The sequence below is a fragment of the Lissotriton helveticus genome, chromosome 11, assembly GCF_964261635.1.
Source record: "Lissotriton helveticus chromosome 11, aLisHel1.1, whole genome shotgun sequence".
In the NCBI taxonomy this organism is placed as follows: Eukaryota; Metazoa; Chordata; class Amphibia; order Caudata; family Salamandridae; genus Lissotriton; species Lissotriton helveticus.
Genome location: NC_136072.1, coordinates 566,657,412 through 566,729,500, shown reverse-complemented (window position 1 = coordinate 566,729,500; position 72,089 = coordinate 566,657,412).

The following is a 72,089-nucleotide window of genomic DNA, read 5'->3' as shown; positions in this document are numbered from 1 at the left end:
AATGCTTAACGAAACTGACGAATGTTAGATAAAGGATTTAAAACTTCCTGAGTTTGTGGTTATTATATGAGTGCAAGTAGAATATATAGTATATGTTTTTGGTGTCTGCCTTTCTTTTACAGCTATCTCCCTGATCCATTGAGGTCATTAGGTACCCGTAGCAGTGGATTGGTAAGTCGGATACACTGGAATTAAATAGGAAGGAGCAGGGTTACTGGTAGTAGAGTGTAAGGTTACCCGATTAATAAATATGGTAAATTGAATTTATGAGTTGGTGACCTGCACGCTCTACCAGCGGGTGGGAGTGTAGAGGCTGAGTCGGCTGTTGAGGTACTCTGGTCCGGTGTTGTGGAGTGCCTTGTGTGCGTGGCTGAGGAGTTTGAAGGTTATCCTCTTGTAAATGGGGAGCCTGTGTAGGTCTCGCAAGTGGAGTGTGATGTTGCTGTGGCTGTGGCGAGGGATGTCGAGGATCAGGCGTGCAGATTTGTTCTGAATGCGTTGGAGCAGTTTCAGGAGTATGGCCGGGGCTCCTGAGTAGAGTGCGTTTCCGTAGTCCAGTCTACTGCTGACGAGGGCCTGGGTGACCATCCTTCTTGTTTCAGTGGGGATCCACTTGAAGATCCTGCAAAGCATGCAGAGGGTGTTAAAGCAGGAGGAGGAGATGGCGTTGACCTGCTTCGTCATGGAGAGGGTGGAGTCGAGAATGACCCCTAGGTTGCGTGCATAGTCGGCGGGTGTGGGGGATGCTCCAAGTGCAGTCAGCCACCAGAAGTCGTCCCAGGCCGAGGGGGTGGATTTGAGGATGAAGACCTCTGTCTTGTCTGAGTTCAGCTTTAGTCGGCTGTTTTTCATCCAGTCGGCGACGGCCTTCATTCCTTTGTGGATGTTGGTTTTGGCGGTGTGGGGGTCTTTGGTGAGGGAGAGGATCAGCTGGGTGTTGTCGGCGTAGGAGATGATGTTGAGGTCGTGCAGTCGTGCGACGTAGGCGAGCGGTACCATGTAGACGTTGAACAGTGTTGGACTGAGGGATGAGCCTTGGGGTACGCCGGAGATGATCTCAGTGGCTTTGGAGTGGAAGGGGGGAGGCAGAGGCTCTGTGTTCTGCCAGAGAGAAAGGAGGTGGTCCAGTCCAGGGCCTTCTCTTGGATTCCGGCGTTGTAGAGGCGTGCTCATAGTGTGCAGTGGCAGACCATGTCGAAGGCGGCTGACAGGTCCAGGAGGATGAGGGTAGCAGTTTCTCCATTGTCGAGCAGGGTCCTGATGTCATCTGTGGCGGCGATGAGGGCAGTTTCGGTGCCGTGGTTGCTGCGGAACCCAGACTGGGACAGGTACAGGCTGTTGTTCTGCTCGAGGAAACAGGTCAGTTGTTTGTTGACCGCCTTTTCAATGACCTTCACCGGGAACGGGTGCAAGGAAATAGGGTCGGAAGTTCTTCAGGTCCTTGGGGTCTGCCTTGGGTTTTTTGAGTAGGGCGTTGATCTCTGCGTGCTTCCAGCTCTCTGGGAAGGTAGCTGTCTCGAAGGAGATGTTGATTGTTTTCCGGAGGTGGGGTGTGATGGTGCTTCTGGCTTTGTTGTAGATATGGTGTGGGCAGGGCTCTTCCGGGGATCTGAAGTGGATGGTGTGCATGATTTTGACGGTGTAGTCATCGATGATGTTGGTCCAGGCGAGCAGAGGTTGGTGTTGGTGGTGGTCGTGATGATAGAGCGCGCAGGTCACCCAACCAACAATTTCACCATATATGTATCGGGCCCATAAACTTCAATTTATCTTATACATTAATCAGGTGACCTTACACTCTACTACCAGTAACCCTAGTTCCTTTCCTATTTATTCCTACTGTACCCGACTTACCATTCCACCGTTACGGGTACCTAATGACCACAATGGATCATGGGAGCTAGCTGTGGAGAAAGATGCAAAACAAAATACCAATATATACTCTTTTATATTTTCACTAAATGACCACAGACTACTGGGAAATTTTAAAAGATTTTATCTAAATTTCAGATTCGGAAAGCATCAAGTTTACAACCAAAAGGCAATCAATAACCAAAATAATGAAGAGCACGTAACCATACAAGAAGTAAATTAAGCTGATCATTTATGGGTTTACGGGAAAGTAAGAACAAGAAACATGCTAGTTAGGAAATTCAGAGTTTAGATTTAAATGAAGTGACTAAATTACGGAAATTTTAAGAACACGCTAGAGGTCGCTATGGGGAAAATACCCCTGATATATGGGTAGGGAGAAGAGCTTTAGTTTATATTGAAAGACTCTGGAATACTATACACCTATAGGGAAGGTAAAAATGGAACACGCTATAATTCTAAGAACATCAATTCAGTTGACAAAAGGGAGAAATTATAAACCACATCTATTATTTCATAAAATCTGTAGAAAGGTGCTTAAAGGAAGGGTAACATAGGAACATGCTAAAAAAACAGTAATAACGTATGAGCTTTTCATTCAGTAGTTTTGCGAAAGCATGGAAAATCAACTATGCGCAAAGGTATGTCTTTATTAAAGCAAAGACAGAAAAATAGAAGGTGCAGTATAGAGTTTTCAGCACTATAATTACCTAGAATGGTGTGAAGACCAACCCTGGCCACGGATCAGTCAAGGACAGGAAAAACCCCAAGGAAGGACAGTCATCAATGGGACAGCAGGTGCAGAATGGACACCCCAGGACAGGACAGGAAACCCAGATTAGGATCAGGACAGGACCACCAAGGCACAACCAGCACCCGCAGTTTGGAAGCAACGCCTGCACTCCACCCTCTCTGCAGCTATCGGCCAGAACCCCGATTGGGTTATCGAACTCCCCAGCAAAGTGCTCCGCCAGCACTCAGGGTTTCTTTAGCAAAACCCCGTGAGTCTATGGAAATTTCAGACAGAGTGCTCCGCAGCCCTCTGTATCAAGTCACCTATTGAGTGCGTTGGGTCAGTGACAGGTCAGCTATTCGGACAAGTCGGACAATTTCTCTAGCTAAACCTAGGCTAGTTATACTGTTTTCGGGTCAGTGTACCACCCCCCAAATGTTGCAAGTGTCAAAATCCCCAATTTCGATTGGTCCCTAAGTAGGATAGGTCAACACAAGAAATCACATTTAATTTCTACAAGCCTATATTTGCATATTCTGGGGCCGCCTATTGATTTTGGGGTTCCCATGACCTATTCTACAGAATACAATGGAAAGTAATAAATTTGTTGCTAATGTAGAACATTTCAGCTTCTTCGGCTGGGTGAAGGTGCATCTTCCCAGGCACGTTTTGGCTGCGACCTCTGGTTGGCAACCATTCAATGTCACTGGCAGAAGACAGTCATGCGCAGTGGTGTACTTCAATATGGATTCCTGCGTGTCTCGTAGACCCTCACAAACCCGGTACATGAAAAGTAAGCGAAAACAAATTAAAACACAGAAAATAAATGAATACACTGTATACCATGAATAGCTACTCTATATCCCTTTATTTAAAAAAATACTATGGCGTTAAAGTTTAGTGCAACGGACAATGACATGTAAGCATCAGTGCAAGCTTCACCATGTGAGGACACAGGCAGCCATCTTAAAAGCCAGTGCGCAAGCGCAAAGGTTCCCACCAGAACTGCAAGTACGTCACGTCACGTGAGTGTGACTAACGCATGCGCAGAAAGAAAACCCGCCAAGCAGCGGCCATTTTTAGGAACAAGAGTTATTGAATTAGTAAACACATATGCAAGAGTCACTAGGACACCCCAATGTCAGAATAAAGGGAAATTAGTATGACAAACAGGTTGAATTACGTTGTTACATGTTATTTCGAGGTTCATGAATCCAAGCAAGTCGCGTAATATGCGAATCCTTGCTCCATCAATCCCCTCTTTGATGATATTTACTATCATCACAAAACCAATGGAATCAGATGCCAACTTTTCTCTCACACTTTGTTCATTTCAATTTCTTCTAACATTCGATTTAATTTCTCCTTTGTTTCATTGTTAGGGTGTGAATTATTCACCCTTTTATAAATCTGATTATTCAGTTCCTCTAATTCCAGTTCATCCACACTCCGTTTCACACCTCTTTTATTCACAGTATATTTCTTTTGGTGTTTGCGACATTTGCAACCGACAAATATAAGGAATATAATAAAACCTATTATGGCAATTGGCATCAGTACCTTAAACAACAAACCTCTACCTAACTGTGCAAACCAATGACCTACAGCAGAGAGACCATCAGTAAGTCTTTTCCAGGCACTGTCAACCTCCAGTGGTTTAAGTTCTTTTTCTAAATTTGTAATGTTCCTTACATACCTTTGGATTCCTACACTTTTGTCAGGTATGTAAGTGAAACAATGTTGCGCTTTCACCATTCTGCAGACTCCTCCCTCTTTCGCTAATAGGGTATCAAGGGCAAGTCCGTTCTGTAAAACCATTGATCTGATCGCAACCATTTCGGTATTGACCATCAGGAACCCTCCCGCAGTGTCTGTAGATAAACGATCTACCACTGTTGACAATTTGCAAATTTTGTTTGAGTTCAGAACCACTCCCACTGCAGGTATTATTGCGCTAAAAATATCTCCTACAATCTCACCAGCAGTTTCTCTTCTATTGCGTACTACTTTGTTAGTTTCTTCATTGCTTCCAGTGATTTTCCCCACATGGTATATCTTCGAGACAATACCAAAGTAGCAACTCCCATACCAATGGTCGGGCAATTTGAAGTAAGCCTTGTTCCCACAAATAAAATAAATTCCAGGAAACACAGGCTCTGTCCCATCTTTGAAACCCCAACCTCCAATTACCTTGTAATTATGCTCACATTCACTGGAACCGATGAAAACATTGTTATAATAACTAGTCATTTCCCTTTTAAGACAGAGCTTCCCTTTCTTTTCGAAATCTAGGAGCATAGTAGCAGTAGCTCCACCATTTGAGGTGCTCCCTATATTTTCTGCCCATTTAGGAACTTTATGGTTCCTGTCCTTTGCTTTCTTTTCTTTTCTTCTTTTCTCTACCATGTCCAGAAATTCTTTTTCCTTTTCATGTAAAGAACAGGTCAGGTTATTTTTATGTGCATCATCTATATACATTTTTCCTACCATTAGAAAATAATCACTCATGTATTTAGCTACATCTCTAGTCGTCTGTACATGGTTTAGATTTCTTCGAACAGGAAGTTCAGAAAATGTCACATCATAGTTTGAATAATAATACTGTAAAGGTCCTCTTTTGTAAAATAAGCTAGTCAGTACACTAAAGGAAATTCCATAGGTTAAGGGCAAGTGATGATAAGTCACGCCTTCAGCTACAGAAGTAGGTAGCTTCATGCAGACATAGCAGTCGTCTATTTCCATAGTTTCTACATAATGCAATAACAGGTTCGCGAAAACGTTTAAATGAGTCTTGTTCTTATTCTTGTTAAAGTGTAATGCTTCCTCATCTGGTGCTTCTAAATTTAACTGTCTCCGTTTCAGGCTCAGTGGTTTGTCCAATGTGTCTACTCTGTGTGGTGTAATCCTAGTGTGTGTTTCTATAGTGTCGTCAGGTAAGTTATTATTCGGGTACAGGCTTGGATTTTTACTCATCAGAGAAGGAAGGGTTACAGTCAGTCCTTTCCAAAGGATCAGTACTATTGCTACACTACATAAACATACTTGGCAGCATGTTTTACAACAACTACGTCTAGGTCTTCTGTTCACATTTGAATCAGACATTTCTGCTTAACAGAAGTTTTCCAACCCCTCTTTGTAACTTTGCACAGATAGCTTACACTGAGCAACTTCAGGTTGGTTCGTCTTCTTCGGCAGACTGATCAGCTGTCTGTTCTTCGTCACTTTCGTCAGTTATATCAAGATCCTCAAATTCCTCCAACACCAAGTAAGTCCACTCAGGATCTCGATACTTTTCGTTCAGTCTTTTTATTCGGTCACTCCTTCGTTTGGAGCTCTCTCCAGTTTGCTTTGCTATACGGGAACTTTGTCTTCTTTGCTCAAGTTTTTCTTCTACTGTTTTTAGTCTCAGTCTCAGTCTTTTAATGAACCTTGGTTCAGTATTTTTCTTTTTCTTGAGTCTTTTAACTGGCACTGTTGTTTGTCTTTCTTCTAAGGCTCTTTTATTTTCATTTGGTTGTGGCACTTCTGCTTCTTCTTTTTCTCTTCCTGTCTGACTAGTCCCAGGTCTTGTATCTGTTTCTTCTGCCTGGTTACTAAGCTGGCCTTGTTCAGGTGTAGACTGGATTTGACTTTTGGGCGTTTCAATTTCTGTGTCCTGAACACATTCGTCTAGTTCTATCTGATCCTGTTCAAGCACTTCGAACCTTTGATTTTCTTCCACTTGAATTTTCGCCCTAATTTCTGTCTGTCCCTTTTCAACTTCAGAAGTTCTTGGAGGTGTGTCGATCACTTGTTCTGTCCCTATTTGATTTTCTTCTTCATCAGATTTGACGTGGATTTCAATAATCTGATTGTCTGCTCCTATTCCTGTCTCTTCCTCACTATTCCACTCTCTGTCTGCGTAGGTTTGACTTCTTGTTCTGATTGGGTCATCAGTCAGGTCGATTATGGGTATCCACTCATCTCGACTGGTGCTCGGTTGTTCGTCATCAGCTACTTCAGGACCAACGTCTGGAGACCCCTCAGCTGGACAACCTTCAGCGTCAGTTTCCTCGTCCTTGGTCACTTTCTTGGTATGGCTGGCATGGATCCACTTTGGAACGCCGGCACACTTCACCGCTGTCGTGGTCACTAGTATCACTTGGCGCTGTTTTCCCCACTTCGGTGCAAGGCAATTTGAATGAGTATGTTTCCTGAGTTCAACCCAATTGTCTGGAACCAATTTATGGACTGGAGTTGTTGGACTGGCGACGGCGTCTTGCCCAATCTGGCGAGAGATAGAACGCACTTGGTCACCCAGTTGTTTGCAGTATTCAAGTACCAAATCATGAGAAATGCTTATCAGTTTGTGTCCTGGTACCCATGCCTGTCTCATCACTCTTCCCATCAGGATTTCATGGGGACTCAGGCCTGTTTTTCGGTCTGGAATACTTCGGATTCCCATCAGAACAAGAGGTAAAGCCTCTATCCAGTTCATGCCAGTAGACTCACACATCTTCCCTAATCTCGACTTGATAGTGCCATTTACTTGTTCCACCACTCCAGAAGCCTCTGGCGGTATGCACAGTGCAGCTTTTGGGTAATCTTGAAAGCTTTACAGAGCTGATCAATTACTTCATTCTGGAAATGCCCACCTCTATCTGATTCAATTGTGATCGGAACCCCGTACCTAGGTATTAGTTCTCGCAGTAACAACTTAGCTACAGTGATGGCGTCATTCTTTTTGGCGGGGTAAGCTTCCACCCATTTTGAAAACAGGCAGACAACGACAAGGACATATCTCATTCCTTTGCAAAGGGGCAACTGAATGAAGTATATCTGTAATCTTACAAAGGGACCCCCTGACTTCCCAATTTTGCCCATCTCAACTACCGTTCTCTTTCCAGCATTGAACTGCTGACATGTTAAGCACCTCTGGCAGAGTGACTCTGCTACTTTCCTGAACTTCGGGTTGTACCATGTTTGTTGAAAAACACGGATCATGGCATCCCTACCAACGTGTGTATTTACATGTATCAGTCTGGCCATAGAAGCAAGCAGGCGTCTAGGCAACACAGGCATACCATCAGGGCCCACAATGATACCATCCTCACTTCTTTGTCGACAACCAAGCTTCCTCCATTTTTCTTTTTCCTTTGGTGTCACAGCATGCTGCCAATCTCTCAATTCCTCCCATGTAGGCACATCCTCAAACACCATAAGTTGGCAGCTGTTTCCATATCCCCCCAATTTGATATTTACAGACATTCGATGTCTGGCACAATGTTGGGCCACTTCGTCAGCATATCGATTTCCTACTGTCACATGGTCAGTGCCAGATTTGTGAGCAGCACACTTGACCACTGCCAATTCTTTTGGTAACTGGATTGCATCCAGTAATTCTTGTACAACTTTTCCATTTCTGATAGGAGTACCTGAAGATGTCAGAAACTCCCTTTGCAGCCACAACTGGCCGAAGTCATGCACAACCCCATAACCGTACTGACTGTCAGTATATACGGTTATTCTTTTGTTTTTCCCAATTTTCAGGCTCTGGCCAATGCAACCAATTCGGCTACTTGTGCAGACTTTACTCCAAATAGACAGGATGCTTCTATAGTGCGTGATACCGTGACTACAGCATAAGCAGCACTTAGGCCTACAAGTTCGTGTCTCAGACATGAGCCGTCTACAAACAGCTCGCAATCTTCTACAGGCAGGGGCATCTCTTTGATATCTGGACGTGGCTTGGTACTGAACTCTGTTAGGTCAATGCAATCATGCTCGACCTCTCCCTTTGCTTCTGCAATCAGTGACTCAGGCAATAAGGTTGCTGGGTTCAATATGTTACACCGAGTAATGACTACATTTGCAGCACCTACTAGGATCCTTTCGTACTTAGTCAGCCGACTAGGGGTGAGGTACTGAGTTTTAGTTCTTGTCAGTAAGATTACAACTGCATGTGGAACATACACAGTTACAGGATGTCCCATAATAATGGATTCACTTTGCTCAAGACTCGTGCAAGTTGCAGCTACAGCTTTCAGACATCCTGGTAATCCAGCAGCCACTGGATCTAAAGTAGCAGAAAAATATGCCACTGGACGTCTAGTCAAACCATGGGCTTGGGTTAGGACTGACAGTGCGCAATTGTCTCGTGTATCACAAAACAGTGAAAATTCTTTAGAATAATCAGGCATGTCTAAAGCAGGGGCTGTACACAGACATTCTCGTAATTTAGTAAAGGCTCTCCTCATCCCACTCCACTGGGTCCTTTGCTCCTTTCTTTGTCATTTTGATCAAAGGTTTGCCTAGGACTGCAAATCCCACAATCCACTGCCTGCAGTAACCTACAACTCCAAGGAACATTCTGACTTCTTTCTGAGTATTGGGTAACTGCATGTTTCGAATTATCCTGATTCTTTCTGAAATAACTTTTCTGATGCCTTTCTCTATCTGGTGCCCCAGATATTTTACTGATTTGGTACAGAACTGTAGTTTGTCAGGTGACACTTTATGTCCTCCTTCACCCAGATGGTTCAGTAGGGCAATGGTGTCAACAACACAGTCTTTCTGACTCTTAGATGCCACCAAGAGGTCGTCCATATATTGTACCAAAACTGAGTTTCCAGGTAAAGTTAAAGATTCAAGGCATTTTTTCAAAATCTGATTAAAGATTGAGGGGCTTTCTGTGTACCCCTGAGGGACACAATTCCAAACGAACACGTGACTGTCGAAGGCAAATGAGAAAAGAAATTTGCTGTCTGGATGCAAGGGGATCGAAAAGAATGCATGACATTGGTCAATCACGGTGAACCATTCAGCATCCCAGGGGATCTGATACAGAATCACTGCTGGGTACGGAACAATAGGGCAGCAGGGAACAACAATTTTGTTTACCTTTCTCAGGTCCTGTACTACCCTATACTTGCCACTAGGTTTCTTGATTCCAATTATGGGTGAGTTACACGGGCTACTCATCACTTCTTGTATGATGTTTGCTATTAATAATCTTTATATTTCAATGGCAACTCCTGCTCTTACTTCTGCACTCATTTTGTAAGGCTTGGTATTGGGGTAAACTGCATTTTCTTTCATGGCTATTTTGATTGGGTCAACGTTTGCCATCAAGCCTACATCCTTTCCAGTAAAGTCCCATACTTCTGGTTTCACTGTCTGTTGGAGTTCTCCAGGTAAGTCTTGTATAGTCAGTGGTTTAATTTCTGAGTCAGGTCTGATTAACATTAACTTGTATATTCCATCTTCGTCTGGGGTTTGAATTTCGACGCCCTTTGGTGTGCAAAAGATGGTACAGTTAATTTTACACAACAAATCACGTCCTAATAAGTTTACAGGACTGGTGTCACAAACTACAAATCTATGCATTTATTTGAAGTTCCCTATTGTAATCTCCATGGGCTCAGTAACTGGGGCACTAATCAATTGATTAGATACACCCGCTACTTGGATTGCTTCTCCCGAGAGGGGTAGGTTTGGAACGTCTGCTGTTCTCACAGTAGAACGGGTAGCACCAGTGTCCAACAGAAAGGTGACATCATTGCCTTCAACCTTTCCTTCGATGTATGGCCCTGACTGGACTACCGGCAAGGAGGCACCAAGTATGCACTCCTCGTCCTCCCCCCTCAGGCCCCGTCAGTAAGGTTCATCACAGAGAAAAGTGTCATTCAACAGAAATTGCGAAGTTGCTGCATTTCTATCCTCCTGTCCTCCCCAGATTTCTATGTCTTCACCCTGCGGTGTCTTTCCTTTATAATTTGGTTTAGGTGCACGAGGCAGCTGACTCGCCTTTACCTGTTGCTGAGTCTTTCTTGGTCTTTCATTCTGCGTCTGTGGATTTAAATCAGGGGTTTGAGGGTTATTATGCTGTGCGTATGGACACTCGTCTCTCCAGTGCCCTATTTCTCCGCACTGGTGACAGGGGAACTTCTTTTTGGCTTCCTCTCGACTCATTTTTACTCTAGGCTTTCCTCCACCCCCTGAACCTTGATTTTGGGAATTCTTATTCATTTTACCCATTGCTTTTCCTGCTGTTCCGCTAGTTTTACTTGTGCCCACATGACCTTTTCTTTCAGAGCCTTTCGCTTATCAGCCATCTCGTCTTCGCAGTACTTTGCATACCGTAAGACCTCATCAATCTTCTTTGACTGCCAACAGATTTTATTGTCTTTGATCCACTGACAAATTTCAGGTCTTAAACCATTTACAAACCTGTAAATGAAGTGGGTCATATCCTTCATCTCGATGTTATCTATACCGCTGTACGTTTTAAACACCTGTAACAGTCTTTCATAAAAGGAATGCACAGTCTCATCTCTTTCCTGTGTAGTTCTATCTATTCTGGTCCAATCAGTTTCCTTTGCAGGCACCTTTCCCTTCAAGTGTAACATCACTTGCTGGTATTTTTTCATTACCTCATCGGAAGGTGCTCCTGAAATAGGATCCCTCGGGTATTCCTCACTAGGCCAACCAATGGCAATTTTACAATCCGTCCACAAATCTACTGGAACAACTATGTCGAAAAACCCATCCAGGTCTTTCCATAGGCATTTTTGTACCTTTACAAACCTTTCTACCTGTCTGTACCAATCTACAGGCTTTTCTCGTAATTTAGGAAAGTCATTGGTAAAAGACACAATATCCTGTCTGGACCATGGAACGTGCACATACTTCCCACCTGGCACTTCTCGCATGGGGTATAACTGTTCTGGCTTGTCTGCTTCCCTTAAAGCAAACTCAGAAGTCGTCTGTCTGGACCTAACCTCTTCCTTTTTCTTTGCCCACCTGGCTTTCCACTTGTCTACATCTCCCCATTTTTGCAACACGGTCAACAATTCTTTGATCTGAACCTTCTTTCCTGACACATTCATATTCTCTAGATCTTTGTCTGAGAAATCTGCTCTGTAGGGTTTTTGTAATGGCTTTGATTTTGAAATGTCTATTCCCATACTGGCTGCAGTGTCTGTTAGTTTCTCATGGAGCACTCTGGTATTACTGGTAAGACTCTTGCAGATAAACAGCAGTTCTTCCTCGGAATAGGTATTTAATCTGTCTAACCCCACGTTTCCGGCCGTCAGTTCTTCCATTTCTATTCTTAATTTGTAAATATCCAATGGTTTTGTCTGAGGAGTTTGTCTCTCTAATTCCCGACTCCATCTCTCAATCTCTTCAGGAGTCACCAAGGTGACACTCTTGGTACCTGAAGTCGATTCCATTTGAATCTCTCTCATATTGAAAGGATTATGCCTCTTCTGCAAACTCCTTCCTGAGTTCCTAATCGGCAAATCCATTAAAGAAGCTTCAGACTCACACTCACTCGTCTGATCATCTACAATTAAGGGCTCTTTTCTTGGCTGCACTACAGTTGGGGTAATAATTGAGGCTCTTGGACTCCCTTGTCTATCCCCATACAAAGGAACCACTGGTCCAATAGTTACTGAGATTGTCAACGCTTCCGGGTTTGTATTTAACTGGGAGATTTTCTGAATTATTTCGGTTCTTTGTTTGGCTAGAGCCTCTCGCTCTTTTTCCTGCAGCATTCTTTCCAGGCTTATTTCAGGTACTATTTGCGGACTTAATGTTGGGGCAGTTGGATGTGTCATACTTGGTCCTTCACCATAATTAGGTTTCGGGAACAGGCTTCCTGTGTTTAAGGATCTCGGTCCTTCCTCATAAGGAGGTCTTGAGCAAAAGTCCCTTTCACCTGAATATCTTGATTCTCCACTAAATGGTGGTCTTAGACAGGTGTCTCCGGCACCTATGAGTCCTAGGCCCTCGCTATAGGAAGGTATTTGACAGCTATCTCTTGTGTTTACAGATCGATTCCCTTCCTGGCACGGGGTTCGTTGGGAAGTATCCTCTACACTAGACGATCTGGGTCCTTCATTATAAGGAGGCGGATTTTTCATAAACATGTCATCCAATAAATCATCATCTGAATCCCCACTGGACACCCAATGCTTGCACTTTTCTGTCTTTTCCTCTCCCGCAGGACCACCCATTGCCATCATTGGAAACAGTCCTTCTACAATCATATTCTGTCTCCACTGTTTCATTTTTTTATCTCGGGTTTCTTTCTTTAATTTCGGATAACATTTTGTTAACCCTTTGTCCAATCGGGGCTTATCTCTCTCAAAAGCCTCGATCTCCCATTCCTCTAATGCTTCGTACTGCGTTAATATAGGTCTGGGATGCAAATCATTCATTCGGGTTCTCAAATTAAATAAAATCCTGCCATTAAATGTTCCTTCTAACGGGAAAGCCAAAATTCCGTCATCTTTTGTGTATTCCACCCAATTTTCCAACCATACACATGAGTGGTACCCTTTATCAAACATCATGAAAGATGCGGGGGTATTAGGTGGCGGTATGACAACACCTTCTCTAGTTTTTATAGGTTTGTCCTTTTTGAAGTAATTCTTCACTTTATTTACAAGGGACAATTTTCTCTTATTTCCGTACATAATGCTAGTGTTATGCCCTTTCCACTGATCGTTTTCAAACCCTAAATGTCGTGGATCAGGTCTAGTATTCGGTCTATACGTGTGCCACATACGACTTCTGCGAGCGACTTTGTTTACAAATCACTCCCAATCCAAATGCGCCTTTTATTTTCGTGCAACCAATAGAATGCACGAGTTCAAAAATTTTGACCAATGGGTGCGCGGCGGCCTTTTCGCGAGACAGGTTCTCACGCTTCGGCACTCACCCCTCCTTTACAATTCCAGCTCCGCTACACACCCGCTGTTTTGACCAATACCAGCGCGGCACAGAGTGACGTCAGAGCAGCTCCGCAACTGACTCCCTCCTTTACAAGGTAACGGAAACTTGATTTCTCTTTTAAAGTGCAAGTGCGTTGTTTAATTTAACAGCATAAACACATTCGCCACTGTACTCGAGTGTTCTAGAAAGGAAAGATTATGTCTTACTGCAAATAAACCTCTTCTGTCTACTTTTCATTCACTACGGATAGATCTCTTCTGCCTACCCTTCACTCAAGCATTAGGGAGCCTGCTACTTCTTTGACTCATCCACTTTTTTTCGGGATATATACTAAGTCTAAAGTTTCACTAGCTAACCCCTTTTGCTATCACCTAAAATCCGACAAACCTACTACTCCTTTCTCGTGTGACCCTTACTAGGTTATATCACAACTGAAGTTTCATTAGCGAACTCGTTGCTATCATTTATTCAAACACATATTCAGAAAACCCTAATTAGTGCTTCCAGTTCTGCCTAACCTGCACCAATTTTCCTAGAGTCAGTGACCTCACCACGGCATGGATTCTCTTCACCACCCGCTATTCAATTCCCCGGGCATTCCAGACAAACATTAAACAATTACTAACGAGTGGGTTAATACATTTATCAATACAATAGTAAGAAAAACAACTTAAAACATTTCATAATTTTCAAAGCAAAAACATTTCACGTGATCGATCAATTTCAGAAGTAAAAATATTCACAATTTAGCAGCAAAATCTTTATAGCAGCATCCGACCTACCTACTTATTTTACCTAGTCCTACCTAACTTTAACTAGTCCCTAACCATTTCCTCTGCTACCAGAAAATTACCGATAGAGCGCGCAGGTCACCCAACCAACAATTTCACCATATATGTATCGGGCCCATAAACTTCAATTTATCTTATACATTAATCAGGTGACCTTACACTCTACTACCAGTAACCCTAGTTCCTTTCCTAATTATTCCTACAGTACCCGACTTACCATTCCACCGTTACGGGTACCTAATGACCACAATGGATCAGGGAGCTAGCTGTGGAGAAAGATGCAAAACAAAATACCAATATATACTCTTTTATATTTTCATTAAATGACCACAGACTACTGGGAAGTTTTAAAGATTTTATCTAAATTTCAGATTCGGAAAGCATCAAGTTTACAACCAACAGGGAATCAATAACCAAAATAATGAAGAGCACATAACCATACAAGAAGTAAATTAAGCTGATCATTTATGGGTTTACGGGAAAGTAAGAACAAGAAACATGCTAGTTAGGAAATTCAGAGTTTAGATTTAAATGAAGTGACTAAATTACTGAAATTTTAAGAACACGCTAGAGGTCGCTATGGGAAAAATACCCCTGATATATGGGTAGGGAGAAGAGCTTTAGTTTATATTGAAAGACTCTGGAATACTATACACCTATAGGGAAGGTAAAAATGGAACACGCTATAATTCTAAGAACATCAATTCAGTTGACAAAAGGGAGAAATTATAAACCACATCTATTATTTCATAAAATCTGTAGAAAGGTGCTTAAAGGAAGGGTAACATAAGAACATGCTAAAAAACAGTAATAACGTATGAGCTTTTCATTCAGTAGTTTTGCGAAAGCATGGAAAATCAACTATGCGCAAAGGTATGTCTTTATTAAAGCAAAGACAGAAAAATAGAAGGTGCAGTATAGAGTTTTCAGCACTATAATTACCTAGAATGGTGTGAAGACCAACCCTGGCCACGGATCAGTCAAGGACAGGAAAAACCCCAAGGAAGGACAGTCATCAATGGGACAGCAGGTGCAGAATGGACACCCCAGGACAGGACAGGAAACCCAGATTAGGATCAGGACAGGACCACCAAGGCACGACCAGCACCCGCAGTTTGGAAGCAACGCCTGCGCTCCACCCTCTCTGCAGCTATCGGCCAGAGCCCCGATTGGGTTATCGAACTCCTCAGCAAAGTGCTCCGCCAGCACTCAGGGTTTCTTTAGCAAAACCCCGTGAGTCTATGGAAATTTCGGACAGAGTGCTCCGCAGCCCTCTGTATCAAGTCACCTATTGAGTGCGTTGGGTCAGTGACAGGTCAGCTATTCGGACAAGTCGGACAATTTCTCTAGCTAAACCTAGGCTAGTTATACTGTTTTTGGGTCAGTGTACCACCCCCCAAATGTTGCAAGTGTCAGAATCCCCAATTTCGATTGGTCCCTAAGTAGGATAGGTCAACACACCAATCACATTTAATTTCTACAAGCCTATATTTGCATATTCTGGGACCGCCTATTGATTTTGGGGTTCCCATGACCTATTCTACAGAATACAATGGAAAGTAATACATTTGTTGCTAATGTAGAACATTTCAGCTTCTTCGGCTGGGTGAAGGTGCATCTTCCCAGGCACGTTTTGGCCGCGACCTCTGGTTGGCAACCATTCAATGCCACTGGCAGAAGACAATCATGCGCAGTGGTGTACTTCAATATGGATTCCTGCGTGTCTCGTAGACCCTCAAAAACCCGGTACATGAAAAGTAAGCGAAAACAAATTAAAACACAGAAAATAAATGAATACACTGTATACCATGAATAGCTACTCTATACCCCTTTACTTAAAAATATACTATGGCGTTAAAGTTTAGTGCAACGGACAATGACATGTAAGCATCAGTGCAAGCTTCACCATGTGAGGACACAGGCAGCCATCTTAAAAGCCAGTGCGCAAGCGCAAAGGTTCCCACCAGAACTGCAAGTACGTCACGTCACGTGAGTGTGACTAACGCATGCGCAGAAAGAAAACCCGCCAAGCAGCGGCCATTTTTAGGAACAAGAGTTATTGAATTAGTAAACACATATGCAAGCGTCACTAGGACACCCCAATGTCAGAATAAAGGGAAATTAGTATAACAAACAGGTTGAATTACGTTGTTACACGTTATTTCGAGGTTCATGAATCCAAGCAAGTCGCGTAATATGCGAATCCTTGCTCCATCAGTGAGAGCGGGGGTTTCAGCGGTTGCCAGGGTGGTGACGGCGCTGAAACTGTCGTGGATGTCTGCGATCTTGCGATGACTATATACAGTCCATTCAATGCTGCTCTCTGAAACACCAACAGATAAAGCACCTCGCAGAGATGGGGGTGGGGAATAATGCCCTTGTTGTAATCCTTCCTACCCACAATGTAAGATAGTCACTCCTTTAAGGTAAAGACCCTGCTCTATAAGTGCTTACTTAAGCTTTTTAAGGTCCCACTAGTAGCATTCAAAAACTGGGCTGCCCTTATTCAACAAACACTAACAATCTCAGTTGGCATGGTGGGCAAAAGAATGATGGGTTTGAATACTACCCAAGCAGCTTCCAGTGGTTATACTTATTGCAAGATTCGTTCCATCACCTTTTGTGTGTTTGCTGTCCTGGTTCAGTCCATCCTACAAAACAACCTATGCTGCAGCAGCTCCTCAGCTATAATAGAGGAGCATCACCCTCCCCACCCCCCGCCAGCAGCTTAAAAGAAAACCAATAAAACGTTAATAAACCCAGGTTTATTATCATTTGATTTCATTCACCGGTCCAGACTTGGGGGCTGGTTGAGGGGGATGACCGGCACCAACGGGGAGTGGTGCGCACTGCTTTCAGTGCGCAAGACAGTTTGGCCAATCAGCCAAACTGTCATGTGCACTAGAGCTGTCTCCAACCCAGATGCGTTGTCTGTCTCCCTGGGAGTGCAAACCGAGGGCACTCACGCCAATCCTGAAGCTGCTCTCGTGCATAACAGCAGTTTCAGGATTGGCCACAGGGGAGTCTGGGAGCCCGTACCAGCAGTTGAGCCACAAGAGTAGCAGAAGATCGGTGATGCGGCAGGCTGCAGGTAAGTTCTTCCCCTCTCCTTTTTTTAGTTGTTGTCTCCTTTCCACCCTAAACCCTGCTCCACCCCGCCACTATTGGCTGACACCAGCCACTACTGCTTCCATGAAGATGGCTAGACTCTCCTTTGCCACCTTTATCAACCAGCCGCGGTCCATGCAGATAACAGCGGTGGGGCGATGGGCCAGATAAGGGGAGATTTCGAGAGACGATACAGTGGGAAAATTAAATAAATAATTAATTTTCCCTCGCCATCGTCTCTCCAAATCCCCCCTTACCCGGCCCCACCCCCACCCACAGCTGGTACCTGCACGGACTGCAGCTGTTTTCAACCCTTTCAGGTAACGGAAAGGGAAATCTCCCTGTCCTCAGCTCACTCCTTGAAAGAACAGACAGGCTGAGCTCCTGCTGCAGAAAAACTGAATAAAATCAACGTATAAACCATAAAGGAAAAACAGGCGTTGACAAATCGGTCAGTGGTTTCTCTATGCACAGAAAGAAAATACTAGCTGTGTCTAGTAGCGCTAAAGGACAGGAAACTTCCATACTCTTTTACTGCTAGTGGATTTTTTACGTCTACTCATGCAACACATGCCGAAATGCATAGACAATGGTAATTATGAACATGAAAATCCCTCACTGCATAGTGCTGTCAGTGTCACGCCACAAAAACCTTGTCCTAATGCAAAACATTGCAATTTCAATTGCAACAGGTTTCCTGCTGTTTGAATACAAAATAAGGCAAACCTTTGTGCTTCAGTACATATCACAGAAAGATTAATACACCTGTCAAACTTTGAAAAAATAAATAGGAAAAGTATCAAACGCTTGCACTGCTTCGAGAACATTTTAAGTGAGTCATCAAGATATTACCAACTTATTTGAAATATATGGCTACAACGTCAAAGAAATAAGAAACAACATTCTGAATTATTTTTGTGATTTTTGTATTAAAAATGCAGCCAACTTTTTCCCTGTCACACGCCCCCAGATTCCATTTGAAATGTGCAGTAAATGTACTTTCGGTCGAAAATATATATTTTTTTTGCATTTTTCCTAACATAATATAGCGCACATGGTGTTAAATCATTTTGCTCCAAGCTTTGTTGAACGCAAATATTAGTTGCCCCAATTTGTTTCAATCAACCAGCTAAAATGGTGCAAATGGGTTTGTACAGTTTTTCTACCATTGCAACATTTCTGTGACGTGGCCAGAGGACTGACTGAAACGGTAATCTGGACAACTGTAGACATGGCAAATTGAATAATAAAGTCAAGGTACCTTCAACAAACACTACAACAATAAATAAACAAATTATTTAACTGTGCACGGTTCAATTAGACCATAAACATCACTTCCAATACTTGTACCACTTCTATTTAATATAATATGGTAGAGAACACCATGGCTCAGTGAGTTGAATGTTTCCTGCTTATATATATGGTGGTATGTTGGTAAAACGTTGAGGGTTGATTCACTTTTCATCCTTTTGAAGTCAGTGAACTGAATATCATTAATTTGGGTAATTCTAACATGCGTTAATAACAGTGCTTAGACATGACAGAAGTGTGGTATAGAGTAGTACACAAATACATTATGATTATTTTACTCTGTACGCAAATGGGGCTTCAAATATATTTCTTGCTGGGTCTTACTGACTGTAACCTAGTATCACTGTCAAATTTGCTGGGACATATCTACGACCTTAATACATACTAACTCTACTACAGATTCCCTATTCTGCACAATAACTTTATTGATTCAGACTAAAAGGTTACATTGATACAACTCGGTTCTTGTAATTCCGGGTACAGGTGTGCAAAGATAGTAGACTTGGCCTGAAAAGAGCACAAGGCACAGAGCAAGCCTGCAAAGTTGTGAAAAGTAATAAACAAGTGAATATAGCCTTATAGCCCGCGGCTATACCGGCTATTAAAGGCCCGCTGAATCGTTAAAGGCCCGAGCTGAAGGCGAGGGACTTTAACGAAACAGCGGGACTTTAATAGCCGGTATAGCCCTGCTAGGAAGGGCTATAAGGCTATTAGAACATTCTGCCACTAGAGGGCAGAATGTTCTAACAAATTAAACAAAGGGTTCTCGAAGCTCGAGGGGATATAAATCCCCTCGAACTTCGAGAAGCCTTTGTAGAACATTGGAATGTTGCTCTGCGGGCCTTTATCGGCACGTAGAAGCAAAGAGCACTCCATTGTCTGCAATGGAGCTCCCAACATTCCAATGTTCTAATCAGTCATACGTTCCACTTCCGACTGTAAAGACAACTGTCTTAGCTTCATACTTTGGGATGATTACTCCATATGCAATATGACACGGTAAAAGAAGAATCTATATCAACAGTGCTGTTCAATGCATTTGCAGCAAGCCAATGTCAGATGTTTCAAAAACACAAGGAACATGAATGTAATATAATCCTAATCAATAAAATATCAACTGATGTCAGCTCATAGCAGGTGCCTCTTCACATTTACAATATACAAAAAGGGATGACTGGAATGCTAGAATTAGTCTCAGCAATTGGAAATTATTCGAGGCCGCATCAGGATCCATTGTTATGTTGCACATCATACAACCTCAGGTAGGAACCAGCTATATGCAAATCAGTCATGACCCTGCTCCAAAGGGAACAGTCCAGCCCGAACTGCCCAGCAAGATCCTCCGTGAACCACAACACAAGCAACCCAAGACCGGTTTTACCCTTTTTATGGCTTTATTAGCCAGGTATAGCTTGGTTCCCGTGACACAGTGTGCATGGGACCCACATCTGGGCATACCTGTCCTACCTAGGGCAACATACTCCAATATACAAAAAGTGATGGATGGAATGCATCACATGCTATCAGCACAATTAAGTACACCTTGAAATTAACAATTAAACAGTACTATACATTTCCAGGAATACTTCTAAAAGATGGTATTAATCACAACTTCAAGGGTGCCCTCCAAGATAAGCTAGATCCAGCTGTTCTACTGCCTCCACTTCCTTCATTTCCTCACGCCCGAACTGACTCTGGCGCTAAGTTATGTGAGACCAGCACTACTGAATCTATAGAATCAGTGCACGACTTATGAAGCAAGCTCTTGAACAAGGGCTCGAGTGAAGGTTCTGTGCCATCAGGCATTCAAACTAGCCTTGATCTCCCAATAGAAAATTTATCAGAGAAGGAAAAAGGGTTGGTACATCTGGAAGGGGAGCATTTCGCAACTGAACCTGGCGGTAGAGGTAAACTCCTAATTAAGAAACAGAGAGGTCAGAAAAATAAGGGGAAATCTTTAGCGGTATTAACACCTTCGCTGCGGCGGCTATTCCGCCGCAGCGCTAAGGGGCGGGGGGGGCCGCGCGGCGCTCACACGCTGGTGACGGAACCGCTTCGTCACCAGCCTCGGGTGAGCTGTGCTGATGACGGAGCGGTTCCGTCATGGCCCGCCCACTCAATAGAACTCGCCGCGCAGGCGCGTCGGGCGGGCCATGACGGAACTGCTCCGTCATCAGCACAGCGCCACCACGGCTGATGACGGAGCAGTTCCGTCATCAGCGTCGAAAAGGTTATCAACAAGAGCAGCTAAAACGGCCAAAAAAGAGCAGTTAAAGAGAGGATCTAACCTCAAAGTGACCACTTCACTACGCTCCTTTAGTAAGGTGCAGGAGTATTCAGTCTCTAGACACGATACAAGATTTGAGGTGCCCACGCCCGAAAGAGAGCCACAAAGATCTACGGAGAGCGAAGGTACTATTGAAGGAAGTCTACAAGTGAGAGGGCCCTCTCAAGTATTTCCAACATCCGTAATACCAGTTATACCAATACCAGCAATAACTGGAATAATGGAATGCCCTAACAGATACCAGGCACTTGCCGGTTTAGATACAGGTTTAGATGCAAGACTCAATGAGGAAAACTACATTGGGATCACTGAAGTCGAAGAGACGCCGGAAAGACCCGGAAACCAGTTACACCTAAAGTGCTCAAACAACAAGGAGCGGGAAGATCTTGTGCTGGGGGCCTCAGCGGAGGCGGGGTTAGTAATCTGGTGGGCTCTTTGTTCAAGGAGATGAAGCTTAGCTTTGCAAAATCAGAAAGGAATCAGGAGAAAATTCAGGCCACATGTGAAGTTCTTGAATCGAAGGTCAAAGCTTTAGTTGTTAGAGTTGTGGCAGTTGAAACAGCCTTGGCGCAGACTAGGGAGGAAGTGAAACACTGTCAGAATGGGGTGGACAACCTGCCATGAGCTGAAAGGGAACTAAGGGATGAAATTGAGACTTTAGCAAATAACTATTGAAGAAATAATAGGCGCCTGTTGAATATCCCGGAAGGTCAGGAAGGTCAAGATTTAAGGGGTTTCATAGTTAACTTATTAAATGAGTTTACTCCCGAAATGGATGTAAAACCACTGGATGAGGACATACAACGGGTACACAGAGACCCCTTTAGACTCAGTAAGGGCAGGAAAAATCCATGGAGAGTCCTTGTCAATTTTAAATCTTATATCTTAAAAGAATACATCTTGAACAAGGCCTTAAAATCTGGCACTCTCTCAAAAGATGGATTTACCTACAAGATCCGTTCTGATATTTCTAAGGTCACAGCCGATAGGCAATGGGTCCTGGGCAAGTGCATGCAAGATTTAGGGGCGGAGGGTGACATTGTTCAACTAAAATTCCCAGCCCTGTTGAGAATAATGTGGAACAACAAAACACACAATATCAGAGAGCCGACAGAAGTAGAGCCACTTCTAGAGCAAATGAGGGCATATAATAAAAAGCAGTGAAAAGAAAAATTAATAAATAAATAAATAAAAATAAAATAAAAACCTAAACATTTTAGAGCCATGAGACACGAGGTATATTGTTTAAATAAATAACCCTTAATCGTGGACCTCAAATGGGGCAACTGATCTTGCCCAAATGGAGCAAGGGAGAGTTCTCCGGGGGGGGGGGGGAATTAGGATCTGGGGGGTAGGTGGGGATCCAGGTTTCTTACTTTATTTTTGAGCACATTAAACATGACTTTGGTTGGGGAGCATCAGGGAAAAAACCAACAAAAAAAAATAGTCCGGCAAACAAATTGACGACAAGCACAGTCAAGGCAAATAGCGGTACGACAAATCCTTGGCTAAATGAGTAATTTAAAGCCAATAACATGGGTGAATGGGTTAATGTTAAGAGGGAGGAGACAAAAGATTTTCGAGTATTTAAAGTAAAAAAATTATGATATTTTTATATTACAAGAAACTCATCTGAATAAAGAAGAATGGTTTGATATTATAAAAAGAGAGAAATGGGTTGGCGCGAGTGTCTGCACAAATCAAGCCTGCAACACTAAAGGAGTATCCATTATTATAAAAAAATCAGCATATATAACTTTGCTAGGGGACAGTGTAGATCCGGGGGGTAGATGGGCCATAGCTAACATATGACTGGGTGATATTTCACTATCGATGGTTGGGTACTATGGTCCCAACATAGATAACCCAGCACCCCTTCAATCTCTTTACGCTAAATTGTTAACGTTATCCCTTCTAATCATATTAGGAGGGGATTTCAATATTTTATTAGATCCTAGAAAGGATAGGCAGACCACTGGTATGGCTCCAAATCTTCTGAAAATGAGGGGATGTCTAAATAGACTAAAAGATGATTTGGGGTTAGTAGATATATGGAGAGTCAAAGGCGACGTATTTTCCTAATCGATAAAACTTTGAGCTTTAATGTTAAAAAGGTGTCTCATACCCCAGCACATCGATCAGACCATTCACTAGTATATCTTGAATTAACTATTAACCCCTTCGACGCTGATGACGAGCTGGGCTCGTCATGAGGTAGCCTCCTCGCACGCTCATGACGAGCCCAGCTCGTCATGTAAAGTGCGAATCCCTAAAACCCAGCGTACGGGCGGAAATCCTACCGCACGCATGCGGTTAAGGGCTTAGTAGGAGAGTAAAGGTGACCTTAGATCGCACCCTCTTATTGGACCCAGAAAAAATAGATAAGCTAAAAAATACCACACTAAATTATTGTATAGATAATAAAGAGGGGGAACTCTCTAAGATCATAATTTGGGCTGCATTTAAACCAGTTCTTAGAGGAGCTTTAATTAGCCTCGCAGCATTTAAGAATAAAGAGAAAAAAAATAAAATAGCACAGGTAGAAGCTGAAATACTAATGAAACAAGGGCGGTTGGAGATAGTTTTTGACGAGGATGATCAGAACAAAATAAGGGAAGACATATTAAAAAGGAAACAGGAATTAGCTTCATATCTGGAGGACAGGGCGTGGAAGAGGTGGCAGGTCAGTTCCCTATCAAACTACGAATTCGGATAAAATAGCGGTAAACTGTTAGCATGGAAGCTGAAAACTGAGTCTAATAGAAATAAGATCTTGGCAGTTTATAAGCCTAATGGGAACCAAAAGGTAGTAGAAAGGATGGATATAGAAGAGGTTTTGTTGACTTTTTAAAGTTGTTATATGAAGAAGATCTCTCCCCTCCACCATTCCTGATTGACACATATCTGAACAAATCACAACTTTCGAAACTAGATGTTGACTCTAGAGAATTCTTAAATGCTGTGATTACAGTTGAAGAGGTTGTGCAAGTAATCAAGAGCTCGAAAAGAGGGAAAGCGGCCGGGCCTGACGCAATCCCCATTGAGATATATTCAGTGTTGAAAGATCAGCTGGCCCTAAAATTAGTAGACCTTTTTAACTCAATTTATCTTGATGGTTCTCAGATCCCCAGTAGCTGGAATGAAGCAACTATCTGCTTGATATTAAAACCCGGGAAAGACCTTCATAAATGCGAGTCATATAGGCCCATTTCACTCCTCAACAACGATTATCAAATATTTACCCAAATTCTGGCACAAAGATTTGGGTCTATTTCCAATAACTTAATCCATCAAGACCAGAAGGGTTTTATGAGGGGGAGACAGCTAAGTGATCTGACTCATCAACTGATTGATGCTATAGATATTGCAGCTCAGGAAAAAGCCCCTCTTGCGTTTTTTTACATTTGACGCAGCAAAAGCTTTAGATCGTGTAAACTGATCATACCTCGAGAAAGTTATCCACCATTTTGACCTAGGGGGGAATTTTTCAAGGGTTATTACAAATATATATTCAGCCCCGATAGGGAACATACTTGTAAATGGAAGAATCTCAAAAGCCTTTCAGATTATAAGAGGAACAAGGCAGGGTTGCCCACTTTCTCCACACCTTTTCAACCTTTACATTGAACCCTTAGCTAATATGATAAGATCTACTGTAGTTTGAAGGGTTGGGTTCCGAAAGTGGCGCTATACGCTGATGACTTAATGATCTACACGAGTAATTTGAACGATTCGTTGGTCAGCATAAATTGCTTATTATCCGATTTTGGGAGGTTATCTGGTTATCAATTTAACCACCAAAAAAACGAAATCATGCATTGGAATATAACACTACCCTTGACTGACTCTAAAAACAAAATCAAATATTTGGGGATTGAAGTTCCAAGAAGCATCGAAGATGTGGCACAAGTCAATCTTGAACAAACGATTTTGATACACCTGAAGACATTTGGAAGAAAACCTTTCCGGATAAAGACGTACAACATTCTTGGCAAGTATCTTGCACCTTTTTATGGCACATTATTGTTTCTGCACCTCTCAGCAGAAACAATCTTTTTACTTTGCACAGGTCGTATTGGACACCCGAAACATTGTCCAAGATGAACACACAGATGATGAAAAAATCTCCTAAATGAGGAGAATTGAAGGCCAACGACAAACACATATTTTTTACATGCACTCACCTTGACGTTTATTGACATACAGTCGGTAAGATTGTGGATAAAGCTCTAGATTTCAACATCAAGGTAAGCCCTTTCACTAGCATTTTTGGCATTATAGACACTGCTGAATTTAGTATTCATTTAAGTAAAAAACAGAACCACTTGCTATTTATGTCTTTGTTATTAGCTAGAAGAGAGGTGTGTAAAAATTGGATCCTTCCATCACCTCCTAAAGCAGATGATTGGGTTAGGGCAATGAACAAATTCAGAAAGCTGGACAAAATGAGAGGGAATAGCAAACATACGAATAACTGGGAATTTTGGGACAAGGTTAGGTGGTAGGGCAGGTGGTAGGGCAGGGAGGGAAGTCCAATGATTTAAACAAACACGATCGAGCAAGTTCTTTCTATGGTGGCACTTTGCTCGCATAAACTAGTTGGAACTTGCTGGTATTTATGACATGGCTATTTTTCGCCTCTCTCTGGGAACTCCGCCGTGGACGACTCAGAGGTGACCCTGTTGCCAATTGCATAAAGATCGCATAAATAAGGACAAAAAAAATAAATAAATATATTTAAAAAATAAAAGATGTATGGTTGCTCTTTTCTTGCTCCTTCTGCTTGAGGATATGATCTATGCATATGCTGGTAGTTGTCAATTTAGAGACTAAGTGGATCAAACATGATCCACTCTGTTGGCTGAGTTGATCAAAGTGAAAGTGACTATAATGTATCAGGCACAGTAACGATAATGCTTAAGACTAAGGCCTAATTATGCGTGGGCAGGATTTTTTTCAACCTTGCACAAACCCTGGTTTGGGCAGGGGTCAGAATCTGAGTTCTATGCAGTTTACAGCACCCTACAAGGGCGGGTTGCATCGTTTGTTACAATTTGATAGGTCAAACCTGCCAGAATTTAAAAGGTGGAAAAGAGCACAGTATTTGCTTTGACATGCAGATACTAGTTCCATAAGCACCACATTATGCATGCTGTTCCTCAAAACATCCATACAGGTGTATTTTAGCATGCCAGATAATAAATTGTGAACCCCACATAGTCAGATTTTATCCAGTAAAATAAATAGCACCTTCCCTCCAGGGCACTAGTAATCAGAGCCCACAATTGTGTCCCTAACACCAAATTCTCTGAGCATGCACAGTAGACTAACATTGACACAACCAAACGAACATTTTGCACCAAATATTCCAAATTATTTGAAATTTGAGAAGGTAACACCTTATTTATTTATGGTTTATGAAAAGCTATAAAGCATGTCACTTTATAGCTACTTCAGAGGGAGAAAGATATGTGGTGACCCTTATCTCCGAATCGGTACAATTCAAGGTCTCTAGACAATGGGATGGACCTAAACTTCTTTCTGGTAGCCATATTGGAGACATTGGATCTTGAACAGATCCCGTTGGTTGTTGAGCTCCGGTCCCTGGCACAGGATGGGTTAGATGACCACCATCATTGTTCCATATGCCACCATAGCCAATACCAGGCTTAAATAAAACAAAAAAATCCCTATTCAAATAACGCATGCATTTTATAAATACAGTGATGCACGTGACCGGTCACAGTAAAAACTGGTAAGCTTTTAAAAAATCTGAACCTTTTAAGTGGGAATACATAAGATCTGCATATGTCTATTGTGGGTTGAACACACATGTGGGACAGCACTTAATAATATGAACTTGTTCATAGAACTTTATATTATATGTGTTGTTTCGAATCTCTGTAAGTAGCAGTGGTTACTATTATCCAATTAATTGTACTCAATTTAACAAACTCAGAAGGCAGGAAGGCTGTGCCTGCCTTGCTGGGACTCGAACCCATGATCTTCAGCTGACTGAGCTATCTCGCCAGCATGTAAAGCAGAAGAGTGCATATGTATGCTCCCAAATTAAATATGGCTGTTAAAAAGAGATGTTTAGCCAGAGAGGAATGCATTGAAACGAAGAGGAAATAACGTCTGGCCATAACAATGTAGAGTACCTCACACAAGTGTATCATCCACCCATCAAGAGTTTATAGTAAAAGAGGTGTTGGAAAGAAGCGTAACTGACATTTTGAGCAAATAAATGGCACAGTATGTATATGTATTGCCATCTAAGGCATGTTGATTCAATGATCATCCTTACACTATTTGCTTTTACATGTTATGTGTATGTGTAAATCACCCGTGAGCGTACCCTAGAGATTAAGTACGCCCATCTTCAGATAGTGTCATGATCAAATTAAGTATTTACTACCAAATAATTATTTGTTTAAAAATGTCTTGTCTCTTTAAAAACCAAGGATGAGAGTCATGACCGCAACATTGCTCTTCGTCCTCCCTTTCATTTGTATTTTTTTTGGGCTATCAAGAAGACGGAATCTTTGTGATCCAGCCTGCCTCCCCTTCCTAGAACCACTTCTGATATTCAAAGAAACACTTTTGATCAAGGAACAACTATTTATAATGTATAGAAAGACACTGATTGCAAAGAAAATTGAAAAAACTCAAGTGGTACTGCTAGATTCAAGAATGTAACCATTCCCCTGCCATGTTGGAAATGTCCCTGGATTAGACTGACCAAGGTGGCATGTAAAGCAGCAAAGTATACCTTTACACTCCGGAGCTAGGAAGAGATGATATGGATGGTGGATCTTCAGACGAGAGCTGTAACAAGGACGAATGAAGCAGCTTTCTAATGTCCAACACTGAGTATGCCCTCCGGATCAGTTTCAAGGCATCAAGAAACAGACAACTAAGACCCAGAGCAGGAGGTAACCATCTTTCCCCAGAGGCAGGTTATACTGGACAGAGAGGCACCGATTTACTAACACTTTCTAAAAAGTGTACAATTGGCATTTTGGAAAGTAGCCCTAAATTAAAACAATAGAGCGCATTGTGCTGTTTTGTGCTACTTTGCATGAAAAGGTGTACCAGGTGTAGTACGTGGGTCTTCCCAAGCACCCAGCCATTGATTTTGATGCAAAACCATATAAACCAAAAAAAGGTTTTGCACCCAAAAATTGTATACCTCCTCGAGGTATACAAAAATAACAGGTGTAATATTGGAGAAAGGTGTTTTTTTTCCAAGCTTTTTCAACTTTGCATGTGTGCTGTAATGTGCAGCACACGTAAACCCTTGGAAATGTTTTAAGCTGTCTAAACATGGTATTCTGTATTGGAAGGGTACACTTCCAGAATAAAATGTATACTAGACATCACCCACAGAACCTTGCACTCGGGTGCAAGGGTGAGTGCATGACGCAAGGCTTCCTAAAGTGCGTCAATGCAGGTGGAGATCAGAACAGTGCCCTCTGTTAGCAGATATGGCGCTGTTCTGCTCTCTCCATTTAACGAAACAGAAGATAACAATTGTGGTTGCCGCTCAGTCAAAAGTAAGCAAATCTGGCCAAGAGAATTTCAAGGCAGAATGAAAATTGATGAGGTCACTATTGACACTCATAAAGTGGTTTCATAACCCCCCTGAGAGATGACACATCCATTTTCTTAATGCATGTGTCCTGAATTGTGGACTTAATTGCCCATGAAAAGATAAATATCGAACATGTCATTTTGGTTGCCTGTCTAAAACAATAAAACTGATGCCTTGCTCATGCGATGTATCTGTTGATCTGCCATTAAAATGGCAAATTAGAAAAATGATTGGTAGCATTGGTACCTGTGGGGCAAAATAAAAATATACAAAAATCAATCTACACTGGGACCGCCTTAAAATGCTGTATGTCTAAAAACTAAAGCTATGTATGCTTGTACCTTGTGGTAACATGTACATACATCAAATGTAGTTATAGTGGAATAGCTATTTATGTATTAAAAAGTTATTCATGGGGAAATAAAGTAAATTATAGACACGTGCACGCGTTTTTTAACAGATTTTAGTATACCACAGTGCTCCACCTGTTTTCATCCCTATAGATAGATTTCAATTGAACAATAACATTTTCTACAGTTTATGGCCCGCAATACAACTCCAGCGGCAATAAGGGGGTGTTAATACGAAATCTGATATTAACAATACCATGGCATGGGTATTGCCATGGGATTGTGAGATTTTATCAGGTTCATTTGTTCTCAAAGTCACCTTCGTAATACAGCATGTGATATCACTGCATGGAGTATTATCATGGTTATTGTAATATCGATTTGAGCAGAACATTTTGTTTAGCATCAAATAGGGATTAAGAGTCCAAGTCTAACATGGGTTTAATAGGGTGTTAGACTTTAGCAAAATTATAACTCAATAGTTATCACAATTCAGACTGATGAATGCCAAACAAAAGTTGTGTAGACAGGTAATATGTCCTATGGTCTTCGCTTTGTCTAAGGGGTCCCTTTATGCAAAATTAAGAAGCACCCTAATATCACATGGATTGGGTGCAAAGGCCATCTATACAAGTTGACGCTGCGGCTGATCATGTTCGAAGCTGTATGACCAAGCAGGACGATGGACTAATATCAGTTTTTTCTCTTACTGGTATGAACATAAATGTCTGACCATTTGGAAAGTAAATGAAGAGAAGTCTCATGCTCAGATTCTCAAGATGACCACATAAAAGGAGAGGTTGTTTGTTACATTTGAACTTGCAGCACATAACGGTCTGTGGTAATCAATCAATCAATCAATCAATCAATCAATCAATCAATCAATCAATCAATCAGGGGTTTGTAAAGCGCAGCTACTCACCCGCGAGGGTCTCAAGGGTATGGTGGAGGGGGGAGAAGGGAAGCTACATAGGATGTCAGAATATTGCCAACAAAAACACAGTCTGTCATGAATATCATAGATCAGATATCTTGTAGTAAATATCACTCCATTGGGTGTAGATTTTCTATTACTGACTGGAATGGGGCGGTACTTTTGTAAATAATGTATATGGTCTAGCAGTCAACTCAAACCAGCACAAAAGATTCTGCGTGTTTTGATGACGAGAGCAGGGTTCTAGGTCTGAGACCTTTATTTGTATCACATGGTTGCACAGTTTAAATAGCTCAGTGCCCTCCTATAATGATGGTGATTTGTTCATAGGTACAACCTGAAGACTGTTTAGTAGCTCCTTTTAGAGCTGGGTTAGTTAGAATCATACAGCCCTGTGGGCTCCATGAAGGATTCGTTGTGAAAACAAAATGAGGAATTGTCAAGCCAGCAGACTCCTCTGGTTCCCTCTGGGAGGGCTGTATGTTAGTGCATTATCTGTCACTACATTGACCTACCACTAGGAAAGTGTGACATTCACATAATTTGCTTTTGTGTAATTATGCAAAATGTTGCAAAGGTTATGTGAAATTACGTATTATTACATGAAATACAAAATCTATCATTTAGAACTACAATTAGTGTGAGTCCTGTATGATGTGCTGAAGATCAAGTGGAGCTGAAGGGATGTATGGGTATATATTGTGGTTCTTCTCTAAAATTAGGATATAATGAGCTCAAAATTGATTTCATCTGGTTTTTGTAAAGTGCACTAATGCCCTAAGGCATCTTGGCGCTGATCTAAGCAAGATAGGATGCTGAACTATAAGTATGAGTATAACGTTTCATTTGCAGTAGAGCCATGTTTTTTATTTTTTCTTAAAAATAAAAAGAGTAGGACAGTTTTTAAATCAAGAGGAAATTTGTTCCGGAGAAGTGTGGTATTTTTCACGAAGGCTGCTGTCTTAAAAGCAGACAAATAGGACCAGTTTAATAAAAGCATGTTGTTCGTGTCCGGCAGTATTCGTGGCAAAATATACTTGTCTGCGATGACTCTGGATCATGTAATATATGTTTTCTAAACTAGTAAAAGGATGAGCTACTCCAAATAAAAGTGGAGATAAACTTTCGAATATGGTACACTACTTGCTCGCATTAAAAAAAATGTTGAATCAACTGTGGCCAATGATAATGAAAGTTCATTATCAATTAAATGGCACTGCCTGTATGTATGCATGTTTGTAAAAGTATGTGTACAGTGCAAACCTACCTATAAAAAAGAGTATTGAATACTGACCAGAGCGTGGAGTTATGATTAGCAATCATTTAGGAATAATCAGGATAAGGGTGGAAGCTGGGTCCTAGGTATTTCATCTGAATTTAGGGCCTGATTACGATGACAGTAGGACTGATGGCCCGTCAATGTTGGTCGCACCGCCATCGGAATACTGATTACCACCCGCCACATTAGGATGGAGGGCGGATGTACCTACGGCCTCCTTCCATTAGAGGGATTTGTATCCCTACAACTGTGGCGGGCCTGCCAGGCACCGCCATAGAGATTACAATGTTCCTTCCTGCTGGCCGTTTCATGGTGGTTTACCCATCATGAAAAGGCAGGCGGAAAGAGACTTTGGGGGCCCATAGCGAGCCCCCCCTTCCTCATAGCCAAAATATTGACTACCACAATATTGTGAAGGTAAGATTTCTTAACTCCATATCTACATACTTTGATTATATCTGTATTGTCAAGGTACATAGATGTTAGTTCAAAATAGTAAATTACTACTTATCTACATATACTTTGCATAATCTGACATAGAGCCGAATCTCATTGTGCAGGGATGCACTGTAATCTAAAGAGTAGGAGTTTCACTCTTTTCTAAATTGTAGAAAGGTTCTCATGTTGTGATGTTGATGGGGATGTTGTTCCCGATCCTGGGAGCATAAACGGAGACGTCTTGTCTCCGGGTTTCTAAGTTTTTGGAATTGTTTTGCTCAAGGTGACATTCTGTCCTAGGATGCCCCACTGCAAACATAAAGAAGTTAATTTATCTGCTAGGGATGGAGAACTTGAGTCCTGGTGGCCTGGTAAGTGATGAATCTTATTTTGAAGATGATATAGGCTTGGATGGGGAATGAGTGTAGTTCCATCAGTGTTGGAGTGACGGTCTTTAGTCCTTTGATGAGATGTGCTCCTGCTTGTATGATACATTTTAGGAAAGCAAGGATTTTCTTGAGAAACAGAACCCCCAGAAACTGTGCGAAGGGGATTAATTACTTTGTTAGTATTTTGAGATGACTTTGCAGGGTTCATGGTGTAAAGTGAAACGTAGGTAGCAGTCTAGCTTCGCTGGCCCTTACGTTCACCACTCCTCAAAAGAGGCGGAGGACGCGGCCGCACAGTGGACGCACGCAGCAGGCACGCCGCTGGTGCGCCTAAGGAAAGCCCATCTGTGCCAGTCCGCGCACGGCCAGACCCAGGGGCTCGGACCCCTGGTTCTCCAACAAGCGGTAGGATCTCTTATACTTCTGATCAGTTACACCATCTTAGAGATACTTTCCCTCTCAAATGTGCACACAGGTTAACTAATAACTGCAGTAAATGTCCCCTATGTCCCTTTGGACTAACTCCTCTGCTCAAGGCCGCTGCGGCCCAAATCCCACCCTCTCAAATAGCTTTTAAGATGGCTCTTTTGAACTGCCGGTCATTACCCAGGCACACCACTGAACTCGGCTTGCTACTAGAGGAACAAGATCTGGATGCCCTGTTTCTGAAACATGGCTTTCAAGTGTATCGGACCCTGCGGTAGTACAAGCCTTGCCTCCTGGCTACTTTTTTAGTTTCAAAGCAAGTTTATTGATAAAAAAGTGATATGATAACATATAAGATACAACAGCGATTGAAAAGAAAAAATACAAATAGTATAACAGTCAGAAGTAATAATTATATAGAGGATATGAAAAAGATAAATCAATTTTGGCATGTCAAAAGAACAAAAGAATAAGAAGCCATAAACATTAGTAGTGTCTAAAAACTAACTTATTATGCAAGGTATGCAAGAAGAAAAACAAATACAATAAAATTGAATTGAAGAATAACAACAAAAAAGGAAGTCATGGAGGCTTGGTTACCTCTTGCTGCAAGGGAGTCTGGGACAGAGAGCGCTTGGCACTTGCATCAATGAAGAGCGTGACAGGTGTCCAGAGATCCACTCGTTTCAATGCCAGGTGGGGGGGATAAACATATGTTGTGTCTAGTCTATGATTCTAACAAATAGCGTACCACCATGCCTGATACGATAATTTGGTAAAGTCCTTCCAGTTTTTAGTTATCTGTTGGAAAACTACTGCTAATAAAAGATCAATGATCCTTGTGTTAGAGTCGCAGCCGTCCCAAATAGGAGATATGCTGCCTAAAAAAATATGTACAATGGAAAAAGGGTGGCTGGAAGAAAAGATAGAATTTATTTGGGACCAAACCTGAACCCAAAACTTCTGGACAAGGTCGCAATTAAAAAGCAAGTGGAATAAGTCTGCATGTGTTGAGGAGCAAGTCCAACAAGCAATTGAGACTCCAGAATATCTTTTACCAAGAGCAATCGGAGAGAGTAAAAGTCTATTGCATATGAAAAAAAGTGTCTGAGTAGTGTTTGCAGCCCTGGATGATTTCCGCAGTTTGAGCCATATCTTATCCCAAAATTCCACAGACCAGGGCACTGCCAAATCCCCCTCCCACAAAGTCTCTGTCTTAGATTTAGCTCTCGGAACAGATGGGCCATTTAAAAGCTTGTATATTATAGAAGCTCTAGTGCCATGAGATAAGAGGGGCTGAAGAGCTGTTATATGTGTAGACTCAGGACAAGGATCTAGAGGAGAATTTATATGTTGCATGTAGGCAGAGTGAATTGCAGATGTTAAGATGGAATATTAGAACGGAAAGTGGATGGTAAGGCAAAAGAAGTTGCAGCTTGTGAGAAAGGAATGAGCGCATCATGTTCATAAAAGTGACATACCCAAATTAGGCCTCGTTGTCTCCAGGATTTCCAAAAAATGGGTTTATTGTTTATTAAAATAGAGACGTTGTGCCAAATTGGTTGATCAAGAAAGGAGGGCAAGAGAGAAGGTGGAAGAATTTTGGAAGTGTATTTAATAATGGGAGTGGATATAGATTGTGGTTTCCAAGAGAAGGAAAGATATTCAGAAAATGAAAAAGGGGAGATAAATGACTGTTCTACCTTAGCCCAAATAGGATAATCTGTGGGGGTGTCAGAGAGCCACTTTGATGCTTGGTTTAATAAGAAGGATTTATGATAAAGAGGAAAATTGGGATAGTTCACCCCACCTTCTGTCTTTGGACGGACCAATTTCGAGATGGACATTCGCGATTTCTTATGACCCCATAAAAAGGTAGATAAAATAGAGTTAATTTTTTTTTAAGTGTTTTAGAGGAATAGAAAGCGGAATATTGGAAATCGTATAAAAAACTATAGGAGAGAGCATCATTTTAATGGTATCCAACCGGCCCCACCAAGACAAGTATAAAGGGTGCCACTTCGCAGTTAAGGTAGATAATCAATGTGTGCAGTTTTCCATACAGCGGGTAATTGTACCTGAAATGGAGGAAGTAAAATGAAGACCCAAGTATGTAATATATTTGGAATTCCATGTAAAACCTGAGGTCGTAAAGTCAGCCTGAAAAGTATATTTGGTGAGTGGTAATATCTCGCACTTATCTTTCTTCAATTTGTATCCGGAGACATATGCAAAGGAATCAACTTCTTCCAAAAAATTGGGGAGAGAAATTTGGGGTTGTGAGAGAAATAATAGAACATCGTCGGCATAAGCCGCCATCTTAACATTAGTTTGTTGAAAGTTGAATCCATGAATATTATAATTTTGACAGATACGTATCAAGAAAGGTTCTAAAGCAAGGTTGAAAAGAAAAGGAGATAGTGGACATTCCTGCCGGACACCTCTACCCAGGGGGAAATAGGATGAAATGCCAACATTTGCCGCTACAGCTGCCCTTGGATTTGAGTGCAGCATAGAGATCAATGCAGAGATTTTTGGGCCAAAGCCAAACCAATCTAGCGTACGGAAAAGATATGGCCATTCCACTCTGTCAAATGCTTTCTCAGCATCTAGAGCAATAGCCGCTAAAGAGTGAGAAGAATGAGATGACTTAGAAAGAATATAAAAAAATAGCAGAGTATTATCTGTTAATGATCTACCCTTAACGAAACCAGATTGTTCAGTCCCCAGTAAGCTAGGCAATTGGAATAACAAACGTAAGGCTACATCTTTGGAGCCCTCACAGGTTAAGATGTCCTTATCAAAACAGAGGCATCTTTAGATTTAGGGAGAGCTAATCAGGGAGAGCCTCTGATTGATGAAGACCTTGCTTTCATATTTGACACTTGCAAAAAACACAGTTGATGGACAGAATGTAGAAAAATGTCATACATTCACCCCAGTACAAGGATCTTGGCCTTAATCCATCGTTTTTTTGCACTCCACACCACCCTGGGTTAGACACTGGCTATATGCAAATCAGCTCTGACCCTGTGCCTCATGGGAACAGTCCAGTCCGAACTACCAAGCCATGTCTTTCCCAGACGGGAATCAAGCATCCAAGGACCGGTTTCTGGCTATCAGCCTTCATTCAGCCTGGATAGCTTGACTCCAGTGGTGTGGAGAGCCTGGGACTCACGTCTGAGCATCCCCAGCCCACTCGGGTTGAAAATTGCAAAAAACACTGTTGATGGACAGAATGTAGAACAATGTCATACATTCACCCCAGTACAAGGATCTGGGCCTTAATCCATCGTTTTTTTGCACTCCACACCACCCTGGGTTAGACACTGGCTATATGCAAATCAGCTCTGACCCTGTGCCTCATGGGAACAGTCCAGTCCGAACTACCAAGCCATGTCTTTCCCAGACCGGAATCAAGCATCCAAGGACCGGTTTCTGGCTTTCAGCCTTCATTCAGCCTGGATAGCTTGACTCCAGTGGCGTGGAGAGCCTGGGACTCACGTCTGAGCATCCCCAGCCCACTCGGGGTGAAAATTGCAAAAAACACAGTTGTTGGACAGAATGTAGAACAATGTCATACATTCACCCCGGTACAAGGATCTGGGCCTTAATCCATCGTTTTTTTGCACTCCACACCACCCTGGGTTAGACACTGGCTATATGCAAATCAGCTCTGACCCTGTGCCTCATGGGAACAGTCCAGTCCGAACTACCAAGCCATGTCTTTCCCAGACCGGAATCAAGCATCCAAGAACCGGTTTCTGGCTATCAGCCTTCATTCAGCCTGGATAGCTTGACTCCAATGGTGTGGAGAGCCTGGGACTCACGTCTGAGCATCCCCAGCCCACTCGGGGTAAAAATTGCAAAAAACACAGTTGATGGACAGAATGTTGAACAATGTCATACATTCACCCCAGTACAAGGATCTGGGCCTTAATCCATTGTTTTTTTGCACTCCACACCACCCTGGGTTAGACACTGGCTATATGCTAATCAGCTCTGACCCTGTGCCTCATGGGAACAGTCCAGTCCGAACTACCAAGCCATGTCTTTCCCAGACCGGAATCAAGCATCCAAGGACCGGTTTCTGGCTATCAGCCTTCATTCAGCCTGGATAGCTTGACTCCAGTGGTGTGGAGAGCCTGGGACTCACGTCTGAGGATCCCCAGCCCACTCGGGGTGAAAATTGCAAAAAACACAGTTGATGGACAGAATGTAGAACAATGTCATACATTCACCCCAGTACAAGGATCTGGGCCTTAATCCATCGTTTTTTTGCACTCCACACCACCCTGGGTTAGACACTGGCTATATGCAAATCAGCTCTGACCCTGTGCCTCATGGGAACAGTCCAGTCCGAACTACCAAGCCATGTCTTTCCCAGACCGGAATCAAGCATCCAAGGACCGGTTTCTGGCTATCAGCCTTCATTCAGCCTGGATAGCTTGACTCCAGTGGTGTGGAGAGCCTGGGACTCACGTCTGAGCATCCCCAGCCCACTCGGGGTGAAAATTGCAAAAAACACAGTTGATGGACAGAATGTAGAACAATGTCATACATTCACCCCAGTACAAGGATCTGAGCCTTAATCCATCGTTTCTTTGCACTCCACACCACCCTGGGTTAGACACTGGCTATATGCAAATCAGCTCTGACCCTGTGCCTCATGGGAACAGTCCAGTCCGAACTACCAAGCCATGTCTTTCCCAGACCGGAATCAAGCATCCAAGGACCGGTTTCTGGCTATCAGCCTTCATTCAGCCTGGATAGCTTGACTCCAGTGGTGTGGAGAGCCTGGGACTCACGTCTGAGCATCCCCAGCCCACTCTGGGTGAAAATTGCAAAAAACACAGTTGATGGACAGAATGTAGAACAATGTCATACATTCACCCCAGTACAAGGATCTGGGCATTAATCCATCGATTTTGTGCACTCCACACCACCCTGGGTTAGACACTGGCTATATGCAAATCAGCTCTGACCCTGTGCCTCATGGGAACAGTCCAGTCCAAACTACCAAGCCATGTCTTTCCCAGATCGGAATTAAGCATCCAAGGACCGGTTTCTGGCTATCAGCCTTCATTCAGCCTGGACAGCTTGACTCCAGTGGTGAGGAGAGCCTGGGACTCACGTCTGAGCATCCCCAGCCCACTCGGGGTGAAAATTGCAAAAAACACAGTTGATGGACAGAATGTAGAACAATGTCATACATTCACCCCAGTACAAGGATCTGGGCCTTAATCCTTCGTTGTTTTGCACTCCACACCACCCTGGGTTAGACACTGGCTATATGCAAATCAGCTCTGACCCTGTGCCTCATGGGAACAGTCCAGTCCGAACTATCAAGCCATGCCTTTCCCAGACCGGAATCAAGCATCCAAGGACCGGTTTCTGGCTATCAGCCTTCATTCAGCCTGGATAGCTTGACTCCAGTGGTATTTGACACAGCAGTCAGTCTTTTGACTTCCATGAAGCAACTGATACCCATGCAAGGAGTACCATGAGGGTCACCGCTAGGCCCCTAGATTGGTGAGTGGAATAAAAGAGAGTATAATTGAAACACAGAATGTTTTCATTATGCCTGTTCTTACAGATGGATTTAACCTGCTCTGGATAGGCGTTGATATCTAAATCAAGATATAACTCTTCAAGTATTTTTCTGTACATTGCACAAATTCACATTTCAAACTTCGTCAGGTGCCCATGGCACCCTGGGATTTGTATTCTGTTCTGCCTTAATCCATGTTTACAGACATTAAGCTACACACCAAGCGGCTTGCATAATTTCTGTGCACCATTAAACTATCATGCCTTGGAAGAATCGCACACCCATGTAGTTTGTCACATCATGTCACCTCGTCTGTCATGTTATCACAGATAAGCATTTCTGATGAATCATGCAGTTAGGCATTTGAATGTAGGGCTTCTGGAAATATTTACAATAAAGAAAGAGGAAGTGCTGTGAAAGGACTGGTGATAGGCAAGGAAAGTATACAAGACCGGACGTGAAAAAATTCCAAATAATTGATTATTGCATAGGCTAAGACTATCACCTCATCATCACCTCCACTGAAAATGTTTGGGCATTGGAAAACAGCATCTGAAGAGAGATGACCCTGCAGTAAGAAAATTACTGAAATACTCCTGACTCCTGCTGGCACCCAGGGACTGAAACTGTACTTGAATGGTCAGGTGGCTGAACTATTTGCATTTTCCTGGGATACAAAAAGCAAATAGACTCTTGATTTCAAGAAAGCCAGGCTAACCACTAAGGACTGAGTCCTGGAGGAGCCCTAACTGGAGGGAACCTGGTGCATAGAAGCCTTCCCTAAGGACCTGGGGTGTGCAGGACTCACCAGAAAGAAATTCTCTAGCTAATGTAGAAAAGTGGGACTTAGGCATTTTTCCACCTTTGAAGAACTAGACAAGATGCTTAGGATTGCCCAGGGCAACTGCTATCTTGGTCTGTGACTTGGGTTTACATTCCTGCATGTGGCCTGCTCATTAGCATAGTGCTCCAAACTTCACTCGTGCTGGGTTTGTTCTTGGGAAGAAAAGGCTGGCAGCTCTCTTGTGATGTAAGCACTGCTTGGTGAACCACTTAGTGTCGCTGTAAGATGCCCTACACAGCTGCACCCAAATGCAAATTATATTTCCCATAAGTCCACTGAAATCTAGTGATGTTTGGAAATGGCAGAAGTCATTTTGAAGTTACAGATATACGCTTCATCGTGGTATAGAGCATTCTAGCCAGATACTCAAGCTACCTTGTTGCTATCTCCAGATCTTTGTTACCAAAACCTTTGCCAACCTTAAAGATTGTTTTGGTCCATTTTGAAAGTGTGTTTGGAAACTGAAGATGAATATAGAGAAGTATTCCAAAAGATTTAAGTTAAAACAGATTGAAGCACTGATTCGGAGTTGCTATAAAGGAGTTTCGAACTATATTTTTGTTTCACATTTTTTAATCCTATATTTATTACATGAGGAAAAAGAAATTATCCACTTCGCCTTCAAAGACGGCTGAAATGTTCAAAGTGCATGTATTTGCGGCTATTCACAAACATACCTTAGAGTTGTGAGTAAATTACGCGTGTGGTTTACACTTTTGAGTAACTACTACATTTGGCGTTTCACAAAATGGAACTGTAAAGATACTCAAAGTGTAGATTTAAACATCTCCACCCCTGAAAAAGGAAATGGAGACACATTTACAAGTGTAAGTTGCTACTGCCCAAAAAAAAGACAGTAGAAAGTCTAGCACCACATATGGCCAAGTACTGATATGAAAACACCCTCCTATAGAAAGTATTGTTAAACTAAGTTCCATTTTTTGAAATAGTTACAAATGTAAACAAATATAATGTTGAATGCCTTAACCACAGCGGGAATTCCGACGCGCGGCGGGTCGTTCTAAAAGGTGGGTGAGGCTGCGACGGCCGTTGGCCGTTCGCAGCACCAGGGAGAGAGTGCTCCCGTCGGCCAAGCAATATAAAAATGATACATATTTATTATTTAATTAAAAATACTTTAATAATTTTTTTGATTAAAATATTAATGTAACATTAATTTTTATTAAACTATAATTAAACAACCCTAAATTAAACCTATACATCACTTTCAATTATTATTCATTCATTATAGCAAAACAACGACTACAGATGGGAATTTATTTCTAAGTTTAAACTTCAGATTTTTTTTAAACTTAATATATTTTAATTAATTGAAGGCTTAGTTAAAAAAATAAGTTAATAGTGTGGTACAATTTATTTCTTTTGTTTTACATTTCAAATAAACATATATATTTACAGTAATATTTAACTTTAAAATATTTCTACTCATTTATTATCAAGTTTAATAAACTTTTAAAATGTCCCTTGTCTTTATCACAGGGAGATCTTCACCCCAACTGCGGAGTGTCCCTGTGGTAAAGTACAGGGAAGAGTTGAAAAAAAAGTTTATTTAACTAAACAAAAAGTAATACAAATTTTTTATGTTAAATATTATTGTATATAGTTGTACATATTTATTTTAAAAAGGACAAAATAGAAAATGCTACATCAATTTTAACTAAATATTGTATTAAATCTTTATTTAAATTTATTAAAACATTTTTTGCTGAAGTTTAAGTTACAAAAATACTTTTCTAACTAAAGTACAAAATATTTGTATTATGCATTAGACAATATTAAAACTGATGCACAGGATTAATTTAAAGTAATTCAGAGATATTTTAATAAAAGTTAGAGTTACATTAATTAGTGTTTTCCATTGCATTGTAACATTTATACACCACTTACTACCACTATGTGGGGTGCTGAAGCACTTGTCTGCAAGGATAGCCTGCTACATTGTGTAGGGTGTTTGGTTGAAAGGATGTTGTCTTTGTTTGAGCCTATGTGGGAATTGTTTTCATGTGCCATGTGAGTCTAACCTAGGTGTGGTTATCATGTTATCTGAGACAGTCCTTAGCAAAGAGATGAATGAAGAAGTGTGAGAGACAGGCACACAGTTTATGGTTTTCAGTAAGCTTGCAGTTTCGAGCAGCCTATAGGTTCCTTTCTGGTATTTCTTATGTTTGTAATCCTCTTAGTTGGCTACTGTACTGGGTTGTCAATTCTGAGATATTTTGTTTAAAATGTATGGTCCTGAGCAGGCATACTTTAAAGAGAGAAGTTATGGAGAGATCTGCTCGGATGGAATTTGTTAATATTATCCCAAAGATGATTGACATTGTGAGATTCCAAGAAGTGACTGTAGTATTTAGTTAGGTGGGACTGGCGCTCATGAACTAAATTAGAGTCCTCCACTCTCCAGCACTAGGTGGCAGATCTCTTCAGTTATTCCATTCCTGTTCAGTTGGTCATGGGTGATATTTAGCTGTGTACTGGTACAGTACTGGACAATGGACAAGATCCTTAGAAGCTTGCCTTGTATGAGTAATGAGTGTTCAGTGACATTGTAGTCTGCATGAACTACAAACGACTGTCTAACTACTTAAGTGCACCCAAAACACTACCTGGTTCGATTAGGAGAAAATAATTTGGAAAAGTGTGGAACCAGGGAAATCAACTCTAGTGTATATGTTCTTGGCTTGCTCACTTGAGTTATTAGGTTTGTGATGTCTCTAATTTGTCATACTCTCCCAGGTCGTTTTTAATCTATACTTTTAATCAATGTGAATATTCAAAGTGTATTGATGATGCATATGTTGTTTTGAAACTCTCTTTTTAATAATTCTTTTTATATTTTAAATCTGATATGGATCCTAAACAATACAAAATATATTAAATTTGTTATATTTTTTTTGGCTTCTATTTGGTGTTGGTGACTTGGATAGTACATGTATGATATTAATGTGAATGCATGACAGTAGTGTGGACCTGTATGCTGAAAAGTAGCCCAAAGGGATCTTACTTTTTACAGAAGTGTCTAATCTTGGTGTCCTGTCCCTTTGGTCAGTAGGATCCCTCTCTTATATTGTGGAGTTTACTCCATTTAATACATTAGTAGGAGTTGGGTGTGCACATTTGTGGGAGGGGGATATGGGAATTGTATGCATTGCTTGGTGATATTTATAGATGAGCTACATGAGATTAGGTATTGTTAGGTTGCAGGGTTATGAAATTAAAGGGTGTGATCTATGAAGTAAACGTGTGGACAATTTGCAGAGACAATATTAGTGATTAAGGTACACATGCATGTAACTCAAGTAAACTATACTCAGAGAGTTTAGGAATGCAAAAGACAGAAAGGAAGGAGAGATTCATTTGAAAGAAAACGGAGAGTTGACATTCAGGAGTTTTAAGTTGAGGCTGCTTTTCATGTAGGATTTTATTGAATATTGTGGAGGCTTTCTGAGATATCATGCAGAAACTGTAGCAGGAAATAACGTTATTTGCATGTATTAAAATTTCATTGCACACTATGAGAAACAGTGCACACACAAACACATGCGCGCACACAACCACACACACACACACACAGACACACACACACATACACACCCTCTGTGTAAACACAGGAAAATAAATATGATTTAATTTTTGGATTAAAATCAATGGAAGGAAACGTAAACACATGAATGTTGTATTTAAAATGTTTGTGTTAGAGATGCTATTCCCTTTCTGAATGGTGATAAGGGCGGGGTCAAGAAGAACAGAGTCAATTTTTGTGAATTTGTGTAAAGTAATGCTTTACAGGGCAGGTAACACTGAGTTACCAGGACAATTAAGTGTTAGCTTCATCATTCAGCTGCCATTGAGTTGTCCTGGAGCAGCAATCATACAGACAAAAGCGAAGGTCCTGCTCAGATAACTCCTTACATAAACATCAAAAAACTGCATGCCCACCCTTCTCATTTCCCATCAATGAAACCTGCAGTGTCCAAGAAGGCCTTATTTGAATTTCAAAAGGGGGTCTAGCCTCCATTTCTTCCCACCAATGTGTCTGATCTCTGTCCTTACCCCATAGGAATACTGGTACATACTGGTACCAGATATAGGTCACCAGTTTATCAGCAGGTTGATACCCAGGATATGCTGCCTCCTTCGGGGGTGGAGGAGAGAAGCCCTTCATCACAGCCAGTGCTTATTCTCGAATCAAGTCCGAACTCCCCTAGGGGCATGAGTACACACAATCCTGTAAGGAGAGTACCTTCTCCTAATATTAAGACTCGCTCAGCCTGCCATGCAAAAATGGGATCTGTTCAGCAGGAGGCAGGGGCGACAGCAAAAAGGAAACGTACCGGGGCACAAATGCAAGCAGGGGGGAGAAAAGCTAAAATTGGTAAAATGGCTGTGCCTAATGAGGATCCTGTCGTTAGGACACCCTCTTGTCCCACACAACCGGTATCACTTGCTAAAGAGGGGCAGAGTCATCATGCAAGTGTAGAGGGTGACACACCACTTGATTTGGGCCCGTTGTTCTGGAAAAGACTAGAAGGCACTTTTAAGGAGATATGTCATCCAATATATGATCGGTTGGACTCCATTGAGAATAGACTGGTGTGCCTTGAACTTTCCCTTGCATCAGCTCAGAAGCAGGTGGGAAACAGGAAAAGTGCTCCAAATTGTGTGCAGAAAAAAACTACAGGTCAATGTACTGCTGACTCTAATACTACTGGAGTATCAAAAGGGGTTGTTAGCGCTATACAGAAAGTCCCTACGGTGTCCTGTGATGCACCTCTATCTACTAATTTGACTGGGGGTGAAAACATAGCCCAGAGGGATAGGACACTACAGGCAGATGGTAGTTGATCTGCAGCTAAACATCAAAAATTGCCCGAGATGTCCCTAGCACATAGTGTAGCCACTCTACCCAATATAGATCTCCCTCCTGAATCAACCCGCTACGTGGTAGTCTTGGCGGGGTACCCCCACTAGTTCAGGGAAAGCGGGAGTCATATATAGACCTTAAAAATAAGTGTACCTTCTGGCTTAATGTACATCGACCACTGCCAATTAATATATGTGCAGAAATGTTGTTTGTCAGGAGAGTGAATTGGGTAGGTAAGAGATCTAAGTCTATGGTGGGGGACTGTGTTATCATTAATTTTAGAGACTGGAGGTGTGTTAAACACATCTGTAGTTGGCCTCAAAATGAACTGTCGCCCATGATACAAACATTGCCCTTGTCCTACTTCTATGTATCCCTGCAGTTCTTACAGAGGGATATTTTTCCTCTGGGAGAGGCGTTGAATCAATGTGCGTTGGGTAACATAAGGTTGTTTAACAGATTCGATGCTTTATCAGGGCTAGGGGACTGCGATTGACGGCATGTGCCTTATAGCCCCACCAAAGATAGCATAGCCTCTGGAAATGAGGAGGACGTAGGAAGGAGTGTAGTGCAAGTAATTGATCAGGTAAGTTGTCAAGAAGGGAATGCCGGACATAGGCAAAACATTGTTTCTGAAAACCCAGTCTCTCCTCCTTTCCCACTGGGGGGTGAATCTGTTGATAGATCTGAGGGGCCAGTGTGTCTGACAAAACTCATATCCTGGAATTTGGCGGGTGTGGATCCTAAATTAGATTCACCTCATTGGTTGGAATTTATTGATAAATTTGATATCTGCATTTTCCAGGAGACCTGGTCGGTTGACCCTGTGTTTAGATTGGGCTATTTGAACTTTTATGTCCCTGCAGTTAAAAGGCAAATGGGTCGTCCTATGGGCGGATTAGTGATATGGGTTAGGCAGAGCCTAAAATGCAATACCCAACTTCACCTGGTGTCAAATTGTGACATTCTTGCCGTGAGATTTAGCTTTCCGTCCAGCTTAAAAATTGATATTTTTAATGTTTATGCCAGGGGCTTACCAGGTGGGAGAAAATCTGATGTTGTAATAGCTTTGGAAGTGCTGATTGAGACCCTACCAGCTAATGTACTCCCACTAATTGCAGGAGATTTTAATTCCACTTTCGAGCCTCTTGGACTCGGTGATCTGAAACTAACAGAGGAGGAGGACTGTAGGTGAGGAGTCCCGCAACTGGATTTGAATCCTATAAGTAAATGGACAGAGGCCGCGATACAGCTGAAGGGTCTCTGTATGGGGAATCAGCTGAGGGCAGCAAATGGCCGAACATTATCGGACAGGATGGGTAAGAAAACCTATGATAATGGCGTTAGGGCAAGTAATATAGATTATCTACTTGTCCATCTTAAGCTGTGGTATACTCTTGTGGATATGGAAGTAATACCCCGTATCGAGAGTGACCATAACCCCCTGGCTGCATTGTTTAAACTAGGCCTAGATAAAGCGGATGAAGTGACCCATGGACTTATACCCCTAGAAACAGTTATATCAAATGATGAGCGCCACCTTAAGTTGTGCCAAGTTGCTGAGCATCCAAATACCATGATTGACATTGGGATAGATCTAGAAGGGGTGATGGAAACTATGGAGTCAGGTATAACGTGTGGGTCATTGTATAATCCTTTTATGGAAGCCCATGCTAATTTCTTTACAAAACTTAATACATATTTTTGCAAACCCAGCTTAGTTAATAGAGATCGAAGTCACAAAGCTGTGTATAATGGTACCTGTAGACAAGCTAGGGGGGAGCTGGGCCTAGCATTAAAAGCTAAGGATCCCAGTAAAGTAAAGGTGGCCCGAGCTAATTATAGGCATAAACAGTTTGTTGCAAAAAAAGCTTGGGAAGAGAGTAAGTGACAGGATCTTAAGGTGGCGTGCGCTAAAAAACCCAAAATCTTTTTGTGACATTTTTAAATGGGACAGGGGTCGGCGCTATGATAGCCCGCAGAACAATGTTGCTCAACGCTCATGGATTGATTATTTTAAGCCACAGTACGCCAAAGGTGAAGACGGCGAAAGTGAGGGTATCCTTGTCCTAAAATTTTACAAGGAGGCCGCCTTCGCTACAAGTGATGCCGATAGGGCGTTAGATTCCGTAACTGAGGGACGCGCCCGAGGTATGGATTGCGTCCCTGCTGATCTATTTTTAAATGATAAAAAAAGATGGCGATTGTATATTACATATCTAGCAAATGCCATTGCTCAAGGGATGGCTGTCCCCCAATCTTGGAAAGGTGCTGAAATAGTACCTGTCTATAAAAAGGGGGACAAGTCGCTAGCAGGCAATTATAGGCCTATTAGCCTGATCGACTCCATCCAAAAAATTATGGGCCGTTTGGTATTGGGGAAAATCCAGATCTGGATGGAAGAAGAAAACATCTTGAGTCACCTCCAGGCTGGTTTTCGAACCAAGACCAGTACGATAGATCAGGTCTTTTGGTTTATTATCCTTTATTGGCGCTCTGTGGTATTGGAGAAAGGCACATTATATCCCGTATTTGTTGATTTAAGGGCGGCTTTTGATTTGGTGCCACGTAATAAGCTGTGGTGAGTCCTGGATGAGCTGGGGATGGCCCCATAGCTGTTGAGTTTGATCGTCCGCCTGCATGAGGACACGTTCGCTCGGGTTCGGTGGGGACGGCAGGGCGAGGTTACTGAAACCTTCCCGTTGAGCGGGGAGTGCGGCAAGGTTGCGTCATGGCGCCTACCTTGTTCTCGCTCTTCGTGAACGGGGTGGCAGACTTCCTCTCCCTGGCCCCGACCGATGCCCCTGTGATGGTTGGTAAGCGAGTCCGTATCCTCATGTTCGCGGACGACACCTTGATAATCTCAAAGACGCCAAGTGGGCTCCAATGTGCCCTGCGGCGCTTTGAAGATTTTTGCTTGGACCGTGGCCTGGAAATAAATACCGCAAAAACAAAGTTTATGGTCCTTACTGAACATAAACCGTCCAGGTCTGTTAAACCATTCAGAGGGAGCATATATAAATAATTCCCTGCTAGAGCGGGTTGATGCCTTCACAAAGGGTCTTTCATCTTATCTATCAGGTCGTTTTCTTGAATTTAAGGCACAACCGAAGCTGGAATTATATTGGGATGCCATAGAGAAGCAGTATGACCGTAAACTCTATTTCCAACTTAGAGTAGGCACCCTCCCAACAAGGTCATTCACAGCGAAATGGGTAGGAGAAAACGATGATGATAAATGCCCACGGTGCAGGGACCAACAAGAATCTATAAGCCATCTTTTGTTCTTTTGTCCCCTATATGCTGCACCTAGATCAATGTGGGTGAAACCTATTTGCAAATTAATCGGCACCCGCAGACATGAAGAGGCATTAAGAATCCTATGTACAGATCCTAGTCTCCCGATTGCTATAGCTATGGCTAAATTTCCAAAATGGGCTTGGGTAATTCGGCTAAAACAGTTACGGTAGTAAATAGAGGTTTTTAAATGTATCCTCTCAAATTAATTGAGGAAAAGAGGGGATGCCTTTTCTTTCTTCTTTTTTAGCTTAGGTTTGAGTAATATTACCCTGGAGTGTATACACTGATATTGTTTTTAAACAACTTTTTAATGAGTTTTAAGGAAATAAGACATTCGGCATTAGTCTCTTGCCGTTTGATCATGTTTTAAATATTTATTATATAGATGTTAATGTAATTTTTATACTGTAAAATGTGTATTTTATGTACTACTTTTATGACTTAATTGTCGAATAAAGTTTATGTAAATACTGCATTTGCACTCAGGGCCGGACTGGCTGTGGAGGGCACCTGGCGTTTCCCCAGTGGGCCGCCAGGGTGGGCCAGTTTTTGTTACCAGGGTGGCATTATCGGCCCCCTGTGACAAAATCGTCCGAAACCGGCCCTAGCAAACAGCTTGCCCGCACCCCCCTCCATATCCCAGGGGGCCTGCCTAGCAGTTTACCAGGGCCGGTTTCGGATCCTAGTCCGGCCCTGTTTGCACTTCTTGTTGAAGCAGGATGCACAACTGAACATCAATCCCACTAGTCGCAAAGTTCAAAACTTACTTTGCTTGTTAGCTATATGAAACTAATGAACAATAATGATTTTGTGAATAATTATAATCTAAAGAAGCCTAAAGTCTGAAGCTACAAGACTGCGAACTAAACTGTATCATGTTCTGTGTCTGTCTTTTGCCTCAATGTTAGAGCTCCCTGACAGACACCATCACAAACAACCACCCATAACCTGAACTCTTCATGCACCTGGAGCTGACTTAGTACAGAGCACACATAATGCAGGAGATACATGTTGCAAATACAGATGCCTGAAAATGCTCTCAAAACAATGTAACCAATAGATTGTGTGAATATTGTTGCAGTGGAAGTGTGGTAAATTTTTTATTAAACACTTACTCTAACTCCTCTCACTATACTGGGCCCTTTGTGATTAGACAATATGCAGCATTTTCATTTACCACAGAGGCAATACTCCTCTGAGGAATCTTTTTCCGCTAATAGGAGGGGTGAAAATTAGGGTAGCCAAATCACTATGTTTGCTGTCCATTGAGTACCAATATTTGACAACTAATTTACACATTTGAGATCACTCTTAAACCCATGTTGGGTAAATAAAGAATCGCAACAGAAAGACCTACCCTCCTGAAGAAGTTAAGTCGGGCAAAATTATGCTGACCAGAAATTCTGCAATAGCAAAACAGAACAAAATAATTAATACTTGAGGTTCTGATGGAGCTTGCAGAATCTCCCTACAAAACATTTAAATCATTTGTAAAATAGCACGGTTTAAATGGAAGAACCAACAAGACTAAATAATAGCCTTAGACATGTACTAGACTAATTTCGCTTTTGTATTAAAGATCCAAAATTTATAGCTATTAGCAGTCTTTTGAGAACTTCAGTTAAGAATATCACAGCTTGCATTAGAGAACAAAACATTTAGGCAAAGCTTTGTCCGATGGGCTACTATCAGAATCACTACAATTAAGGCAGAAGGATAGACCATTTGTTTAACACATCAAATCCTACACTGAATGGGAAAGCGTTCAGATTTAAAGTCCAGTAAGGGTGAGTCCATTAGCACAAGCAAGGAAATAAAGGAAATGAAAAATTAGAATGTTTTGGCAAAAAAGGTTTCAGTCCATCGGCTACCAACTGTTGCATCAGCACGGCAGTCCAAAATAAGGAAAATGTCTTAGTAATCACTAAAAATAGATCAGCATGGCATCCTCTTGCACTGGGAAACAAAAAAGTATGGCACTGCATCAAAGAGCAAAACATCAAAGACTTCTGCATTGCCCCTCCTTTGGGGGTTCTTCTTTTATAAAGTCTCTAGACAATTCCAGTGATATAGCATCACACCACCATCGAAAGACTTTTGTGTACCCAAATTCACATAATGTCACCTAGGACATTTGCAACAGTGAGAGTCTTTCCCATGCTGGTCATGAGAAACTAAAGATTTGAGAGTCAACTTAGGCTTAAAATCACTGAAAAAGGAATACCAATTATCCATCCGTAGCAATAGCTGACACAGGAATATTTCACTGTGAACATTGAAGAAACGTTTAGGAATGTCGGAGTTTATACATGTACAGAACAAATAAAGCAACATTTCACTTGTTGTAAATGGTCCATCATATTCTGTCAGGGGAAGAGCTCAGCATTAGAGGAAAAACCTTTTTGCAAAAGCCTTTAAACTAGCTTTGGATATTTTGAAAGAGATAAACTCTAAATCAACATCAAATATAGTCATATTAAAATCAATACAAATAGAAAATATGTAGAACTTCACCAGAGATTATTAGGTGGAAATAGCGAACATTAGAAATACCCTACTACCGCAATTTTTCTTCATACTACAAAATTAATTTTTCATTGTTAATAAACTATAGAATCTCTAGTATCACTATGCGAAATTTCAAGATCGTACCAAATAACTACACATTTTTGCACCAACTAATCTAAATGATGTGTTCTAACAAAAAGAATTAGAAACACTAGGTCACTTTAATTTCATCAGTAAATGTTAATGAACACAATTTGTATAAGAAACTCTTATTAGTGCAACTCATTAATTTGTATCATTATCACTTTAATATGTATGTTTTCTTGATCTTGCATTTGAAGCATGCTGTTACGCTGCCTCTACTTCACGTGTGCCACTGTATGTACTGGAGTGGCATAGTGAGCCAAAGAATGATGGATTAAAGCCATATCTGTGACTGGGGGTGAGTGGTTGAAAAGTGTCAGCACTCCGTCCATCAGCTTGTTGTGTTTGCTGCTATGTTCGCACTAAGTGGCCAAGTGTATACCCAGATGTGGGTCCCTTGCTCGCTGTACCAGTGGATTCAAGCTAGCTTGGCTGATGAGGGGTAATACCCTGAAACCGTCCTCAGGATACGTGCTTCTGGTCCAGAGAGGACCTGGCCTGGCAGTTCGGGCTGGACTGTTCCCATGAAGAGCAGGGTCAAGACTGATTTGCATATGGCTGAGTCCAAACTGGGGTGGCATAGTGAGCAAAAAAACAATACATTAAACCCAGATCTATGACTGGGGCTGAGTGGTTGAAAAGGCACTTCGTCCATCATCTTGTTGTGTTTGCTGTGTTCACCCTAAGTGGTCAAGGATATACCCAGACGTGGGTCTCTTGCTCGCTCTGTCACTGGATTCCAGCTAGCCTGGCTGATGAGGGGTAACGCCCTGAGGAATGTGTAACCTGAATATTGGGGTCAATACCGAAATGCACGTCGGTGCTAGTTCTGGAGACCATTTTGTCAGGACCATAGTATACAGTCACAGTTTTGTAAGAATACAATGAGCTATTGGAGAAAATATTATCCCATGACTCTGAGATATATTATATAGTTGGAAGCATTTATTACAAACTGAGGTCCTCCTGAATAGTGTGCAGGTTCTGGTTCTCTAGACCGTAATATCTTTTATTGTTTTTAGAATGAGTTGAATGGATGTTGTATGAATGTGGTATGTATGAAATTGTCTATTAGAGGTCTCGACATTCCCTAGCTTGGTGTCTGTTTTCTATTATGTTTGTATTACCTGGTGTCTCTTATTACCCTGATTTGCCTGCCTGTTATAAGGATCTACAGGGCCCTCTTCCTTTTTGTATTTCTCTGATGAGGGGTAATACCCTGAAACCAGTCCCAGGATGCTTGTTTCTGGTCCAGGAAAGACCTGACCTGGCAGTATGGCTGGACTTTTCCAATCAGGAGCAGGGTCAAGACTGATTTGCATATGGCTGGGTCCAAACTGGGATCTCATAGTGAACAAAAGAATGATGGAAGTTAGACCTGGCACCATTGGCGTGGATCTCCCTGCCATTTTTTGCTCGTGCATCCTGTATTTTGGCTATGTTTTTGCTGGTCTAAATGCTTTGGGCACTTTGCCACTGCTATTCAGTGCCAAAGTGCAAGTGCTCCATATTGTAAATTGTTTTAATGGATTAGTGACTCCATGATTAGCTTTGGATTTACTTATCAGACTCTAGTACAGTGCACCATGTGTGCCCAGGGCCTGTAAATCAAATACTGCTAGTGGGCTTGCAACACTGGTTGTGCCACCCACAGAAGCCAGTCACTAACCCCTCCATTTTCTACATGTTCGTCATCCCTAAGGTAAGCCCAAGGTACCCCCATGGGCAGGGTGCATTGTATGTGAAAGGTAGGACATGCCCTGGCGTGTGGCATGTCCTGATAGTGAATTACAGCCAATTACGTATTTCACTATTGCAAGACTACCTGTTCCCATAGGCCAGAATGGGCACTTTGATTATAACATCTTTTAATCCTAACTGACTCAGGGAACAAGGTAGAAATTCGAGTTTAGTATGCCTGAACTCAGAATGTTAAAATACATCTTTTAGTGATTTTTACATTCTGTGTTTGAAAATACCACTTTTGGAAAGTAGGTATTTTCTTGCCTAACCATCCAGTATATCTCTGCTGGGTTTGTGTATGCCATGTGAGTGACAGGGGGCTGGAAGGGCCTTGGCTTCAGCAGTCTGATGAATCAGGGCTTGGCTGAATAGGACCGGCATTGAATATAGAGTAGGGGAGGAGCTTTCCTTTCACTGACCTGAGCCCTCATAGAATAGAGAGTGGTGGGAGGAGATTTCCTTTCAGCTACCTGGGCCAGGTCTGATCTCAAACAATGCTGTCTCCACCTCCTGCCAGGAAGCTGCTCCCAGGAGGACAGACTGGTTTTGACTAGGTACAGACACTCTCTGCCTCCAGAGAACAAAGGATTTTACAGTATAAATATTGGGGCCAGATCCCAGAACTTTAGATCACTTCTGAGAATCAAGACCAAGGAGAAGAACCAAGGAAGCTGAAGGAGGAGACCTCCCCTGCGATAGTGACCGGTTGGGGTTGGCCTGCAGTGGTTATTTTTTGCCAAGGAAAGGAGAAAAGGAACTTTGTGTGTAGTTTTACTATCTTGAGGAAGATCTCCAAGGGCTCGAAATTGAGCTTGCCGCCTGTTCTGAAGTCTCAGGGCCACAAAGACTTCACCACCAGCTCCCACTGAATTCCCTTGCTGGGAATTCTACCTGCACTTAGGTGCCTGCTGTTGTTTGGGCCTTCTGAGAGACTCTGTGTTGCTGGGAGCTGGAATCGCGATGCAACGAGGAGAAGTGTTTTGCCGCCGCAGCATTTGCCGTCGCATTGCCGTCGCATTGCCGAAGAAGCGTGCTGCCGCCACAGCTGTTCGCCATCGCATCCCCAGAGAAACGTGCCTCCGCCGCAGAGGTCGCAGTCGCATCACCGGAGAAGCGTGTTGCAGGGCCTGTCGCCGGTCCAAAGTTCATCGATTTTGCCGCACAACGGTCGGGGAGTGCACGCGTTGCATCACATTGAGGCGCCATCTTGTTGCATCGCATCGGATCACAGTAAGAAACAGACGCTTCGCCTCCTCTCCAGTAAGGTACAGACGCATCACCCCCCCTGCGCTGCAGTAAGGAACAGGTGCGCCGCCTACCCCAAAGCAAGGAACCTACACATTGCCTTCCCTGTGACCCTTTTGTTTGCATTGCTCAACGCATCCAAGGTACTTCGAGAGCAAAGTGTTGAATTTACCATCTATATTGAACTAAGCTATTTCTACCATTTGACAGTCATATTCTTGATAGTGTATTGTGGATTTTTATTGTTTGGTCTTGTGTTAAGTCTAGTAAAGCTTACTTATTTTTCCTGTAGTGTTTTTACTGTATTACTGTATGTGTTCACAAATGCTTTACACACTGCCTCTGAGATAAGCCTGTCTGCTCGTGCCAAGCTACCAATGGGGTGAGCAGGGGTTATCTAGGAGTGTATCCCCTTTCCCTGAATAGAAGCAAGGGTCCCAATTTAGACAAAGGTATAAACCATTGCCAACTAGAGACCCCCATTTCTAACAAGTTGAAAAGCTTCCGCACTCCATCCATCATCTTGTTGTGTTGGCTATATTCACCCTAATTGGCCAAGGGTATGCCCAGACGTGGGTTTCTTGCTCGCTGTGCCACTGAATTCAAGCTAGCCTGGCTAATGAGGGGTAATATCCTGAAACTGGTCTCAGCATGCTCGTTTCTGGTCCAGGTAGGAACTGGCCTGATAGTTCAGGCTGGACTGTTCCCATGAGGAACAGATTTACATATGGCTGGGTCCAAACTGGGGTGTCACAGTGGACTAAACCCAAATCTGTGACTGGGTGTGAGTGGTTGATTATTTTCAGCACTCCATCCATCATCTTGTTGTGTTTGCTATGTTCGCCTTAACTGGCCAAGAGTATACCCAGACATGGGTTACTTGCGCACTGTGCCAATGAATTCAAGTTTGCCTGGCTGATGAGGGGTTATACCCTGAAACCGGTCTCAGCATGCTTGTTTCTGGTCCAGGGAGGAACTGGCCTAACAGTTCAGGCTGGACTGTTCCCACGGGGAGCAGATTTGCATATGATTGGGTCCAAACTGGGGTGGCACAGTTACCATAAAATGATGGATTAAACCCAGATCTGTGGCTGGGGGTGAGGGGTTCAAAAGTTTTAGCACTCTGTCCATCATCTTGTGTTTACTGTGTATAATGAGAGCAAAGTGCACTTTCTGCTTTTTGTGCCTTTAATTAGTAAATGTGCCATGTTTTATCATTTTTTAAATTGTGCTTCATCAATATAATTAAACCAAAATACACACTCCCTGGTCAAAATTAAACTATCCTTAACATGAGAAATCAAGAAACAGTTGTGGCTTCCCTTTTCATTGTTTGACGTTGTTTTCACTCTACACCTGTGTAATCTAAGGTCATTCTGATATTTTTAATTTCTCCCAGGCCTCATACTAGTAAGGAGACCAGCGTGATCAGCCGTCATCCCATCTTAATTCTTAGGAAGTCACAGGCATTGGAGACTTGTTGCACACGGAGCAAGGGGGCAGCTTTTCAAACCAGAGAGAAAGCATACAAAACCTCCAAACAAACTAAAATTACAAATTCTTCAGCTGGACCAGCTGGTGTTTTGAAGAATCCCACCTTGCAGGCAGCCTCTCTCCCTGCACCCTCTTCCTCCATTAAACAATCCCTCTCTTGCCAGTGTGGGCTATAGTCCATTGCCCCCTACATTCAGCCCTGTACAGGCTCCCGCATTACATCAACCTCCTTTCCTCGCCCTTTTGTTTTGCAAAACCCATGAACAATAGAGCAAAAGAAAACAGGAAAAATGTGCAAGATCCCCCAAACTCCACACCCTCTGCTCCAGCAAAAACATTTGGTGAAATATCTACAGGTAGATTATGAAAAAAAATATTATTTAGTTATATTTTTTACCATTAAATTAATTTTAGTTTAAGCCAGTTTAGATATTTTATTTAAATTTAACATGTTGTGTGGCTGCAACTGCACCCAAGATGACTGATTGCATGTGAAGCTCTGGCCGTCATGACCCGCTGAATATGCATAGATCATACCTAATGGCATCTAAACACATCCTTGGCATGGGATTGGGTCATTGATGGCAGCGTAACTCCGGAAGCTGCCTTCCTTGCCGCCTAGCGCACCTGCATGCCCGATATCCTTGAGGGGGATCTGCGCTGAACAGCACTGCCTTGGAGTCCCTGCAGTGACAGGGGCTGCTGGCATGACAGAGACTGAGACTACAGAGTCCCATTGGGGCTTCAATTCCCCTGCACCGACTAGCTCCGAGCTGGCGCGGCTCCCTTAACACACCGCCGATGCCTGTGGACCCTGAGCCCTCTTCAGAGACCAGCTGCATCATCACAGCCCATCATCAAGCCCCCAGCCAGCACAGCACTCCACCTATTGTGCCCATGGCCTTCCACCTATGGTGACTGGTGAGTGTGAGGTGTTCCTGCCGGCTCTGGGTAACCTCCGAGTGTGCCTCCCACAAGGTTAGATCTCCTGTCCCCCATCTCCGGTTGCCTCACTGCTGGGCCTCTGGTGCCCTCAGTGGGTGCCCCACCGCAGCACCTGCTCGCATGTTTCCTCAACTATTGGAATAGGGACTCTGTTCTTCGCCTGTCCCATGAACTTGGCCCTTTACAATATCAAAGTTTCTCTATTTCGTTATTCCCAAACTTCAACATCACTGTCTTGGCGGCGCTGCACAGGTTTTCAGATGCCTAGAACACACTCCGCAAATTGGGCCTTAAATACACCTTGCTTTACCTGGCGAGACTGTGGGTTGAGGTCAATGTTAAAGCTCACTTCTTTGATATCCTGGTGGAAGTGATGGACTTTTACAAACAACATACCACATCAGGGTCCGCATACAGACGCACCACTCCCTACCACTCAGGCCCTCTGCCTTCTGCAGAGTGGGACCCCTTTGGCTGGCACGTCTTCTCCTGTGACCACCTCTTTGAGTTGGACATACTACAGTTGGGCACTTTTTCGGCTGCTGTCGCCATAGGGAAGTCTCACCCGCCGACATCTTACCTGAATCCTTGATGCATATGATCAATGACACTGTTACTGTTTCCCTTGTGATCTTCATTCTTTTTGCTGGAAATGTCAACTATGCAATCCACACCAACCGAGGTGTCGCCACCTTTCCATGGTGTACACCGATTTGTTATATAGGGTTGTTCCGTTTCTTGTTCCTCATGTTAGGGATTCACTGGATGATTTACCTTCTGGTGTGAGAGGGGGTGGGATTCTTGGTTTAACTTGTTTCTTTTTGGTTGTTGGACTTACATTGCATATCACATATTCATTGTGTTGTTTATTGACAAGGTGTACTTTGTGTTATGTTCTTGTTCTCAATGCAGTCTTGTGATAACAGTAAAAGGGTGGATGATTATGATACACCCCTCCTCACTCGGAATATTTGCTGAATTAATAAACCATGAAAGGGTATGCGGGTCCTTTCCTATCTTTCCAGGCACAGGGTGAAAATAGCTTTTGCTGTAGCGCTCACTGGGCCCATTACTTTTGATCGTAAGCCTTCAATGGTACTATACTTTAGAGCCCTTTACCTGGTCCTCCGATGCATCTTGAACGGTACAGAGAGGGATCGGACATGGGGGATCCAATCCAGTTATCCAGAGAGGACTAGGAATTTAATAACTGACTTACAAGCTCATAATTAGATTAATGTATTCTACTCTCAATACTACACTATACAGGTACAGAATTATTACTGCTCTACCAAATCTCCTGAAGAAATTTAGATGAGTTAGGATCATACAAAAAAGTAACTCAGTTAAAGCTATGCAAAATAGTAACCTAAGACCTGTTGACCAGAGATTTTGCTATTAGAATTTCTATTCCTCATTAATACTATTGGAATGCTCAACCAATCACAGGAGACAAGTTAGAGAGAGACAGAAGCAGGATTTTTAAATGGTTAGAATTTATTAATACATTTTGAAAGTAAATACATCAATCTCAGGCATTTAAGAGAACAGAATAATTAGATTTATTGTTCTCGGGCCATAAATTACCAAAGTTTTTGAGTGAGAGGTCAGGAAAAGGCATGAATCATATCAGCTCAAAGATTCTCTCGCAATGTGGAAAGAAGTCCGGTAATAGCACACAAAGAGTATTCACCAGCCAAGAGAGTCCACAATTTCGAAACCTGTCTCTCAGTCCATTAAGAAGGAATTTTGATGATCATCAACCCAACGCATAATATAATTTCTGAGTTCCGGGGTGACACCTCCAAGGTCAACTCATCTGATCAGACCACCCTGTCCATTGGTCAGTTAGTATAGGATGAATGTCATGCTGTGTAAAGAAGACACATTTTATGTAAAAAAAAGTGGAGATTATCATGTAAACTGTCGAAGTATTCAAAATATATAATTGCAAACAATCAGCTTTCAGCAGAGTCACATGAGTGAGTTGAAAAAGAAAATTTCTTATGGCAAATGTTCCCATTGTAGCAATTTAGTTGCAAATTCCTCTGGTATGTGCATGGGAACGTGTCTTCGGAAACACAGTTTGATCCCACACAGCAAATGTATGAGGCCTTCTCATGAGAACAGAATCAAGCACAAGAAAATAAAATGCAATCCTAAAGTGAATTTTAGTTCATGAAATACATATTATAAATTATTGGGAATACATGTTTCATCTTACATTTTCCGAATCTCTATATTCTTTTGAAGTCTATGTAATCTATAAAACATTTTGATACCATTGCAATTTGCACATGTGACTATGGCACATTACTACTTTTCAAAGGTACAGACATATATAATCATTTAAAAATATAAGACATCTAAATTGTTTCTAGTAATTCTCATTAGTACTTGTATGAAAATCATTCACTGCAAGTTTCAGTGAAAGAGGAATTAGCGTTTACGTGCAGCACCATTTCTTTTTCTTGGTCGGTGCACACTTCAACATGAGCAAGAATAGTATTAAAACAACTCTTCAATAATAGTTCATAAAGTTATCTAATATACATTTATTTCTGTTAATTCTCCACGTATATCATTATCTAAAAAAGAATATTTATCAAACTTTCCTAACATGTATGTCATCACTTTCAGATTTCCATTTCACGAATGCATGAGATATTAGCAGCAAAAACCTGTTATTGAAAAGAACAATTTCCATCTAGTCTACTCCTTCTGCATGTTTTTACTATGCAGTAAGAAGTTTCTTTATGACCTATTTCTCAAAACCTTGAGAAGTAAAATAAGCATAAAATGTGCATGTTTATTTTTTCTTTTTAAATGTGTCAAATATTGATTTTATATGTCAAGTGGGGATTCAGCAGTTTATCTGCTTCATCACATTCCTCCTGGAGACCCATCTCCCATCTCGGAATGACCAATTTTTTGCATCCACATGGTGTACACACAGGTATTTCCCTAGGTACAGCTCCTATTCCAGGGGGGTCTGTATCCTTATACATAAGAGCATACCCTTCGCTCTCCACACCAGCCACACAGACCCAGAGGGTAGGTATTTTATGCTTTAATGGTATCCTGGTGGACAAATGCGTACTCTTACTTAACATCTGTCCCCCTATAACTGAGACAGTTGAATTTTTTCATACCATCTCTGTGACCTTGCCCAGTGCAGTGGCAGATCTAATTATTCAGGGTGTAGAATTCAATATGATTGTGAATACTTCAGTAGACTCCAACAGCATACTGCTGAGTAGTAAACCACATGCTCGGAAGACCCTTTGTCATATCATACACACATATGCCCTTAGTGACATATGGCGCTCACACCACCCATCTGCGTTGGGACACACCATCTACTCCACTCCCCACAAGGTGTGGACCCAAATAGATTATTGGCTACTTTTCAACAATGCCTCACTCTGGACCTCAGATGTGCGGCATCTTCCACGAACCCTGTCCGATCATTGTCCAGTCACTCGGGAACTTCATCTACTGTACGGGGGCTGCCAGGCATACTCCTGGAGCTGCACTACAGGATCAGGTTCTTTGCACCGATACATGACGCGATTGTTACAGATATTTTGCTTTAAATACAGGTACAGTAACAACCAAACATGTCAGGGAGGTCTGTAGGTAACGTTCTCGATGACCCACTGACCAACAAAAGTTGGTCTTGCTGCTCCCAAACAAAGCTCTTCTCTGTTAGCCACAAGCACTAACTCCTCCATTTCAAGTTCCTGCTTATATTACCCCCAGGGACATTGCACGATTAGATGCGACACACTCCACCCAATGCCCCAAGTGTCATGCCCCAGGTGCTGACTTTGGATATCTAACCTGGATGTGCCCCCACAAAGGTTGTTACTGGTCTTCTATCTTCACCCTGCTCTCCACTATGACCAACATCACAAACACATCTGATCCCTTAGTTGAACTTCTGGGTTATACTCATGAGATCCCAAAATCCAATCGCTGATTTGTCTCTATTGCACACCTCCTGGCAAAACTTGAACTAGTGTTGCATTGTGGCAGTGGGCAGGCCCCCACGGAGACCTCCTGGCTCAAAAGTATGTCACATTGCGAAAATTCGGAAGGGGGGCTTGGCAGGGTTGTTTTTTGGCCCGATGCTTTTCGTTCTTTATATCAATCAATTAAAGCAGTATTTAATGAAAGGCCAAGGCATAGATGTCCCAAACATAGGATCCAAATTGGTACCCGCACTGTTAGTTGTGGATGATTCAGTTTTAATTGCACGTACACCTAATGGCCTGCAGCTTTTAATGGATCGTTTTTTTGATTTAATGGATGCTTTGGGCCTGAAGATTAATTATTAAAAATCATAAATGATGTATTAGGCCCAAAGAAAATGAAATCCAGATCTGACTGTTTTAGGAACACCATATTAGAAAAGTGGACATATATTGTCAGCTTGGTATCTTGATAGATAGTAAAATGTATTGAAATCCTTTGATTGCTACTCATGTCCAAAATTTCAACAGGGTTGACCATAGCATAGATGCTTTCTGTAGAGGTTTAGGATACAGTCATACTGAGTATATTTTACACATATATAAAGCAAAGTGTATATAGACTATGTAATTTGGGGCAGACATCTGGGATACAGGCCTTGTTCTCCAATACAAATAGTAGAAAATACTCTTTTTAGAAGGCTAATATGGCTACCCAAATCTGTTACCTCAGAGACCATTCATCAGAATCTTGAGATTATGGCTCTTCATTTGGATAAAAAGTGATTTTGATTTCAATAGAAAATTTTAATGGACAGCATGGGAAGGGACCATTGCTTACAGAAACCGTGGCTGAGGTACATAAAGGCCATGCTTGAGGTGCTGGGTAAACCTCAATTGTATAGGGATCCTGGAGTGAATAAAAAGACAGATGTTGCTTGTGTCAAGTTGGCCGTCGTGGCATATAGGCAGGGGTAAAGGCATACATGTGTCTTGATTAAAAGTACATGAATCCAATCCATCATAGGATTGTGTCTACTCCAAGTAAACTAGAACCTTATCTTATGATAGAATTGCCTGTTTTGCACAGAAGACTTTCAATATATTTTTGGTTAAACATGTTTCCTCAACTGCTAGAGGGGTGGCATCGAACCCCTGATTCCCCAACCTGTTCATGTGATATGTGTGTTGCACTTGACACTTTGCATATTATTCTTATCTGTCTAAGGGGGCAAGTTGTATATTTATCCTCTTCTTTTTCCCTTGAATTTTAAACAAGCTAAGCCGGCATTTATATATTTGACGTTTTTGGAACTTAATGTGTGTTATTATATGATGTTTCTTTGCTGGTGTATACCACGCTAATTTATTGGTCCTAATTTGAAATTAAACTTCTTTTTTGATGAAGTCTGTACTTTTATGATTTGCTTTGTCAAATTGAATAAAGTTATAAAAAGAAAGACAGAAAGAAAGACAAAATTAGTGAGGACTATGCACAGCTACAATCCCTCACCGTAAGGCCTAAAGATGTTTGGCAGTCTCTGAGGGATTACCTGCTCTCCCTAGAGTCAGACGACTCCAGCTGAATGGTAAACTCACTATTTGTATGTGTTCCTTCTCCCATATGCACTTTCTTATCCATTATGTTTGCACCACCTTTCCTCTGTATCATCTCATAAGATTATTTTTGTTTAGTTGTCATTCTCTCCTCCACCAATGCAGTTTCAATATTCGATATTGTCTTGTATAATTTGCAGCACCATGTTCAAAACTTGCACCTTTTATACTGAAATGTTTTTTTTCTTTGTGGATGTTCTGCTTCATCATCAAATATCAATATATATATATATTTTTTTAAACAACTATATTTAACATTAAATCTAATAGGGTTTAATTGAAATTCCCTACCACCAATTTTTTCTATAGAGGGTGTTGCAGTATCAGTGGCTGCCATATATGGTGCTGAATTTACTCATGCGCAGAGCTGGAGTAATTTACTATTATTATAGGTCCCTTTATGACTCTAATAATTTTAGAAGTGCAGTTTGTGAATAGCAATTGGCTTACTCTTTAGTGAGTTGGTGCATGTCTCTTCCTTAACAATATATCCTTCCTTACTTCTCACTAACCCCTTCCCATTCAGTAGTAAGTATGCCCCTTTTGCCAGCCACTCCCACTAGTGCTTCCCACACTTATTACTAATTAGTACACTTGTATGTGAAAGGATCTCCCCACAGAAAATAAAGGAGAGGTGAAGGTGGAGATTTACACTTATAGGTTTATGAATAGCATTTCCCAGTATTTGGTAGTATTTTTGGAGCACTACAAAATGTACTACAAAATGCAGTTTGTGAATAGGCTGTGTCATGTTTAAGGTATTGTCAGTTTTAAGGGAAGAGATTTGTAGGTGAATTTGGAACTATATATTTTTAATGAATGTTTATTGTATAACAGGTTTACAAAGGATGGCCTTGAATACACATCAGGGTTGCAGATTGTGTACTTGCAAAATCAAAAGATATTTTCTTTTAGTCAGCAAAGAGAGAGATTATATCAGAGGCTGAAATAACATTGATTACAAAGATATTGTTTATGTTCCAGTTCCAAGAATGTCAGCGTTCCACTAAATGCAGAGAATGTGAAACAGAGATAAAGGGAAGGTAAATCATTTTTATAGCAATTGATAAATGACTCACTTTATGACAGAGTACTAAAGATCTTTAATCTTGGCTTTCTACTACAGCCAGACAGTAGATGTCAGTGTCTAGAAAAGTGTAGAGTCAGAGTGCTGATATTCAGTGTCTCTTTAATCTTTCTTAGACCATTCTCCTTACCTTGAGCCTACTGAAAACCAACATATTTTTACAGTGCATGGTTGGCTGTGGGTATAGAGAAGAGCAGAGATACACCACTCCTACTGCATCCAGAACGCAAGCTTAAAGAAAACTAGATGTGTACTGTTTTAAAGCTTTTTAAAGTGCTAAAGTCTGATTCAGCAGGAATTCAAGGTAAAAAAATCTAGCCGCATGAAGCTTTGCCCAGCTACAGATTCCAGCTTTGCCTACTGGGGCATATTCGGCCGCGGCCGGTAGTGGGAATACCTGCCGGGCGGTGACGTGGGGAGGGGCAGGGTGGGGGTTAGTAATGTATGGATTACAGACTTTAACAGGTAAGTAAACATATAAATAAAGAAAACAAATGTTGTTGTGTGCACTGCATCACCAAATGCGATACAGTGCAAGCAACGAAATTCATTTTATTTATTTATATGTTTACTTACCTGTGAAGGTCTGTTCTCCATGCATTACTACCGCCCACCCGGCCCCTCCCCCTCCCCACGTCACCGCCCGGCAGGTACTGCCACTACCGGCCGTGGCTGGGCATATTATGATGCACAAAGTGGCTAAATTAAGGCTAGATCTTAGACAGGGGCACCCCAACTCCGGGACATCATTAACAGCTCCTTCGCATCCGCCACCTTCCCGGAGAGCTGGAAACATGCCGAGCTAAGCGCCCTCCTGTAAAAACCCACCGCGGACCCCACGGACCTCAAGATCTTCCGCCCCATCTTGCTACTCCCTTTTCCTGCCAAAGTCATCGAGAAGAACGTCAACAAACAACTCTCCGCCTTCCTCGAGACAAGCGGATCCCTGGACCCCTCACAGTCCGGGTTCCGAACAAACCACAGCACCGAGACCGCCCTCATCGCAGCTACAGACGACATCAGGTCCCTGCTCGACAACGGGGAAACAGCGGCACTCATCCTCCTGGACCTCTCAGCAGCCTTCGACACCGTATGCCACCGCACACTAATACAGCGCCTCAGCAACACCGGAATCCAAGGTAAGGCCCTGGAGTGGATCATCTCGTTCCTCGCCGGAAGAACCCAGAGAGTCCGCCTCCCCCCGTTCCGTTCTGCGGCCACCGAGGTCATCTGCGGCGTTCCGCAAGGATCCTCGCTCAGCCCCACCCTCTTCAACGTCTACATGAGCCCCCTCGCAGCCATCGCACGACAACACAACCATAAAATCATCTCCTACGCCGACGACACCCAGCTGATCCTCTCCCTCACCAACGACCCCACCACCGCCAGAGCCAACCTCCAGGAAGGAATGAAGGACGTCGCGGAATGGATGAGGCTCAGCCGTCTGCAATTGAACTCAGACAAGATGGAAGTCCTCATCCTGGGACCTTCTCCCTCTGCCTGGGACGACTCCTGGTGGCCCCCTGCCCTGGGCACCGCCCCCAAGCCAACGGACCATGCTCGCAACCTGGGCTTCATCCTAGACTCCTCTCTCACGATGTCCAAGCAAGTTAACGCCGTCTCGTCGTCCTGCTTTAACACCCTGCGCATGCTCCGAAAGATCTTCCGGTGGATCCCCACCGAAACCAGGAAGACTGTCACCCAGGCCCTCTTCACCAGCCGACTGGACTACGGGAACACCCTTTACGCCGGAACCACAGCCAAACTCCAGAAAAGACTCCAGCGCATACAGAACGCGTCTGCACGACTCATCCTGGACATCCCTCGTTACAGCCACATATCTGCCCACCTGAGAGACCTGCACTGGCTCCCCGTCAACAAGAGGATCACGTTCAGACTCCTCACCCACGCACACAAGGCTCTCCACGACATGGGCCCCAAGTACCTCAACAGCCGCCTTGCATTCTACACACCCACTCGCCAGCTCCGTTCCGCCAGCCTCGCCCTCGCCACCGTCCCATGTGTTCGCAGATCCACCGCCGGAGGAAGATCCTTCTCCTACCTGGCGGCCAAGACATGGAACTCCCTCCCCACCCACCTTCGGCTGACCCAGGATCATCTCTCCTTCAGGAAACAACTCAAGACCTGGCTGTTCGAGCAGTAGCAACTCCCCCCCCCCCCAGCGCCTTTGGACCCTAGCGGGTGAGTAGCGCGCTCTACAAATTTCATGATTGATTGATTGATTGATAGGAGTCAGATCTGACCCCGATGATAAAGCAACCTCATTATTTACAAACTAGCATGTCATCTCTGCAAAGACAACGTCATGGACATTCTCTCACTTATAAATAGGCTCAGATTAAATTTAAATTACGCTGGTGTGATTGTGAATAATTTAACGGAATTTTCATTATGCTTTTTATGCAAAATTCATGAAATTAAGCCACATGGCAAAATTGTGCTGAGTTCAGCATGGGAGCAATGAGAACGACAGAGCTAGAGAGACTTGCATGCAGCACTTGTATTTTTTCACTATATTCTTTAATGAGAAGTGCTATTTTTGCATTTCTTATAATTTTGTGGAATTTTGCATAATTATGCCGAAATAAATTATGTGAAGTTTGCACTCCCTACTAATAAACAGCTTCCAGAACCAGAAGCTAATTCTGCACACCTCAGATGCAGATAGCAAGATTCTCTTGCTAACAATATATCCCCTGAACCAAAATCTAACACACTGTGTCAGATCTTTTCACATTAACAAAAGACTGCAATTATGACCAGTCAAATAATTCTGCAGATTTCTGAGACAGAATTTGCTTACTATCAAGTCACTCTATCTATAGAAACTAAAGCAGTGTATCTATGTCAGGGGTACACAATACTTTTATTAAGTGAGTGAGATGTAGAGTTTGTTAGTGGCCTACTCCAGTGCTTAATGTGAGTTGGTAGTTGCCGGTGGGGCCCATCAGCATTCATTGGTGCAGAACAGCACTTATATTTCCTCATTGGACCTCTCTAGAGAGCAAAAGAGAGAAAAACGTACACGGGGGGGGGGGGGAACTAGGAGGATGATAATGATGGAAAAACATCACAAAGGGAGAAAGCAGAAACCTGCAAGAGTGAGATAAATCGGAAGGGAGCATCTGGTAGTCTATTAAAGAGGCATGAGGTAGATTCCAGACTATGCAGCCTAGATGTTTGGTATACAAGGGGGCACTGGTACCGAGCACCGGATTCTGAGCAGAGCTGTGGGCACTGGCACTTAGTTTTTTCAGGCACACTGGGAACATTTCCTAATATTAGTTTGCAGTGCAATTGGATGTGCCTTCTTAGTCTCAACTTGGATGAATGTTACCACGATAGGCCAGATTGTGTCATGAAAAACCTCATGGAGTAAAATACTCTTACCAATCGCAGCATCTGAATCAATTACTGGAAAGTTTTGCACATCCCTTGTCTGCACACATCACTGCAGAGACAAGATTGTTTGGGGCATATTTATCAACCGTTTGCATCGCTTGTGCACCACACAACGTGGTGCCTGCGTGATGCAAAACCTGAAATAGAATTTATCAAGCCACGCAAAGTGACTTTGCGTGGCCCTGTGTTGCTTGATAATCGGAAGTAATGGTACGTGGCGGAAATTGCTGCGTTGCCTTACTCTGTCCTGGGAAGGAGTTGCGTCGGTGTTCTCAAGCAACTCCCATAGATTTTGAGGCCTTCTCAGATTTATCATCCCTGGTAGACCTGGGAATGCACCAAAAAGATATGCCTTCTGAGGGAAATATCTTTATGTCTCCTCATTACTTCCCCTTTCTCTGTGTGCTGCAGCACACATAGAAAGAGTAATATATGCCTCTCTGGACTGTTTTAGTGCAGGGAGGCGCCCCTTCCTGTACAAAAACCAACCTGCATGCAATGCAGGCACCCTTGCTCCATGATTTAAGGGTGCCTGCATTGGCACCAGGCTGCCCGTTGCACACCAGTGCTGGGGAAAGGACAGGAATGTGTCATAATATTATAAATACAGCACTTTCATTCTCTTTCCCTATAACACAGCTGCGTTGTGACTTTTTCCTAAATGTGCCCCTTGATCTTTACTTCAACAATATGGAGTATACGTCAACTAGAATTATATAGTCAAAGTACGTATGTACAGGCAATTATAGGTTTAGTAGTCAAGTCAAGTCAAGAATTCTTTATTCGATGATTAAAAATCACCATAAAAGCACATATATATATACAACAATTTAAAATTCAATTAAATCTTTGTAGAATCCTGCTTGTAATACTGTCTAATATATATAAAAAGGGAAAGGACAATCTAAAAGAATACAATGACAGTCTTGACAATCATTCCTCCCCTCTGGTTACCCTTAATCGGACCGCCACTTTAATGAAATTCATGATGCAACACAATGTCAGCGGGTCAGATGCTTGTTGTAAATAGATTAAGGCCTCTCCAGCATGTTTCATTTTAGCTTCTTTTAAAATGTTTACCAAGAATCTACGCCTAGGCATTGAGTAAAATAGGTTTAGTATATTTAATGGGAGATTCACTTACGTTGTCATTATAGTAGTTGATATTATTTTAATGTTGTCGTAATCGCTATCTCAACCACAGCATTGGGATCCCCCGCCTTCTCACTCGATAACAAAGTATCCTGACCCGTCTACACCCATGTCCTACATAGTGTTTTGTCACTGACTGGAGGTGGGGTTGTAGAGGACGCGATTTAGAGTTTAGCAGACAATATAATGCAAATGTAATAAGGTGGACAAGATATCTGTCATGTTTGTGATTGACTACCCATCCAGGCTCTCAGTCTTTTACAAGTCTTAATAAAGATGATATGTGACGCGGGGGGAAGGATATTGTTTTTTTTTCCTTCGACTTGTCAGATGGGCCCAGGGACACCCTGTATCCACTCCACATAGACGAAGCGCTTTGAATCCAGTGCCTTGCATCAATATTTGCTGATCTCGAAACAAGAAAGATCGATGCAGCACAATGTCTAAAGCTTCAGAAGCGCCTCGCCCTTCTGCCCTGGGCCTCCCTCCCCTGCTCAGCAGAGCCCTGACCTTCATGTAAGGGATGCATTTTTCATAGATCAGTCCATCTCGGGTGTATTTTTCTGTCTGTGGCGATGAAGGTCAACGTGGTTCAAATGTGTTTTTTTTTTCCAAGCCAGTGCAGGCAGACAGCTCCTGGGACACAAATAGGTATTTTTAGTTACAGCAAGAAATCTCTCTATCTTTGCTGATACAGGGCCCTTTCCTTTCGTACAGAGGGAAAGTGAAACCCTGCACCTTTTATAGTATCCCAAAGTCTGTGCTGAGCAGTTAGGTCGTCTTTATTGAGGGCCATGAGAGAGAGAGGGAGAGGGATAAGAGAGAGCGAAAGAGAGAGAGAGAGAGAGAGAGAGAGAGAGAGAAGGAGAAATTGAAAGAGAGAGATAAAGAGAGAGAGAGAGAGAGAGAGAGAGGGGGGGGGGGACTGGCCCTCCTGTCACACCATAGAAGTATCGACCATAAGGAGCATGAAGGGTTATTTCTTCACATTATACTTTTCTGCTCGTGGTCGCCTCCTGGTGACAGTTCCTGCACATAACTGAAGATGCCACTTAATTACTTCGGAATTTGGTGCAAGAAGAAGATGGTGGTGACTAGTGGTGTGCGAATTTTTTGTTTCTTGCTTTACGTGAAATTTGGGGGGGGGGGGTAAAAATTTGGCGTAATTGCATGAAATGCAAAACTGACATTGGGGGGCATATTAGCAAGAACCTCGTTTCAATTATCGCTGTTTTAGCGGCAGGAAACTGCCGCTAAAACAGCGATAATGGGCTTGCTAATATGCATTATAGAACTCCAACAGAAGCCCAGGTTAGATGTGCAGGACATCTAACCTGGGCTTCTATTGGGGTTCTACAACGCATATTAACAAGCCCATTATCGCCGTTTTTGCTGCAGTTTTCTGCTGCTAAAACAGCGATAATTTTAACGAGGTTCTTGCTAATATGCCCCATAGTGTGCTAAGTTGGCATAAAATGCGTTCTTGCATCCGTTTTGGACTTGATGGCCCCTTTCACAGTAAACTAGTAGCACCAAAAACAAAAGTGGTGTGAAGAACGACTGCTTGTGTTCTTGTCATTTTGGTCATTCCTGTTCTCCTCTGCTATCATTTTGATGTGAACGAGGAGTAATTATGTGGCGTGGCATAATAGCATCATTTTGGTAATTTCACTTAACATGCATAATGTGAAGTTCCAGAAGAATGCAAACTACACTAGCATATTGATGACAAGGGAAGATTGGCTCTAAACTCTATGGATGCCTGTATGACCCACCATTGCATGCTCCATCCTCATCCTGAATTCTTTAAAGTCTTCCATTATTTCCTTTGCCATACTTTCTCTATCTTCCTCACAATTTCTGTCTCTCGAGTCCTTCATCGTCTACCATTCTCTCTCATTCCTGTCCTTCTTTCTCTTTCCTTCCTTCCAAATCCATTCTCTCCATTACTGTGCTTCCTCCAGCCTCTCCCTTTTTTTGTGATTCCTTCTCTTCCATTTTAAGCCGCCTCGTCATTGTGCTTTCTTATTTTCCATCGTCGTCTTTCCTTCTTGTTGCTGTGATTTTTGCTAATTTCTGCTCCCCTTCACTCTCCAAATTACGAGCTTGTTTATTTCTCTTCTTCCTTTTCGTCCTGCTCTTTGTCTTCTCCACCTTCTCTTAATTATCAGTGTAATACCGCCTTCTCCTCCTCTTGTGTTCCTCCTCCCTTTTATTGTCAAACCAGTGCTTCCTTCTCATCTCTCAGTTATCCTCCACCATTTTCTAATCTCAGGTCCATGCTTCCTTCATATGTTTTTACTTTCTGCCTGCTCTGTTTACCTCTGTTTTCATTTTCATGCTTTGATCTACTCTTTGGATCTGATTCACAAAGGTAAACTTAGACATGAAGCATAAGACCCGAAGTCTACATTTTGACAGGATGTTTAAGTTTAGACCTGAAGTGTAACTTTAGACATGAAGTCTAACTTTAAAAACCTGAAGTCTAGATCTGAAGTATAAATTTAACTACAAAGACCTGAAGTTTAGACCTGAAGTATAAATCTAGACCTAAAGTCTAATTTTAGACATGAAGTCTAAGTTTAAAACCGAAGTCTAACTTTACACCAGAAGTCTAAGGGGCATATTTACAAGAAACTGACGCATCTGTTCAGATGCGTCAGTTTCCCCGCACCTGCGTGAAAAACCCTTGCGCCACCATAGATGTGCTGTGTTTACAATACGGCACACTGTGGCGCAAGGATTGACATATGCGTTAGAAATTCTCACGCATCTGTTGACGGAAGAGTCATGTATTATTGGAGTCATGTCGCAGGCACGACACAACTTCAGCAATGCGTGTTGCAGCCTATTCCTAATACACTGCATCACTTCTTATGCCTGCCTGAAGCAGGCGTAAGGTTTTGATGCTGTGGCCCCCTAAAAGTCATGCTGTGAAATTTTGTAGATTTCACTGCATCACATTTACAAGGCTTTCCTGCGTGGGAACGCCTACCCTGCATACATTGTACCTGATGAAGGTATAATATCATGCAGGGCTTTACAACGTGACGCATCTCCCTGGATGCAGCACAATGTAAATTTGCTGCATTTTGTACGCCGCCGTTACGTCATAAAAGTAATGCCACAGCAGCGCAAAAGTGTTGCAAGGGGCTTGTAAATCTACTAAAAGTTTAGACCTGAAGTGTAAGAACACAATTCACAAGTGTAAACAAAGATTTAAGTCTAGGCTTACCTTTGTGAGTTGGGCCCCTAGACTTCAGGTCTAAGTTGACCTTTGTGAATTGGGCCCTTAGACTTTATGTCTAAACTTAGACTTCATGGCTAAGTTTACCTTTGTGAATTGGGCCCTTTTTGTTCTTAGCATTCTCGGTGTTGTATTTGCTTTTCTATTTTTTGTTCACCTCCATTGTCTTCATTTTCTCAGGAGCATGCTTGCACATCCTCTTTCAATTCTTTTTGTTCTCCTCTATCCTCAGAGGTTTTTTTTTTCTCTTCTGCTTCTTCCATTCTCAGTGTCAAGCTTCCTCCTGCCTTTTAGGTTGGTCTCTACCTCCTTCATACTCACTGTCCCACTTGCTTTTTTTATCTGTTTACCTCCACCACCTGCATTCTCCATGCCAGGATTTCTCCTTCTCTTTTTGTTTCATCCACCTTCATCCACCTTCTCCACTCTTAGGTATTTGCGCTTCTCCTCTTTGTATTTTGTTTTACCTTCTCCATTCTAATCATACTTTATTCTTTGTTTTTGTTGTTCTCCTTTTCCTCTTTGATTCTCTCCACCAAAGGTCTTCTTCCCCTTTATGTTCTTCTCCGTTTTCTCCAATCTCTGTCCCACGCATCTTCCCTTTTTTTTGCCATGCTACCGCCTATTTTGACAGGGCCAGCCAAGCTTTGTATTCCACACTTTGATCTCCTTGGCCTCCTCCATTCATAGAGGCTCCATGCTTCCTATGCTACATTTTGTTTTCCGCCTCTACCGTTCTCCTTTTTTGCTCTCTTCCTCCTCCTCCATTTCCAGTGGCACTCAGCTTCTCTTTATGTTTGCCTCCATCTCTTCCATTTTTACCGTTCTGCTCTTTTTATTCTCCTCTATCCTCATTTGCTGCAGTTCCTTCAATCATTATCTCTCATTTCTAGTCCCTGCCTCATCGTCCTCCACCAAGAGTAGTGTATTAGTCTAGCAGAACACCCATTCACTGTCAGTGAAACTGCTCTCCCACCCTCGCAGCTCCACCATTAAGTGAGACCTCTCCGAGCCCTGCACTCCTGTAGTGTTGGTGTTTGAATCCCTCCTCCACCCGCAGGTTATACCTGCGCCTCAACACTGGTGGTCTAGTGGACCTCTAACTCCTCTCTTGCGCTCCGCTTCTGCCCCTTTCTGCTCCGTTTTCAACCTTCAACGTTTCTCACCCTTTCATTCTCTTTAGCACTTTTCTTCTGTTTTCTGCTCCGTTTCACCCTCTGACTCCTCTCTCTTGCTCTGCTTCTGCCCCTTTCTGCTCTGGTTTCACCCTTCAGCTTTTCTCACCCTTTCATCCTCTTTAGCACTCACTTTGTATCTTTTTTCCTTTTATTTTGCACCCTTTTACCCTTTTTTCCTCTTCTCTACTGCCTGCTTTTCCTCCCATTTTCCCGCCACTGCTGCCCCTGCAGCCCCTCCCCCCAGTGCGACCAGCCCGAGCCAGTTCCCGTCCCCGCTCCCACCTCCCAGCTGTCCAGCCCTCCCCGACCCCTACTTAATGGCAGCCACTGTGCAGCTGCACCGCTGGTGTGCCAAAGGCAAGCTCGTCTGCACCCACCCGCGACTCGACCGCGACCAACGCCAGGAACCCTGGACCTTTGCACCACCAATGCTACAATCCAGCGGCACTCCACACACTCAACCTAGGGTTCAAGAACAACTGCATGTTGGTATCACCAGCCGACACCCATGGACCCTTCAGCTGTCACCGCTGCCGGCACACCTGCAACACCACCAGAAACACGACTCAGCACAACCCGCCCGCAACAACACTACCAAACCGAAGACCCTGCAATGCATTCTCCTCACCGTCCGATCACTCCACAAACACGCCACTGAAATCTGGGACCTCCTCGACAGCACCACCCCGGATGTAGCATTATTTACTGAAACCTGGAACAACACCACCTCGGCACCCACCCACCCGGAAGGATGAATCACCATCGTCCATAAACCCACCCTCCGGCTGAGCACACTCTCTGATGAGCTCACAAACCTGATGGAACATCTACACTTCAAGATACAGGCCAGCCCTACCACCACCCCCTAGGAACTCTCATCTACCGCCTCCCCTGGACTGCGCAGGGTTTTCACCAACTCCATCACAGATATCATCTCCCCCCAAGCCATCGCATCCTCCAACTACACTCTGCTGGGAGACCTCAACTTCCACTTCGACAACCAACTAGATCCCAATACCACATCCCTCCTGGAGAACCTCCACAACATTGGACTCTGCCAGATCATTACCAAACCCATGCACTCAGCAGGATGCACCCTCGACCCCCTCTTCACAACAGGAAACTCAATCACTTTCAGCCACACCACTGAACTTCCGTGTACAGATCACCAATGCGTCCACTTCACCTTCAGGACACCCACCATCCACAGACACCAGCACCTGCTCCCACAAAGAAACTGGACTAAAATCACAGATGACCAGGTCACCTCCTCACTCAGCAACTCCACCCCAACCACAATGGAAGATGACGACCCAAACACTGCAGCCCTAACTCTGCACAGATGGATCTCCGACAGCACCAATACCAGAGCCCCCCTCAAGAAGAACAACAAAAACACACACCAAGAAAGCCAGATGGTTTACCACTAAACTTCGAGAGTCCGGACGCACATGCTGCCACCTTGAAAAGGCCTGGAGCCCACAACAACTTCAGAACCGCCTCCAACCCCCACCACCAACT